The following is a 72,089-nucleotide window of genomic DNA, read 5'->3' as shown; positions in this document are numbered from 1 at the left end:
TATATTGTGTGTCATGTGAGTGCCCTGTGAAGTTGGAATGAACTTTTGAACCTGTTTTCTATTTGTCAGGACAATGAGACTTATTCTGTAACCTATGACGTCATATCTTGTATATAAACCTGTGTTTATGATCAAATGGCAGCGTGCTCCGAGAATAAACACTATTATCTAATTTTAATAAGACTGTATCCTGTCTATTTTATGTTAATAAGTATCTTACAAATCCTTATAAATAGACAGATTGAATTTAATTAATGAGTACATTAGAGGAATTATTTAATTGCACTAACAATTGGTCCTTCGAGTGGATTTCCAAACTTTGCCTCTGTCATCCGAATATATTAGCCGAAAACCGTGCACGGGCGGGTCAAGACCCGTTATTTAAAGTCCTGGCCTCTGAATTCAGGTTAAAAAACAGGCTGGTATATATATATCTGAGGTCGACAGAGACGGTGACGGAATCAAACCGGCATTGTTTTTCCCAGTCTGCAAGAGGAAGGTAAATAGTCTTTATTCTCGAATGTGGGGGGTATGATGTAAGTTATCTTTGAATTGAAGTTCTAAACGTGTTTAGAATATATCAATAATAGTGGCTTCGCTATTCCAAACATATTGTGGGTTACTTGTATGACCAAAATACAAGATGGGTGTTAGGTCCGAAAAGACCTATGGTAGGTGCATTACCGGAAAAAAAATATTGGCCTTAAATGATCCGGGCCTTGCAAGCCGTTGAGGATTATTTAAGGAGGATATAGTAAGTGCTGTTAGATAGGACGGTCGTTTTGTACAAATAGGACAGCCATTAATTCAAAAGACAAACCTAAATAAAGTTTTAACTTAAATAGTCTATCTGTCTGTGGGAAGTAGCCTGACTATGAAAAATAGCGGATAGATATATTAAAACAGGTGAGGATAAATTAGGCTTAGTGAGAAGGCAGGGTAATCCTAGGCGAACGGAATAACTGATCCTATTCAATACTGAAAGTGATAATATCCAAAAGGGTGGGAGGGAAACTTAATATAGCGAAGTGAGATTGGATAAATACAACCAGAATTTGACCAGGGAAGTGTGTCCCCTGGCTAATAACTGATAGTTTAAAGTGAGATCTAATGTCTGATCGATAACAACGCTATAGATAAAGTTTCCAGGGAAGAGAATCATATAAATTCATACACATAGATTATAACTAGGTAACGGTAAAACGCACATAACATAGAAATATATTCACCTAGATTGTGAGAGCGGTAGGAAGTGGTAACACACACATAGAGAAATAAATAAATAAATAGAAAGACATAGATAGGTGATAAATACCATAACTACTAGTAACGGCAAGGATTTATCAAACATGGGTAGAAAATCCTCCAAGGAGGTCCCGGTATTAACGGGAGACCAGCGTTTTATGGAACTAAAAGATAAGAGGAATTTAGAATTCTGTCCAAAATGGAGTAAGTATTATGGATTTGATGGTAGGCTGAATGTTGAAAAACTAGAATTGCTTATCAAACAGATACATAAGGAGTGTGGTGAGGATGAGAAGAAGCAGAATAAACAGGGGTTATACACAGCTAGAGTCTGGCTTTCGGAAGCTAGGAAAAGAGTAGAGGGTGGTAACAGAAAGAAATCTAAAGAGAGCCAAGATACGCTGCACTCCGCTCCCACGGATGAAAAAGTTGGCCGAATGGGCGGGGTGGGAGTCAAATACTATGTCATTCTCTAGTAGACCAGATATACAGAGGTAATACTGTTGATGATAGTAGTGGTGAGAATACGGCTGCAGGAGATAACGGTACAACCACCACCCAAAATTGTGGAGTCTGCTGAAGCCGAAGGAGGAACAGTCGGTGTAGAGAAAGAAAATAAGTCGAGAAAAGTGGGAAATGTGAGTCAAAAGAAAAAGAGAAAATGTTTTAATTGCAATAATTTAGGGCATATCGCCTGGGAGTGTAATATTCCCTGCACACATTGTGACAAGTTAGGACATAAACATCAAGATTTGAATTTAATTAAGAGGGAGGTCAGGCGCGGCTATCGGGAGAAAAAGAGTTGCGTTCTTGATGGCGGTGCTGGAAGAAATATGTTACATGAGTAAACATAATCTACATTTATTAAAAGGCACGAGATCTGTTTCCTAGTCTATAAATGTTGATTTTATTGTTTGACTGCTAATCTATTCATTTGGCATGGGGAAAATATAGCCGGAATAAGGCTTGTAGCTTTTAAATTAGGGCTATTTTTGTAGTCTCTGTGTTGTCACCAAGAATACAGATAAATCTAAAGTGGGTTTAAATACGGATAATGTTTTGTTATTTATATGGCTTTGGTGGATCAGTGTTAGAATTCTCGCCTGGAACGCGAGAGTCTCGGGCTCGGTTCCCGGGAAATGCTTTGACTAGAATCAGAGTTTTTGATTGTAATTAAACTAATTATATGGGTTGCCTAGAAAGTTATAGTTGTTAGTGTTTGTATAAACTGAACGTTTTAATAGATTGTATAGGTTAAATTAAATAGACTAATTCGTTCCACTTAAAATAATAACGAAGCGAATGTTGATGCATGATGATGTCTGTTCACTAAATTATTTGCTGGAATAATGTATTGAGAATTGAGTCGTATTTAAATTACTGTATCAATGGAGAAGACAGTTGCCCAAATTAAAGAAATTCTAAAACCATAACGGAGAGATAATGGCGATAGAAAGTGATTACCGAAATGTTTTTCATTCTTATAGATTGACTGACATATGTTATAATTTTGGCACTGCGTGTGTTATTTTTAAAGAAATAGGATACATTTCATAAGTGTGAAGAGCAAAGAGAAGAGGAAGTTATAAAGTTTGGTTTTTAAGCTTACGATAGGGGTAAGGAAAAAAGTTGAAATGAGAGGGGTTATATATATATTTTTGCCCATTGGGAAAAAGGAATAGAATATGTAAAGTTGACAGTGATTTAGGTGTGAGTAAGGAAGAGAGTTAGTTGCTGTGTTGGCTACTAATTTTCAGAGTAAGTTGTTAGAGGTTCGTTATGGAATAACGTAAAACTGCATCATTACGTTTGATAAACAATAACGTTTTTTAAATTGGTTTGACCGTTGTTCAGGTACACTCTTTTCTGTACTTCTGGCAGTACAATTTTGATTGAGAGATGTTGTAAGTTCTGATTCAACAGATGTGATAAATTAGGTTTGGTTTATCGAACCCATACTACTGTTGCTGCAGACAGCCAACAATTATTTACAATTCATTGAAAGTGAGAGGGGTTATATATATTTTTGCCCATTGGGAAAAAGGAATAGAATATGTAAAGTTGACAGTGATTTAGGTGTGAGTAAGGAAGAGAGTTAGTTGCTGTGTTGGCTACTAATTTTCAGAGTAAGTTGTTAGAGGTTCGTTATGGAATAACGTAAAACTGCATCATTACGTTTGATAAACAATAACGTTTTTAAAATTGGTTTGACCGTTGTTCAGGTACACTCTTTTCTGTACTTCTGGCAGTACAATTTTGATTGAGAGATGTTGTAAGTTCTGATTCAACAGATGTGATAAATTAGGTTTGGTTTATCGAACCCATACTACTGTTGCTGCAGACAGCCAACAATTATTTACAATTCATTGAAAGTCTTTGCGGCTTGGGTCTGGGTTGAGCGCCTGTTGATGACATCACTCACAAGGCACTTTTGTCGCTACGGCAATGATGTTGTGACTGGGGTGTGGCAGAGAAAAGTGTTTGTGTCATTTAGAAGGAAAATGCGTCCATTATTGTTTTGAGTCACTTTTCAGAAGTTGATAGGCATTTCCAAATACATTTTTAAAAGAAGCTGTAAGTCGTCAGGGTAGTCAGGAAAGATGCTAAAAACTAGCAACAGATTCGCTAGGTGGGCATCATTGATTTATGGTGTTTATTGGACTATATTTGGCTGTGAGAAAGGGAGATCTGAATGTCTGAATCGTAAAACATAGTGATAATGGATTCTGAGGGTTATTGATTATAAACATTGTATTCTGGTGTGTTTAAGTAGGATTCCTTCTTCCGGGACGGATGGAAGTTATCTAAAATATTGTAATGACCTGACTAGATCATAAAAGAACGACTGTCCAGACAGAGGATTGAGTTTACGAATGGACGGTTTATTAAACCAACTTTACACAGGCTACTGTTTGGCCGTAGCCCACGCCAAATAAATGAAAGATAACCCACAAGCCAATCGTGACCTTCTCTTGTGAAGCCCAGACGTAAGAGAGAGAACAAAGGCGAAACCTGGTCTTAACTTCCAATGCTCCATCCCCCTGCCCAACCCCCCTCCACGCCACTCCGCCAACCGCCAGGATGCCCGGCATCAGAACATTCCAGGCATTCCCGTGATTGGCAGATAGCAGGTTGATTGACATGTCGGACCCCGCGAACACTGGGTACTGGTCAGTACAACACAACCACCTACTAGCCTAACACATAACACACAGCTGTCTGTGCGGGTCGCTACACAGCCCCCCCACCACAAAGTCCCTCGTCCCCGAGGGAACAAACAAAGTCTCTGAAGCGACCCGGAGGTCTCCTTTGCCTGCGTGGCCGTGATGGTCGCAGAGTGACCCTCTGGGAACCAGGGGATGAAGGCAGGGATATGGGGGAAAAGGAAGCGGGAACGGGTAATACAGTCCGTGGCTCTGGGGAACCACGCGGTGACACAGGGGGGGAGACAGGGGGAGTGGGCTGTCTGGAGCCTTGTCTGCGGCACCTGGGGGTGGGTGCCTGGAGAATGGCATTGCCAGAGAGGGGAATTGTGGGGGTTCCTGGGGTTTGGGGAGAAGAGGCCCCTCTGTATGGGGCTAACCTGTCCTGGTGCAGTGCCACCTTTCTCCCCCTGGGAGGAAGCTGCACCCGGTAAACAACCTCCCCTACCCTCTCCAGGACACTGCAGGGTCCCACCCAGTGACTGTCCAACTTGGGGCATCTGCCTTTTTTCCTTAGCGGGCTGTAGACCCAGACCAGCTCCCCAGCCACAAAGTGCCTTCCCCGGGTGTGCACGTCATAGTTCCTCTTCTGCCTCACACCTGCATTCACCAGCTGCTCTCTGGCGAAGGTGTGGGCTGTCTCCAGGCGGTCCTGGAGTCTCCGGGCATACTCCGGCCCCGGGGGAACATGAGGGCTATCCAGGGGCCGACCAAACGCCATCTCCGCAGGGGTGCGGATCTCTCTCCCCAGCATGAGGAGGGCAGGCGTGCAGGAGGTGGAGTCTTGGACAGCGGAGCGGCATGCCATGAGGACCATAGGCAGGTGCTTGTCCCAGTCACGCTGGTGTTTAGAAGAGACGATGGCCAGCTGCTGTCCAAGCGTTTTGTTGAAGCGCTCCACAAGGCCATCACTTTGAGGATGGAGAGGAGTAGTGCGGGTCTTGTGCATACCCAGCCTCTCACACATGGTGGCGAACACACGGGACTCAAAGTTTCTGCCCTGGTCACTGTGGATGGACTCTGCAGCTCCAAACCTGCTGAACATCCCCGCTGTCAGGGCGTCGACGATGGTCTCTGCCTCCTGGTCAGGCAGAGCATAGGCCTTGGGCCATTTTGTGAAATAGTCCATGGCCGTGAGCACCCAGCGGTTTCCACTGTCTGTGGTGGGGAACGGCCCAACTACATCCACTCCCACCCTCTCCATGGGAGCCCCCACTGGGAACTGTTGGAGCTGAGCATGAGAGCGGCCTGGGGGGCCCTTTCTCGCTGTGCAGTTGTCACAGCGGCGACAAAAGTCCTCCACATCCCACTTCTGACACCAATGTAATGACCTGACTAGATCATAAAAGAACGACTGTCCAGACAGAGGATTGAGTTTACGAATGGACGGTTTATTAAACCAACTTTACACAGGCTACTGTTTGGCCGTAGCCCACGCCAAATAAATGAAAGATAACGCACAAGCCAATCGTGACCTTCTCTTGTGAAGCCCAGACGTAAGAGAGAGAACAAAGGCGAAACCTGGTCTTAACTTCCAATGCTCCATCCCCCTGCCCAACCCCCCTCCATGCCACTCCGCCAACCGCCAGGATGCCCGGCATCAGAACATTCCAGGCATTCCCGTGATTGGCAGATAGCAGGTTGATTGACATGTCGGACCCCGCGAACACTGGGTACTGGTCAGTACAACACAACCACCTACTAGCCTAACACATAACACACAGCTGTCTGTGCGGGTCGCTACAATATGTAAATTGAAGGAGCCATGGGAAAATACGTTTACATATTTATTCAATACCTGGGATTAAATTACTGATTTCTTACACTGAGAAATGTACGACATTTGCGACAGAGGAAAAAAGTAATACGGTTAGATAATAAATATCAGGTTAATTGCATCTAAGGCTAGCATGTTCACTTAAGTACGCATATACATTGACGTTGTTTAAAACTTATGATTAATGATTTGAGGTAAAGAGGAATTATCATTAGGTTTGGTTAATAGTTCACTTTTGAGTTTCTGAATCGATGTAGCACAGTGAATGCTAGTTAGGCGTTTTGTGTTTTTCCTGGGAGAGTGGGAGTTTTATTGTCTCCTTGGATGTTTCCTGGGACTATTATCTTGAGATTGAGGAGTGAGATTGAGGCCAGTGAGATTGAGCCAGGTAACAAAGGGGGGGATGGGTAAATTGTGGTCTAGGATAGGATGTGGCCTATTGGATGATAAACTAATAAAATAAACTAATAAAATAAAAAAATCTAGCTAAACAAGCAGATATAGAAAGAAGTATTGTTGATTACATGAAAAGGTTGTTTGTTTAACCAAACCTGTATGTCCCAAGATTTTATGCACTACAGGTGAATTACAGGTGAAGTCACGCAATCCAGTCCCTGAGGCCTGTTGGGGTACCATACCAAGGACTCCTGGTAACAGCTAGCTGAAAGAGCTACCCGGATTCATATCACACTGCGGGAGGGTAAGACACACATTGACACTGTCGAACAAGCACAGTGTCCGAGAGGAGAACTGGAATTAACAGAATTCCGGGGGCCATCTCTCGGATGAAGATTTCCTTTTCCCCGTCATTCCATTCCTGTGTTTGTTCATAGAAGTGAAAGTGTGTCTGGCTTCTTGCTGATGATGTTTTCTCTGGGAGAGGGTGGGGCTTTATAGGTGGGCGGTCCATCCTGAGCTGTCTGGTTGTGGGAGCCATATTCCTGATACACCATGAACCCCAAGAAGGCCAGAGGGTAATATTGACACATAGTTAGACAATGAGGATTTTGGATTAACCAAGCATAAGAGATCACTTGACCTGGATAAACAGGAAGTGAGAGTGGGATTGGGAAGGAAGTCTCAGTGGAGTTCTATGTAGACCAAATGGGGCCTCTGACTCCTTGGCAGTTTAGGACTAAGAGCAGCCATTGTGGAAGACATCTATGAAAGTCCCTGTGTAGTTCATGGAAACAGGTTATAGCTCACATCATGAGGGCTACATAAATCTACATACCCAGTATGGAAGATGAAGAGTAGTGAAAGTAAGGGTTTCAGTTGACAACCTAGTGCCATTCCGAGTACGAGAAGTTAGAGCAGATGATAGTCAGCCAGAATACAAGCAGAGCCCCTGACAAAGCAGAAACTGACCGTAGAGTTGTCCAGAGCCAAGGGCCGATGTGGATGGTTCAGATGAAAGATTTTAAGGAAGTGATTGAGGTGGAAACTGTTATGGGATTCTAACCTATGGTTAGGCATGCCTCAGCAAAACCTCAGTTCATAACCATTTCCTTTCCATTTGATGGAATTGCTACACCCATGGAATGGCCTGTATGATAAAGCGGTTCAAGAGGGCAGGAAGCTGAACTATGACAGTTGCATTGATTTGTGATATGTGTCCCCAGGTGCCGATTACATCCAGATTTTCTCTTTCACAGTGACAGGATTTTATGGATCGCTACGTAACACACGGATGGGAAGTCAGTACATGCAATAGGACTGAGAATGTTACAACCGAGAAGACAATGAGGGATCTGACTGGCAGATGAAAAGGTTTAGAGTTTGGAGGTATGAAGCTGTGACCTAACCTGCCTACCAATTGGAACGGTAGTTGTGCACTAGTGCAGTTAGGCATGCTCTTTACCCTTACTCAGATCCAATTCAAAGCGAGGAATTAGATCATAGCAGGATTAGAGTCAAGTATTTTCTAGTGATCCACTCTCAATAAGAATGTGGACTAGATCAATTATACCAGAGATGTAATGAATGGCTTGGCAGAATAGAATAGAATCGTGTTAGATATGTTATTGGCAGAAAAGGGTGGGGTTTGTGTGTTATTCGGGTCGATGTGCTGTACGTTTATCCCAAATAACACAGCTCCGGATGGATCAGTGACCAAGGCCTTGGCAGGTTTAACCACCCTAGCTCACGAGTTGGCAGTGACCTCAGGGGTGGATACTTCTCTGACTAATTGGTTTGACAGTATGTTTGGGAAATGGAAAAATGTCATGATTACTGTGTTATGGGCTACCTTCACCTGTGTGACTGTGTTAGTTTTGTGCGGATGTGGTTTGATTCCGTGTATGAAAGTTCTCATTTCCAGGATTCTGGAGAAATCGATGACACAACAGATGATGAAGTACGGATCAATTCTAAGCTCTGACCAGTGGAAGGATGAATGTATGGGGCCGGATCTAGTGGAGAACGATTCCGGATCTTTTAATTATGCGGAACCGAGATTGGATGAAACTGTATTTGACGTTTAGAGAATTTAGACGGTTACATGTTTCAATGTATAGACTGTTTCTTTAATGAAGATTGTAACGAAAATCCCAATAGAAGTGTTATCATTCTGATGTAGGTTAGAACAGTCATTGATGTTGATGGAGTGTAAATACATATATTGGTTTGGTTTTATTCTTGTATAACATTTATGTTTCTATATGATATTTGATATGTAGCTATGAATTGTTTTGTTATTTAGGGTGGATTGTTAGGAATTTTGTTAATAGTTAAAACAAATTCTAGCTTTAGATAAAACTATAACTAATTGAACTCTGCATGCCTGGTGAAAAGAGATTTGTGTTGTGGGTCATAAAATAAGCAGAAAGGGTCGTTAAACTATGGTTGAACTGACCCAACTTAGCCCTGAGGTGTTTAGATAAGGCTGTGGGTAACTTTTTAGGTCTTCCATTATCTTGAGTTGTCTGCTAAAGTGGTAATAAATTATAGTGAGCCTTCAGGATAAATTATTATATTGTGTGTCATGTGAGTGCCCTGTGAAGTTGGAATGAACTTTTGAACCTGTTTTCTATTTGTCAGGACAATGAGACTTATTCTGTAACCTATGACGTCATATCTTGTATATAAACCTGTGTTTATGATCAAATGGCAGCGTGCTCCGAGAATAAACACTATTATCTAATTTTAATAAGACTGTATCCTGTCTATTTTATGTTAATAAGTATCTTACAAATTCTTATAAATAGACAGATTGAATTTAATTAATGAGTACATTAGAGGAATTATTTAATTCCACTAACAAAAGCCCATCAAATTGTCAGAGACTCCAGTCACCCAAGTTATAGTTTAACACTTTTTTGGTTACTACATGATTCCATATGTGCTATTTCATAGTTTTGATGTCCTCACCAATATTCTACAATGTAGAAAATAGCAACAATAAAGAAAAACCCTTGAATGAGTAGGTGTCCAAACACTTGACTGGTACTGTATATTATTTAGTATATGTAAAGACAAGATTAAATTATTAAAATTCTGATGGGTGACAATATTAGCCTTTCACTTGTGAATTATATATTATCACTTGTGAATAATGCCCAGCGTAAGGTAAGAAACAACGCCATTTTTTCCAACTTTTTCTAATAATAGTTGCACACCTCATGTAGCCTAGCCCATAGGCCTATATGTTTTGATAATGTTTGTATCACAACTAAAGTGGTCAAATAACTTAAAATTAAGCACATTAATCCACTTTAAAAAGGGGTGTAAAGCCTTACTTGCATACATAAGCAGTGCATGAGTTTCAAGTATGGGAAAGATAATTTTCACCATAAAAATGCACCTTTACAATAAAAGCATTACATGCATAATCGCATTTGCGGTCACTTTTGATAATGGTGTTGTCCCGCCAATGGAACATACACGCTTATAGCCTCATTTTTTCAAATCATCATTGGAGTCGCATCATGCAGCCTCACAATGTATTACAAATCTAAACATACAGCCCAACGTTTGTAGAACTAAAGTTACATTACTAACTCGAAATTAAGCATATAAGAGTACCTATCTTTGTTAACCAATCACAGAATTGCTGCAGAAAAGCCTCAAAACGTTTGGAGAAAATATATTTTCTATTTTATTCAGCTTTGTTCATTTGTATTCTTCATTCAATAAAACAATTCCACAGACTGAGCAAATCTTATCTGCTAAATTAACAAGTGTAGCCTACAGCCATATGGCATAGCCAGATCAGGACCTAACACATGCTATTCTGTTTTTCTGAAATAGACTGCATTTTCTTCATATCATGTTTATTTAGACCGGTCTATAATAAATAATGGATTTATTGTGAAGGTGTAGGCTATTTTACATGGATTTATTAGACTTTTTAAAATGTAGATGTTCCAAAAGCTGTGTGGAAGCCAGGAGATGCTAAATGTGTTTGTTAATTAACGGTCAATTACCATGAGACCAGCATTTATTTGCTTGACAGGTACCGCTGATTACTTTTTCTGACCGCCACAGCCCTACTAAACCCACTGTAAATGTTATCCACAAAACATGAAGTGTCCATTCTAATTATACAAATACTGTATCATATTCATGCCCCTTGACTTATTCCACATTTTGTTGTGTTACAGCCTGAATTCAAAATGTATTTACACTACTCACAATACCCCATAATTATAAGGACACAGGGCAAGACCCAGATGCAGACACCGGAGGCAGATGGTTCGAGTCTCTGATATTTGTTATAATCCAAGGGGCAGGCGAGAGAATGGTCGTGGACAGGCAAAAGATCATAAATACATTTAAACTCAGTTTTTCACAATTCCTGACATTTAATGAGTAAAAATTCCCTGTCTTAGGTCCATTAGGATCACCACTTTATTTTAAGAATGTGAAATGTCTGAATAATAGAGAGAATTATTTATTTCAGCTTTTATTTCTTTCATCACATTCCCAGTGGGTCAGAAGTTTACATACACTCAATTAGTATTTTGTACCATTGCCTTTAAATTGTTTAACTTGGGTCAAACGTTTCAGGTAGCCTTCCACAAGCTTCCCACAATAAGTTGGGTGAATTATGGCCCATTCCTCCTGACAGAGCTGGTGTAACTGAGTCAGGTTTGTAGGCCTCCTTGCTCACACACGCTTTTTCAGATCTGCTCACACATTTTCTATAGGCTTGAGGTCAGGGTTTTGTGATAGCCACTCCAATGCCTTGACTTTGTTGTCCTTAAGCCATTTTGCCACGAATTTGGAAGCATGCTTGGGGTCATTGTCATTTGGAAGACCCATTTGCGACCAAGCTTTAACTTCCTGACTGATGTCTTGAGATGTTGCTTCAATATATCCACCTAATTTTACTTCCTCGTGATGATTTTGTGAAGTGCACAAAAATGTGCTCCTGTCCTCCTGCAGCAAAGCACCCCCACAACATGATGCTGCCACCCATATGCTTCACGGTTGGGATTGTAACGGCAGCCTTCCCTCTCTTCACTAGAAGAGGGGGTGTAACAGGGATCAGACCAACACGCAGCGTAGCCATTGCTCAACATGTTTAATTAAACAAATAAAGTGAACACTTACAAATACAAAATAACAACATGTGGTAAACCGATACAGCCCTATCTGGTGCAGAGAAAACACAGAAACAGGAAACAACCACCCACAAAATCCCAACACAAAACAAGCCACCTATATATGATTCTCAATCAGGGACAACGATTGACAGCTGCCTCTGATTGAGAACCATATTAGGCCGAACACAGAAACAGACAAACTAGACACACAACATAGAATGCCCTCCCAGCTCACGTCCTGACCAACACTAAAACAAGCAAAACACATAAGCACTATGGTCAGGACGTGACAGGGATGGTGTTCTTCGGCTTGCAAGCCTCCCCCTTTTTCCTCCAAACATAACGATGGTCATTATGGCCAAACAGTTCTGTTTTTGTTTCATCAGACCAGAGGACATTTCTCCAAAAAGTACGATCTTTGTCACCATGTGCAGTTGCAAACCGTAGTCTGGCTTTTTTTAATGGAGGTTTTGGAGCAGTGGCTTCTTCCTTGCTGAGCGGCGGTTCAGGTTATGTCGATATAGGACTCATTTACTGTGGATATCGATACTTTTGTACCTGTTTCCTCCAGCATCTTCACAAGGTCCTTCGCTGTTGTTCTGGGATTGATTTGCACTTTTCGCACCAAAATACGTTCATCTCTAGGAGACAGAACGCGTCTCCTTCCTTAGAGGTATGACGTCTGCGTGGTCGAATGGTATTTATACTTGCGTACTATTGTTTGTACAGATGAACGTGGTACCTTCAGGCGTTTGGAAATTGCTCCCAAGGATGAACCAGACTTGTGGAGGTCTACAATTTATTTTCTGAGGTCTTGGCTGATTTCTTTGATTTTCCCATGATGTCAAGCAAAGAGGCACTGAGTTTGTAGATACATCCACAGTTACACCTCCAATTGACTCGAATTATGTCAATTAGCATATCAGAAGCTTCTAAAGCCATGACATCATTTTCTGGAATTTTCCAAGCTGTTTAAAGGCACAGTCAATTTAGTGTATATAAACTTCTGACCCACTGGAATTGTGATACAGTGAATTATAAGTGAAATAATCTGTCTGTAAACAATTGTTAGATAAATTACTTGTGTCATGCACAAAGCAGATGTCCTAACCGACTTGCCAAAACTATAGTTTGTAAACAAGAAATTTGTGGAGTGGTTGAAAAACGAGTTTTAATGACTCCAACCTAAGTGTATGTAAACTTCCGACTTCAACTGTATCTGGAAAAGGGTATAAAACAATTTTTAGAGTGTTGAAAGTTTCCAAGAGCACAGTGGTCGCCATCATTGGGAAATGGAAAAAAATATCAGGGAGATGACCAAGAACCCAATGAACACTCTGGCAAAACTACAGAGTTCCTTAGCTGAGATGGGAGAACCTGCCAGAAGGACAACTGTCTCTACAGCACTTCACCAATCTGGGCTTTATGGGAGAGTGGCCAGACAGAAGCCACTCCTGAGAAAAAGGCACATGACAGTACACCTGGAGTTTGCAAAAAGCCATGTGAAAGACAGATCATAAGGCAAAAGATTCTGTGATCTGATGAGACAAAAATGTATACTCTTTGGCCTGAATGCAAGCGCTATGTCTGGAGAAAACCAAGCACAGCTCATCTTAGACTGGGGTGAAGATTTACGTTCCAACAGAACAATGATCCCAAGCATACAGCCAAAGCAATGCTGGAATGGCTTCAGAACAAGAATGTGAAAGTCCTTTAGTGGCCCAGCCAAAGCCCAGGCTTGTATCCAATTGAAAGTCTGTGGAAAGACTTGAAGATTGCTGTTCACCTCCGCTCCCCAGCTAAATTAACAGAGCATGAGAAAATCTGCAGGGAAGAATGGGAGAAAATACCTAAATCCAGATGTTCAAAGCTGACGACTCATACCCAAGATGGCCCAAAGCTGTAATGTGTATTTCATTTTTAATAGATTTGCTAAAATGTCTACAAACATGTTTTCACTTTGTCATTATGGGGTATTGTGTGTAAACAGGTGAGAAAAAACTATATTTAATCAATGTTAAATTCAGGCTGTAACATAAAGCCTGGACTTATGTGGAATAAGTCCAGCGGTATGAATACCTTTTGAAGGCACTGTATGCAAGCTAACAACCAGTATGCAAGCTAACAACTGACCCTTGCAAAAGTATTCACCCCCCTTGGCATTTTTCCTATTCTGTTGCATTACAACCTGTAATTTAAATTGACATTTATTTGGATTACATGTAATGGACATACACAAAATAGTACAAATTGGTGAAGTGAAATGAAAAGAATTACTTGTTTCAAAATATTCTTAAAAATCAAAAACGGAAAAGTGGTGCGTGCACGTGTATTCACCCCCTTTGCTATGAATCCCCTAAATAAGATCTGGTGCAACCAATTACCTTCAGAAGTCACATAGTTATTTAAATAAAGTCCACCTGTGTGCAATCTAAGTGTCACATGATCTCAGTATATATAAACCTATTCTGAAAGGCCCCAGAGTCTGCAACACCACTAAGCAAGGGTCAACATCAAGCAAGTGGCACCACGAAGACCAAGGAGCTCTCCAAACAGGTCAGGGACAAAGTTGTGGAGAAGTAAAGATCAGGGGTGGGTTATAAAAAAACATTATCATAAACTTTGAACATCCCACGGAGCACCATTAAATCCATTATTAAAAAATGGAAAGAATATGGCACCACATCAAACCTGCTAAGAGAGGGCCGCACACCAAAATTCACAGACCAGGCAAGGAGGGCATTAATCAGAGAGGCAACAAAGAGACCAAAGATAACCTTGAAGGAGCTGCAAAACTACACAGCAGAAATTGGAGTATATGTCCATAGGACCACTAAGCTGTACTCCACAGAGCTCGGCTTTACGGGAGCGGTCAGAAAAAAAGACGATACTTAAAGAAAAAAGTCAAAGCCCACACCTCAATCCAATTGAGAATCTGTGGTATGACTTAAAGATTGCTGTACACCAGCGGAACCCATCCAACTTCAAGGAGCAGAAACAGTTTTTCCTTGAAGAATGGGCAAAAATCCCAGTGGCTAGATGTGCCAAGCTTATAGAGACATACCCCAAGTGACTTGCAGCTGTAATTGCTGCAAGAGGTGGCTCTATGAAGTATTAGCTTTGGGGGGTGCATAGTTATACACGCTCAAGTTTTCTGTTTTTTTGTCTTATTTCTTGTTTGTTAATTAAACAAAAAATATTTTGCATCTTCAAAGTGGTAGGCATGTTGTGTAAATCAAATGATACAACCCCCCCAAAATCTATTTAAATTCCAACAAAATAGAAAAAATCTGAAGGGGGGTGAATACTTTCGCAAGCCACTGTAGATAACAAGCTAGTTTACTAGCTAACAACACTATGTAGCTAACTAGCTAGCTCACATGACTAGCCAAGTTAGCTGCATTGTTCATTGCATGGACAGGCAGTGGTCTTGGGGGCTTATCGAAGCCTGGGAGACAGTGCTGACTGTTCGGCATTGTTCAGGGCTTAAATGCCCAGCATTTCGATCAAAGCAGTCACAGGACTCCTTGATGATGTGATCGTGCAATCGAACAAATTAATGGATTATGCTTGGAACTTTTTCATCTCGTATCTCGACAAAACAACTTTTATGTAGTGCTCATGAAATAAATAAGTCATGATCTCGACATAACGTGGGATGTTTTTTTAATTGTTCAACTCTTTACCCACGGGACTCCAGATATATTAGCAACATGTAGCTTCATCTATCCACATTAAGAGTTCCGGTTTTCGGATTTGGCCTTCAAAATAAAAGTCCGCAGTAAAACGCTATGTGTATGATGCAAAATCAATCTTTTTTGCAGCTTTGCATAGTACATAATGTTAAAATTGTTACAAAATGATAACTACATTGGGGGAAAATCTAAACTAAAAAGAGTTTTTACTTTATAGAAGAAAAATATAAATTGCAGCTCATTGAGAAATGGTTGGAGCTTAAGTAAATTAACGTAAGGAACATAATAGTCTACTGGTTAAAAAAAGCTTCAATAAAATAATAAATCATTATTATATAAATCTTGTTAATTTACTGGTGCTATTGTTCAAGGATGCAATTTTGAAATGTAGTGTTTAAAACCTCTTGACGCTAGGGGTCAGATTATTTATTTATTTATTTTTTAAATAACATTCCCAAGGTAAACGGACTATTTCTCAGGTCCAGATCGTAGAATATGCATATAATTTACAGATTAGGATAGAAAACACTCCAAAGTTTCCAAAACTGTCAAAATATTGTCTGTGAGTATAACAAAACTGATTCTGCAGGCGAAAACCTGAGGAAATCTAACCCGGAAGTGATTTATTTATTTATTTATTTTTTATCTGTGTTTCCTTGCCCGTCTTTCTTCCATTTAAAGGGGTATCAACCAGACTCCTTTTCCAATGGCTTCCTCAGGCTGTGACCAGGCTTTAGACATAGTTTCAGGCTTTTATTTTGAAAAAATAGCGAGATTTTTCAAAAGTAGTCAGGTGTCCTTTGATTAGTTCCTGCGTGCAAGAGGGGTAGCTCTCCATTTTCTTTCTCTCTTTTATTGAATAGGTTACGGTCCGGTTGAAATATTATTGATTATGTTTGTTATAAACAACCTGAGGATTGATTATAAAAAACATTTGACATGTTTCTACGAACATTAAGGATACTTTTTGGAATTTTCGTCGAACGGAACGAGGCTTTGGTTTTCTGAACATAACGCGCAACCCAAATGGCGTTTTTTTTTGTTATAAAAGTAATATTTATCGAATAAAAATAATATTTATTGTGTAACTGGGAGTCTCGTGAGTGCAAACATCCAAAGATTATCAAAGGTAAGCGATTAATTTTATTGCTTTTCTGACTTTCGTGACCATGCTAATTTGGGGCTAGCTGTTCTAGCATTGATTGATACACTCTCAAAAGCTTGGATTGCTTTCGCTGCAAAGCATATTTTCAAAATCTGACACGATAGGTGGATTAACAACAAGCTAAGCTGTGTTTCGGTATATTTCACTTGTGATTGCATGATTATAAATATTTTTAGTAATATTTTGCGCCCTGCAATTCAGAGGTTGTTTAGGAAAATGATCCCGCTAAAGGGATCCGTAGCGCAGAGGAGTTAAGCAAAGTCTTACTGTATTTTTGTTGTATTGCACAAACAAATTGCACTATACAGGGAAAAACTATTGATGGTGTGTTCATAAAACCATGGTCCAGTCTACTCACTAGAGTCCCTAGAATACAAAAGGTGAGTGAACAAAAATATAGGTAAAGGGAAGTGTTGTTGGACTTTTACTGTGGTCAAACAGCTTGAAATGGGATGCCTGGACACTATACGGTACAAATATTACACTGTACAGGGAAAACTATTGATTGTGTGTCCATGAAACCAGGGTCCAGTCTACTCACTAGAGTCCTAAGAATACAAAACAGATGAGTTTGAACAAAAAGCATAGCAAGTGTTGCTGGACTTTTACTGTGGTCAAACAGCTTAATGTGGGGTGCCTGGACATTATACAGTACAAATGCATCAATGTGCAGGGAAAATAATCGATTGTGTGTCCATAACATCAGGGTCCAGACTACCATATTTGGTTAGTAGAGACCCTACTGAGTATTTTCCACCCCAGTTTGAGACGGGTTGTAAAGTGTATTCTCCACAGTCCAATATGTATTCCAAATACAGTGAATTGCATTGGTGGCTATAGAGGGGGAGGAGTAAAAATCCAGCAACACTTCATATGACCTAGCTTTTTGTTCAAACTCATCTATTTTGTATTCTAGGGACTATAGTGAGTATCCTGTAGAGTGCAATATTTGTATGTGCTGTATACAGAAATGTTATTCTTTATTTGACCTTAGAAAACAATTTAAAATCCACATTTAATGCAGATGTCACATAAATATAAACAAATATAAATCATTGTTAATGTTTAGAAAATGTACTTTCATATCATGAATAAATACAGGTTATTGACACTTTTCCACTATTACGTGGGGTGCTTTTATATTGAACATGTCAGAAATTCCAACAGCCTGGTATGATTAACTGTTGCTGATGAGACACTGGTTCTGCATCCTACTGGATGAGAGCCTGGAAAGTCAGGAATGTGGTGGCATTTCTTAAATTGTTCAAAAATGTGATATGTGAGCCTTTGTGGGATATCATTTTACTCGAGTGATTGGCTTGGACGAGTGTTTTTCCTAAAGAGGTATTTTTTTAAATATTACTAATAGTTGTAACAATCGCTGTTTGTATTGCACCTTTCATATATTGCTTACAGCACTTCTGAAATATGAATATTAAAAAGGTGCAATACGCAGAAATCACTCCGTCATTTCCTGGTTGCAAAAATTTGAATATTTCGACTAATTTCAGATTGTGACATAACAAGCAATGCATAGTGGAGAGAATTATTGTACCATCTAAACCGATGTGAAATATATTTTCAATAACCAAAAATATTATATTTTCAGCTGGTTGACGCTGGTGTATAAAACCGAAAGTAAAAGACGTAAAAACTTAAGGACAGGAAGCATAGAAATGGCGGACATAGAACAGATCTACAACTTCTTAGACTTGCTTTCAATGAGAATGTCAAATCTATAACTTTGGTTTCTATGTGAATTTGGTTGTGTCGCCCAAAAAGTTACATATTGCTGCTTTAATGGAGGCACACATAAAAAACAAGACCAGTCATCAACTGTAAATGACAAATAGCCTAAAGACAAGTGTTCAGTCAAAATGTTAAAAAGTTGAATTATTCCTGACTAATTGTGTCCATGGTATACTCTGTGACAATACAATCTCCAGCATTTAAGCAACCTGAATGGTTTCTCTCTCTATGAATAATAAGGTTGTGCTTCACAGCAAACCTCTTCCCAGACTGTATTCAGATGAAGGGTCTTTCTCCTGTATGAACACTCTTGTGTCTGATGAGATTACTTGCATCCGCAAACTGCTTTCCACACAATGGGCAAACAAATGGTTTCTCTCCCGTGTGGACGTTCTGATGTTTCTTCAGATAAACAGCTTGGCCGAACCTCTTCCCACACTGAGAGCAGCTGAAGGGTTTTTCTCCTGTGTGAACCCGCTGGTGAGACTGAAGATACTTTGGACAAGTGAAGCTTTTTCTGCAGAAGCCACAAACAAACCGTTTTTCTCGCTTGCCAACCCCGTGTTGCATTTTATGTCCTGCCATGTAGCGTTGAACTATGCCCACCTTGGGCCTTGCTGTGTTCCCTCTAATATTTACTTGACTGTTAGAGAAACACCTCCCAGCAAGATTTCCAAAGTTTTCAGTAGTCTCATAAGAGATGCTGTTTTGTGGATGCAAATTATTACTGCTATCATTATCATTACTGCTAGATTTATATTTTTCTTCATAGGGTTCAGAATCAAGCATTGCAGACACTGGTTTCACATTGTGAGATTCAACAGCGAACAAATTGCTTTCCTCAGCTACGGAAGTCTGTTGTTGCTTTGTGTGAGCTTTGACATGAGTAGGGCTAATTTCCTCAGAGTAAGAGCAAGCTGGATCCTCAGAATCTGTTTCAGTGCTGCTTTGTGTCCACAAGCCTGAGTATGCCTGCTTCCGTACGCGGTGTGCAACGTTCGTATGCTGAAACTTCTGGATCGTGCGCTCCCTCTCTTGGTCTGCGTTGATGTGCGGATCATAGTCCTCAAAGAGACTGTCGGTCTGAGTGTGTCCAATCACACCCCTTTTGTCTTCATCAGCACCTGATTCAACACTGCCTATAGAGAGGAAATAATTGATGAAATGTACAAAATTGTGGATAATTGCCTTTCCTTGACTTTTGGAGAAATAATTCTAAGATGGAGTGGTATTTTTTAGTATAGATAAATCATCCATTCCATATGACTGGCATTTTACATTTTATTATAGGCCCGCATTGCACTTACTCTCCCTGAGCCGACAAAGTGAAAAATCTGTCGATCTGCCCTTGAGCAAGGCACTTAATCCTAATTGCTCCACGGTCGACGTTGAATGGCAGACCATGGCCTTGACCCTACTCGCCGAGGGTGTCTCAGGGAGAGTGGGATATGCAAAAAAACACATTTTCAATTCACACATGCGTAGTAATACACACTTGTGCATGTGTGAAATAGGACAAATATAAGCACCCACCTTTTATCCTTGAGTCATTCTGTAGGCTTATGGTGTCCTCCTGTCTTTCCTCTTTGAATTGGATGCACTCAGGCTTACTCATCTCCTTCACCATATACTGTAAGGGAACCAGATTCATCCTTTCTTAAAAGCTTTCAATAATATGACGTCTCATAGATAATTATGTTAGTACAGTCTGTATTGTTATAGAGGACGGCCTGTGGGATACCTGACGAGACTACGTCGGCGAGTGGATGAACCGCCTCTACCCTCCGTTCTATTGTCGAACGTTCAAGCACTGGAGAATAAACTGGACGAGCTCAGTTTGAGACTATCTTATCAATGTGATCTGAAGAACTGTAATATTCTATGTTTCTCCGAGTCATGGCTGACCAAGGACAAAATATATACAGTGCATTCAGAAAATATTCAGACCCCTTGACTTTTTCCACATTGTTACATTATAGCCTTATTCTAAAACGGATTAAATTGCTTATTTCCCCCCATCAATCTACACACAATACCCCATAATGACAAAGCAAAAATTGTTTAGACATTTTTGCAAATGTAATAAAAGTAAACAACTGAAATATCACATTTACATAAGTATTCAGACCCTTTACTCAGTACTTTGTTGAAGGACCTTTGGCAGTGATTACAGCCTCGAGTCGTCTTTGGTGTGACGCCACAAGCTTGGCACACCTGTATTTGGGGAGTTTCTCCCAATCTAATCTGCAGATCCTCTCAAGCTCTGTCAGGTTGGATGGGGAGAGTCACTGCACAGCTATTTTTAGGTCTCTCCAGAGATGTTCGATCGAGTTCAAGTCCGGGCTCTGGCTGGGCCACTCAAGGACATTCAGACTTGTCCTGAAGTCACTGCTGCATTGTATTGGCTTTGTGCTTAGAGTCATTGTCCTGTTGGAAGGTGAACCTTCACCCCAGTCTGCTGTCCTGAACTCCCTGGCACAGGTTTTCATCAAGGATCGCTCTGTACTTTGCTCCATTCATCTTTCCCTTGATCCTGACTAGTCTCCTAGTCCCTGCCGCTGAAAAACATCCCCACCGCATAATGCTGCCCCCACCATGATTCACCATAGGGATGGTGCCAGGTTTCCTCCAGACGTGACTCTTGGCATTCAGGCCAAAGAGTTCAATCTTGGTTTCATCAGACCAGAGAATCCTGTTTCTCATGGTCTTAGAGTCCTCCAGGTGCCTTTTGGCAAACTCCAAGCGTGCTGTCATGTGCCTTTTACTGAGGAGTGGTTCCGCCTGGCCATTCTACTATAAAGGCCTGGTTGGTGGAGTGCTGCAGAAACGGTTGTACTTCTGGAAGGTTCTCCCATCTCCACAGAGGAATAGTGGACTGTGGAACTCTGTCAGAGTGACTATCAGGTTCTTGGTCACCTCCCTGACCAAGGCCCTTCTCCGCCGATTGCTCAGTTTGAACGGTCGGCCAGCTCTAGGAAGAGTCTTGGTGCTTCCAAACTTTGTTCATTTAAGAATGATGGAGGCCACTGTGTTCTTGGGGACCTTCGATGCTTCAGACATTTTTTGGCACCCTTCCACAAATCTGTGCCTCGACAGAATCCTGTCTCGGAGCTCTACGGACAATTCCTTCGACCCTCATGGCTTGGTTTATGCTCCGACATGCACTGTCAACTGTGGGACCTTATATAGACAGGTGTGTACCTTTCCAAATAATGTCCAATCAATTGAATTTACCACAGGTGGACTCCAATCAAGACATCTCAAGGATGATCAATGGAAACAGGATGCACCTGAGCTCAATTTCGAGTCTGACAGCAAAGGGTCTTGGTATTTTTATTTTATTAGGATCCCCATTAGCTGTTGCAAAAGCAGCAGCTACTCTTCCTGGAGTCCACACAAAACACAACATAATACATCAAATTAATAGACAAGAACTACATCAATTAAAAAATGTATTAAAAAGGCATGCCTACATATCAATACATACACACAAACTATCTAGGTTAAATATGGGAGAGACTCTGAATACTTATGTAAATAAGATAGTTATGTTTCTTATTTTTAATAAATTAGCAAAAATGTCTAACCTGTTTTTGCTTTGTCATTATGGGGTATTGTGTGTAGGTTGAGGGGAAAAATATTTAATCCATTTTAGAATAAGGCTGTAACGTACTGCATTTGAACTAGGGTGAAACCGTAGTAAACATTTCCCAGGTAAGAGATATTATACATTTTGACACATTATTAGTCATCTACCTTCATAACAGCACAAGACTGTTTTACAGAATCTTCATCTTCTTTGCTTGAATGCTCCCCATCCCTGCAAAAGTTGTTCAACTCTTTGCCCACAGGACTTCCATTATTTCAGCTACATGTAGCTGCATCTATCCACTGGCGGCAATGGCGGTGGTGGAGTGAAAGCCAGCAACAATCTGTACGACAAAGTCCCCCTCCAAAACTGATTATGTTTGGTTAGTAGAGACCCTACTGAGTATTTTCTACCCCAGTTTATCTGAGACAGGCAGTAAAATTATTCTCTACAGTAAAATATGTATTTTATATATATATATATATATATATATAGTACAACCCTTATTTTACCAGGTAAGTTGACTGAGAACACATTCTTATTTAAAGCAACGACCTGGGAAATAGTTACACGGGAGAGGAGGTGAAGGTGGAAAGTAGAAAAGAATGCCTCCTACTGGCCCTCCAACACCACCTCCAGCAGCAGCTGGTCACATCCAGGGACCAACCCTGCTTAGCTTCTGTGGCAAGCCAGCAGTTGGAAGCAGGGTGGTATGCTGCTGGCTGGCCATATACAGTGTGTTGCATTGTGGGCTATGGAAGGGGCAGAGTAAAAAGCCAGCAACACTTCCTATGACCTAGCTTTTTGTTCAAATTCATCTGTTTTGTATACTAGGGACTATAGTTTTATGGACATACAATCAATATTTTTTCCTGTACAGTGCAATATTTGTATGTGCTGTATATAGAAATGTGTTATTCTTTATTTGACCCTGGAACATGTTTTAAAAGCCCAACTTTAATGCAAATTTCACTTAAATATGAGTCATTAATGTTTAGACCATTTTCACATATCATGAATAAATACAGGTTATTGACACTTCTACTATTACGTGGGAGACTTTTGAAGATTTCAGAAATTACATGATCCGGAAGTGCTTCTTTATTTAGGGTTGCTGATGAGAAGCTGGTTCTGCATCCTACTGGATGAGAGTCAAGAAAGTCAGGAATGTGGCCTTTTTCTTAAAATTGTTTATTTCACAAAAACATCAATTTTCAGGGGCAATTCTGAAAAAAATCATATGTGCAACAGAATACTTATCACAAAAATGTCATAAATGAGTGATTGGCTTGGAGGAGTGTTTTTCCTAAAGAGAGGTAGGATTTTTTACATTAATAGTTGTAACTGTTTGTACGGCACCTTTCATATATTGCTTGCAGTACTTGAAATATTAATATTAATGGACGCACACAAATTATTTGTTGATTCCATTGTTTTTGTTTCGTTATAAGACTACTCCTAAACTGTAAATGACAAATAGCCTACAGACAAATATGTTCAGTCAAAAAGTTAAAAAGTAGAATTATTCATGATCGTGTTCCTGGTATACTCAGTGACAATACATCTCCAGCACTTGAGCAACCAGAATGGTTTCTCTATAGGTGAAGTGTAAGGTTGTGTTTCGCAGTAAGCTCCTCACCCAGACTATGCAGATGGAGGGTCTTTCTCCTGTGTGAACAGTTGTGTCTGATGAGACACCTTGAGTCCGCAAACCAATTTTCACACAGTGGGCTGAGGATGAGTGATAAACAACTTCAATGATATAAGTTACAAAAACACTCATTCAAAAGTGTATGGAATACTTTTTGGATGATCATCTCCTTCAGTCGAGCCCCCAATTATTTTTTTTTGTTCAAGCTGGGCTGGAGCACGTTTGGGTATGCTTTCACTCACTGAAAAGTGGTTGGTAAAATACTTTCTTCTCCATCGTGGACACTGATGTGTCTCTTGAGGTGATTGGCCGATATGAAAGTCTTTCCACACTGTGGGCATCTGAACTGCTTGCATCCTGTGTGTACGCTCAGGTGGACTTTGAGGTGCCCCGACTGGGCGAAGCGCTTGCCGCAGTGGCTGCAGCCGTAGCGTCTCTCCCCTGTGTGAACGCTCTGGTGTCGCTTGAGGTTGCTGGAGTCGGAGAAGCGCTTCCCGCACTGCATGCAGCTGAACGGCTTCTCCCCGGTGTGAACCCTAAGGTGTGTCTTGAGGTTCTTCAGACAAGCCAAAGTCTTACCACAGAAACTACAAATGAACCGGTTACCTGCTGTGCCGTCTTGGTTGTAATTCACAGCGTCGTTATTATGACTGTCATGGGAGACCCAACCATCCGTCATTACCAAGGCATTGGATCCAGTCTCCATGCCTTTTCGCACAGTCATGTGAGGCTCATCTGAGGGCAACGGCACCCTCTGTCTATTATCTCTGTAAGCTACAGGTTGTTTGTGCTCAGTTATGGAGTGACTCACCTTGTTCATCGAAAAGGGAAAACTATTCTCTGAATCAGAATTAAGAGGTACAACATCCACATGAGAGTAAGAGCACTCGGGAAGATCAGCCCCAGGACCCTGGGTGCTAAGTGTCCCAAGTTGTCTGGGGGGCTCAAACATCATACAATCAAAGCCTGCATGGTCAAGTATTCCATCACCATCTTCCAATGCTGGGGTTTGAGATCTTTTGTTCACACTCAGGTTTTCATTGTTGTCGGTTTCGCCACTCACCCATTTACAAGAGCTGGCATTCTCCTGTTTGCTGATTGGTTGAGTAGCCTCTGTGACGATGTTGGAATGCCTTTCTCCTCCATCAATACTATGATTTAAAGCTCCTACAAAATCAACAACAGTATGTGAATCACTATGAACTGGATGCTCATGAAGGTTATCAACTATCACAAATCAGTCAAAGGATGAGCCATTTATAGTCTATATGAAAGCCAAAACTATTGGCATGAAATCGGTTGTACTTATAATTAAATCAATTTATGAATTGTATGCAGTCTAACATTATTGCAATCATTTTACATGACAGTATTAATTTATTGTGTTTTTCCCCCCGATATAACATTTAGATGTATTCATATTTATGGGAAAAGGATAAATGGTACAGCCCAGAACCTAAGTGGAGTGAGATGTGTGTAATACAAAAAAAAAATCCCCCAAAAGGCACAATGAAAACACTTGATTAAGCCCGTTTCCCATTTAATTACCGGTACTCAATTTCTCTTGTTGGTCATGATTGTCCCAGGCTTCTTCCCGCCTCTCCTCTTTGATGGTAAGTGATTTGGGCTTTACCTCATCCAACGCAGCAGGCTGTTGGACACAAGGTTGGGTAAAATCAATTGGGATGCAAGATATAATTAAGCAATAAGGCCAGAGGAGGTGTGGTATATGACCAATATACCACGGCTAAGTGCTGTTCTTACACACAACTCAACGTGGAGTGCCTGGACACAACCCTTAGCCGTGGTATATTAGCCCTATATCACAAACCCCCGAGGTGCCTTATTTCTATTATGAACTGGTTACCAACGTAAAACAAAAATAAATGTTTTGTCATACCCTTGGTATATAGTCTGATATACCATGGCTGTCAGCCAATCAGCATTCAGGGCTGGAACCACACAGTTTATAACTGGGAATAATCTACTAACTGTGAGAAAATGTACTCTGAACACGTCACAGTCACAAAGACAGCTGAAAAAATATGTAGCACAAGAACACTAACAGAACAGTAAACAGATAAAACAGGATCGCTTGATTGCAAAAATACCACAAGCATGGGTAGGCTATATGTCATATTTACATTCAGACCTAGGTTGTGTTGATAACCACTGAAATATTAGGCTGCCCTTTCTGAAACAAGTGTGGACAAATGCTTACCTTTCTCTGTGTGGTAGTCTGTCCAGTGTCACCTGGGGACTTTCCGTCCCTAAACAGGCTGGTGACCAACTGGGAATCAACTGCTCTCTGACATTGTACCTCACCTAAAATGAGCAGACAAGGGACATTGTTTACATACACACACAACACACTTTATCAATGGTGTCTTGATAAGTTAATTTCTAAATTGATGTAACCAATAAATGTAGCTACTATATGTTCTATAGTGCTCGCCAGCTTGTAGTCCTAAAAAAACAGAAATTAGTCACCACTTGTTCTTCAGCCATTCCCATTGGGGAATGGGATAAAGTAAAGGTCTGAGGTTAACACAGGCTTAGGAGATCGTATATGTTTTGTTCTATGGGATAATAGACAGTTAACATGAACTTTAGGAATTGTGAAGCCTTTATGTGTTGGTTTTGATTACAAAAGTGACGTTAGCTGATGAAGATTCTCAGAACAAAACGTATCAGATCTCCTAATTGCAACAAAATAAATCAAATTAGTTTCCCCATAGGATTTGGCCAATGAGCAGGGTCTTGCAAAATTGGGCTACTTTGAAAACGATGTTGTGGGTGAAAAAGGTTTTTGGGCTACTTCTAAATTGCATTTCTCTTTAATTATTATATATTTTTTCTTTCACTGTTACATGCTGCTGCTAACAATCAGGCAGGCTGTTGTTGAGTGCGTGAGTAATTGAGTGGTGGGCCGGAGTTGAGAGAGCGCTGCAGCAGGTAGTCATGACAAGTGATGTGAGAAACTAACTAATTAACTAGCTAGCTACTTCTCCCTCATAATTCTTATTTGCCTCGCTTATTGTATCCTGACCGCCTCTAGACCTACCAATCATTACTAGAGCCAACACAGGAAAGGTGAGAAACAATCATCCAACAGTTTCAGAGAGAGGTTCGAACGATGTACTTTCTCTCTGGGTATGTAGCCAGGGCTCGAAATTGAGGTTGTCCCGTCGACGATAAAAAAAATATGTAGTTCTGAGACGATAGATCCAAAACGCATACAACTACTGTACAATTTTAAAAGCAATGCGGCAAATGCGCAACAAATCAGAAGGTTTAGCTTAAAATGTTGATAAACTATTATTTTGTTCACATTATAAGCACAGAAATGCACACACAGAAGTAGCCTAGGCTACGCGTGAATGTTCCAAAATGCAATTAGCAGGAAAACACAGTTCTACAAAAATAAAGATATAAAAATAAATGCACTGCACATGTGAGCAGGTTTGATGAGACAAAGATGAAAATATCAGTTAGAAATGTATAAAGAGGGGAAATCTAAAGATGCAACAACTAGCTTGGGTTACTAATATGACTAGGATTTTGTCTTTGCCTTCTGGAAAATAGAGAAAGTTGATTTGAAAACCAATAGAACATAGAAATGCTGGTTTCTATGGCATAAGGACGTTTTTATAAACAATTCCCTCAACATTTCTATGATCTGATTTTGGCTATAGGGTACTTTGAAACAAGCTTAGATATGCCTAAAAAAGGACAACTTTCAGGTTTTAAACAATTACCTTTATGGTTAAATATTTTCAAAATGCTGACTGCCTCCATTCAGATTAAGGTGTGTGACGTGTGCAGTGCGGAACAGGCACTGTCCTTCACTCCGCTCTTGTGACCATTTGATCTAAACTAACTGTGCCTCGAGAAAGCTATGTCAACAGAATCAAACCTTTAGACGTTAATGTGTTAATTACAATACTTGATAATTGTCAAACATGACTGGCGTTCAGCCTATATTTAAGTGTCATTAAAGTTTACCTACATTTTCTAGTGTCCCTCATGTCAGCGTAAGTGTGGACATGAGGCTGTAGGCAATATGCATATAACCTAGGTGACATTTTTACGAGGGCTAATAATGTATCTACATTTATGTAAAATAGATGGAAATACTATTCCAATGACCTTTTTAGATGCAATTTTTGTTATGTGCATTTCTGGCTCAGTTGACAGCCCCATTGGTCTATTTCGGGAGTAGTCTACTCTTATTAGCCTTTTAAAATCACTGTGAATGACATAGGTCCTAGAGTAGGCCCATGTTGGCATATCAATGTTTTTAAAAAAGAAAAAAATATTAGTATTTTATTATGGGACATTCATCTTCAGTTTGGGACAGTTTAAATTGCACTTCCGGATGATTCTGGGACAGTGATGAAAAAAGTTAGTAGAGTCTAGACGACTCAATTCCACAATTAACGATGGAGTTGAGCAGCAACTAGTGTGGGCGGACTGGAGCTCCAATGTCACATAAAATTAAGTTTTATGAAAAACGACTGATTTCAGCATCCAAAGAATAGCCCGCCCGCAATTAACGGAGCTCCAGTCCCCTCATACTAGTCGCCACTCAACTAATATAACGCATGCTCCACACTCTCAAGTTGAACTTGTTGACTGATGCCAAGGCGGAGGCTGCTAAGGATGCAGTTGCAGACCAGAAGACTGCAGCCAAGGAAGCACTGATCCACACCTGCCCTGTCTGTTGGGTGAGTAGTGTTTGTTGGTACTGTATGTGCTTTTAGGTTCCTCTCCATGTGTAGGCTATTGGACAGGACTGTGTGGCACAGTCTGTTATATGTGTAGTATTTTGTTGAATCATATTGCTTAGTTTATCATTTGTGTAAACTTTCAAGTCAATCGAAGCCACAGATTAACTTCCTCCATGTTGTACTTGACCTTTATAGATGCAGACCCGAAGACATTCAAGCAGAACTTTGAGAGCAAGCATTCCAAGTCTCCAATGGTCCCAGTACTGGTTGACGTGCAGGCCTAAGTGACCACACTCAAATGGACCTACAGCTGGGGTAAGATTCTTCCATTATTCACACACTAGACAGTGTGAACCACCATGTCAACAAAATTCTGTCCTCAATGCTTAAGTTGTATTGTGTATGGCTCTTTTTGTGGAAATGCTGTGATCAGTCAACGTCTTTAATGTGATTCACAGACACACAATGACCACGATTTGAAGGCTGCAATGGAGACGGAATGATGTCGAGGGACACGTGCTGAGACCCCGAGTATAACTGGACATGGGCCGGATATGTGACAACGACCTAAAAGGGGTGCAGAATCAAACCATTTTATATTTATTCCATGGCCAACAATCCCTCTAGCTACCCCTTATTCCACATGGCCTTTTATGCCCCATGGTCCCTCAACTTCAGACCTCTCCATCTTCTCTATAAACCCACCCTACATTCACCCATTTTCCCTACGCTGCTTCTTTCACTTGTTGTTCTCCTGATTTGATAACATCTAGACTCAGTAACACGTTTAAAAGTGTTGCTGTGTACTACTGTTTTTGCTATTTTTTTCCCCCACCTGTGTAATGCTGTCCTGCTGCTTATTCTGGGGTTTTGACAATGCAGTGTCAAATGTGCTGCTCACAATTGACAGCAGCAAAATGGACCTGTTAAATTGACAAGAAGGGTGTTGATATAGCTGCTTTTAGGCATGGCTATCTTGTTGAGTCTGTTAAGTGCGTTTCTCATTCTACTTGAGTTGACACAGTATTTTATATTTAACCTACGGTAGCCATTTTTTTTGTAACTCTATTTTTAACTCACCCACCATAAATCACAATATGCTGTTTTACATTGTGTTATTTGTGATGGTCTTAATTCCCAAAATGGACAAGCAGAAGAATCTGTGCACGCTCGGATAGTAATAATAGTTAATATGGTGCTCTTCAATGTCCCAGGTTTGTGGCATTGAATCTTTACTTCAAGTTAGATGTTTATATGTTATGTATGCATTGTTCACCATTTCAATTTCTTTAAAACAATGTAATTGTGTGAGTTCAGGTGTTTGAGTGACTAGGTGCATTCTTGTCAAATAAATATGCATATTCATTCATGATTATAGATACATTCTGCAATGAGTTAATCTTGCTTTGAATCTGCAACAGAACATGTCAACAAGTTAGTTTTGAATTGCTTTATGCAGCAATTCAATGGATCAAGGTTGCTAGTAGTTACTAGCCGACAGCAAATGTGTCAGTTAGAGAATGTGCCGGAGCGTGCAGAAATTTGTAGTCTTGCATGTCTACTTTGATGCTAATTAGCATTTTCGAATCTGAGAGTAAATAGGGCGGAACATATTTATAAAAGTCACCTTGTCCGAGAAATTTCGTTTTCAAAACGTCACGCCAGGGAAAGCCTACATGAAACAAACCTTGTTTGAAGTGGATCTGAAATCCCCTATGAGAATTAAGTGAAAAAACAAACTATTTCCGTGTTGACCACTAGATTGTATGGGTATTATGACGTGTCCACTGTGGGGCACTATTCCGATAGGGGAAATGATTGGGTTTTGGGATAAACGTTGAAAATAAGGTCTGAGTTTAACACAGGTTTAGGCGATATTATACGTGTTGGTCTATAAGAAAATATCAGTCCGTTAACATTACCTTTATGAATTATGAAGCCTTTGTGCTTTTTTATATTACATAAATGTTTTAAAAAGTGACTAACTGATGAAGATTATCTCATAGAACAAAACGTATAAAATGTACGCCTGTAGACATTTTCGGCGTTAACCCAAAAACGGTATTCATTTCCCATAGGCGGTTAGTGCCTACAAAAAGACGCCATTACTATTGCTCTCCATTGGAACGCTAATCTTACCGCTTGATGTCCTTTTCGATTCCATGCCAACGTGAGTTCGAAAGCGACTGTGCGCGAGGGTTGAGTTTCCCATTCCCGCTCTCATGGCACTCGCACGAGACACTTTCAGCTCCATCATCCGTAGTTTTCTCCTCAACGCTTCATTCTCCTTCTGTCCTTGAGATATCTCCAAATGCAGGACCGCATAGCCATTGTCAACAAGCTCGCAGATTTCAGCCACGGCCGCGTTAGCCAAAACCTCCATGATGGAAGCTAGCTGAGTGTGAAAGGCAACGGAATTTGCCATTATTGGATTGAAAATGCCCTCAGAATAAGTAATTGTTATTGGGTGAAGTGTAGAAGAAATAGGCTGTTGAAACGTATAGATGCCGACGACTCGAAGTCAAATGTAGTGCAGCAAGACTAAAATGTCAAAAAAGTCCCGGCAGTATTTCGTTATGATCTGGCCGTCACTAATACAGACGGGAAGCGATTCAGCGTCTCGTCCACTTTGAGCACAGATACAACAATTAGCCAGATATTTCACCGGAGATATAAATGTGAAGCATCCGGTTCGCGTGTCCACTCACTACCAGAAGAAGCCCAGTGTGAGATAATGGCGCGAGATGGATTTTGGCCAACGTTCTGCAACTTTTCTAATCGATTAAACATTTGATCACCATACAGTATTCAGTTTCTAAAACTAGAATTTGTAACAGAGTGCTGTGTGATTTGTATGCATGACCCTTTTGCGTTGTTTTTGTGTGCAAGAATTGAGATATTGCACACGCCACTTCAGAGTAGGCGTTCCCTAACGCAAATGTGCAAATAAATGCTAGAACGCGCCAATAGAATCTCACTAGCTCGTGCTTGGCTCTGCCCACCTCATTGCTTGCTCTTCTCACGATTTTTCATTTTTATCAATTGGAAACGACAGGCTCTGGTCTATCTTGACGGTTTCGTCAGCAACATTATACATGTAACGTTACTTCCGGAATTTAGGACATTTTCAAAATAAACGTCCACCACGTAATAGTATAAAATTATAATTAACCTGTATTTATTCATGAAATGAAAACGTGTCTATACATTAACAATGATACATATTTGTTCATTTTTAAGTGATATTTGCAACACATTTGGGTTAAAAATATTTTACCCAAATGCTGTTTATGAAATACATTGGTTTAAACTAAACTTTTCTGCTGAAGTAAATATGGGTTGGTATTACTCATTATGGTCTGTAAAATCTATATAGGATGTTCTTTCATAGGAGTTTAGGTTTATATGCCCAGCAACACTTTCTACTCCACCATCTCCATTGGTCCCAATGCAATACACTGGCGACTGATAAATTACATAGTGGCTTATAGAGGGAAAAAACGATTTTATGTGCAGAGTTAAAAGTGTTGTCGGGAGTACTTAGTGCAGTCAGTAGAAATCACCTTCAAACGACCCAGTGCTGTCCATGGTCCTGACGTCAACACATAAGCAAACTTTTTAGTCAAAACGAAGATCTTGTTTATTTACAATTCATTCGCAATAAATATCAAGCAGGCTATAGGTACACCATCACTAGTCACCAATTTTATAAAATGTGTCAGTTAAAACTAATGGTCAAACTACCTCTAGGATACATTCATTCATTACACTCCATTTCATAAAATGTGTCAGTTAAAAATGTATGGTCTGACACAGTCTATGATACATTCAGTCATTAGAATCACTCATTGAATAAATCCATTAAAGTAGTGATGGGCACCAGTATGGAAATACTATAACAATATCAGTTGAGATTCATGGTACATACATTGCAACTGAAGTTTTCTGTGAAGTCCAGACAACTGCTTGCAGATTGCCCATGGGGCAGATGTGTTCTGCTGGCATAAATCTACTTAACCAGTTTAAATACGATGGGAAGCCCATCTACAGTTGATGTCCCATCAGCAGAACATGAAGTATGCTAAGCAGCCCGTTTTTGTTATAGTGTTCTATTTTTTTGTTAAGCAGTCGGTGTCATGTATGCTTTTTTACAGTTAACAGGAAGAATAAACCAATATCACGATATGCCTTGCTCATATCGATATCAGGTATTGATATCATATCGAATTATCCATATTGGTGCCCACCACTACATTAAATAAAAAACATTTATATTGAAATATTATTTAATTATTAAGGATATAGCTTAATTTCATCAGTGTGCTGTATAATTCAAACTTAAAACCTTAACTTCCTTCAACTAAGTAATTTCCTCTCTGATAACTCATGTAACACATAGTCTCGCATGCCATTGTGAAAAAGTGTATCCACATTGCACTCTTATAAGACTGCTTTAGAGAACAAGCACACAAACACCACAACTGCTGTTTTTTTAAAAGGCAGAGGCTGCGGATCCGACTTTTCTGGACCCCGCTTCTCGGCGGTGCAAATAGGCCTACCCATGAGAACTTTTTAAAATACCTACCACTTCTTTCTGAAAGGACCCTCTCCCATTCGTCAGAAGCAGGTTCTTTACCCTCAAAAGTTTGTACATTTTGCATATTAAGTTGACAGTCTGAGGGTTTTCTCTGAGCAGTTGACATTCCCCATTTAAACTCTCAACAGGCAATAGGTTTTGTACCTGAGCCTTATTTACATTATCTCTTTGTAAAAAAATATTTTTTTACCTTTTTTTTTTTACCTACCGGCTGTTAATTGTGGCCTGTGAAATGTTGTTACACTCCTCTTCAGTGACTGTGTGAAGTTGGTGTATATTGGCGGGAACTGGAACACACTGTCCCGTATATCCAAAGCATCCCAAACATGCTTAAATGGGTGACATGTCTGGTGAGTATGTAGGCCATGGAAGAACTGGGACATTTTCAGCTTCCAGGAATGTGTACAGATCCTTGCGACATGAAGCTGTACATTTTCATGCTGAAACATGAGGTGATGACGGTGGATGAATGGCACAACAATGGGCCTCAGGATCTCGTCACGGTATCTCTGTAAATTCATATTGCCATCGATAACATGCAATTGTGTTCGTTGTCCGTTGTTTCTGCCTGCCCATACCATAACCCCACCGCCACCATGGGGCACTCTGTTCACAACATTGACATCAGCAAACCGCTCCCCCACACGATGCCATAAACAATGCCTGCCATCTGCCCGGTAAAGTTGAAATAGGGATTAATCCATGAAGAGCACACTTCTCCAGTGAGCCAGTGGCCATCGGAGGTGAACATTTGCCCACCGCAGTCGGTTACGATGCCAAACTGCAGACCGTGAGACTGTTTCTGACAGTTTGTGCAGAAAATATTCAGTTGTGCAAGCCCACAGTTTGATCAGCTGTTCGGGTGTCTGGTCTCAGACGATCCCACAGGTGAAGTAGCCTGGGCTAGCCTGATTATTCGTGGTCTGCGGTTGTAAGGCCGGTTGGATGTACTGCCAAATTCTCTAAAACGACATTGGAGGTGGCTTATGGTAGAGAAATAAACATTAAATTCTCTGTCAACAGTTCTGGTGGACATTCCTGCAGTCAGCATGCCAATTGCACGCTCCCTCAACTTGAGACATCTGTGGCGTAATTGTGGAAAAACTGCACATTTAAGAGTGGCCTTTTATTGTCCCCAGCACAAGGTAATGTGTAATGAGCATGCTGTTTAATCAGCTTCTTGATATGCCACACTTGTCAGATGGATGGATTATCTAGGCAAAGGTGAATGCTCACTAACAGGGAAGTAAACATATTTGTACACAAAATTAGAGAGAAATTTGTTTTTTGTGCACTTTACATGTTGCGTTTATATATTTGTTCAGTGTAGTATAACAGAGGTCAAATTAGATGCTTTTGTTGATGTTGAAAAGAGCCATCTGGCATTTCATGAAGGCTTGCACACAGTTTATTGTCTTTGACTGTGTTGCAATGTCATCCTCATCTCCTATCTCATTCCATACAGTGCATTCGGAAAGTAATCAGAGCCCTTGACTTATTTCACATCTTGTTACGTTACAACCTTATTCTAAAATGGATTAAATTTAAAAAATCCGCAATCTACAAACAATACCCCATAATGACAAAGAAAAAACGTTTTTTTTGTTGTTGAAATGTTAGCAAATGTGTAACAAATAAAAACATAAATACCTCTTTTACATAAGTATTCAGACCCTTTGCTATGAGACTCGAAGTTGAGCTCAGGTGCATCATGTTTCCATTGATCATCCTTGAGATGTTTTTACAACTTGATTGGAGTCTACCTGTGGTAAATTCAATTGATTGGACATGATTTGGAAAGACACACACCTGTCTATATAAGGTCGCACATTTGACAGTGCATGTCAGAGCAAAAACCAAGCCATGCTGTTTGAATGAATGCTTACGAGCCTGCTGCTGCCTACCACCGCTCAGTCAGACTGCTCTATCAAATCATAGACTTAATTATAACATAATAACACACAGAAATACGAGCCTTAGGTCATTAATATGGTCAAATCCGGAAACTATAATTTCGAAAATAAAACGTTTATTCTTTCAGTGAAATACGGAACCGTTCCGTATTTTATCTAACGGGTGGCATCCATAAGTCTAAATTTTCCTGTTACATTGCACAACCTTCAATGTTATGTCATAATTACGTAAAATTCTGGCAAATTAGTTCGCAACGAGCCAGGTGGCCCAAACTGTTGCATATACCCTGACTCTGCGTGCAATGAACCTAAGAGAAGTGACAGAATTTCCCTAGTTTAATATTGTCTGCTAACATGAATCATAAAACACGGGACGAGATGTTAAAACTGTCCATTGTGCCAATGGATGGTATGCACTCACATGAGATTTGCCATGAAGTTGACAGAGTCGCATGGGAGGTTTATTTCTTAGACTGGGTTAAGATGTCAATTTAGGGAAACACATCCTCAGTAGTGTGCCTTCGAATCAGTGGGTGTTTCGGCCTTTAATCACTAAACATCCTCATCAAAGGTGGCCAGCTAAAGGGTGATCAAGCCTTAGCTTGTGTCCCATGCCCAATTAAGATTTCCCACGGGACTATGCAAGGCAGGGGCGTCCTCTTCCCTGAGCCAGCCCTACAGCTGACCGCATACCTCAGATCTGAATTGGGTCTCAGGTGGGGGTGGGGGGTCATGAAGTTATAGCTCAGCAAGGGTCCTTCCGTTTGATCCAGATCCACTTTCTCACTGCTTGAGAAACTGCTCTGACGGTCTGCCGCAGAGCCTGTCCATGGATTCCAAGTTCTTTCAGCAACCTGATGGTGGAAGAAGCCACGAATCCTCTGCATCCCACTTCAACTGGCCGGACTTTTGCATTCTAGCCACGCTGAGTTGCGTCTGCTGCCAACTCTGTGTAACGCAGTTTCTCAGTTTGCGTCGTTTACAACCTGCTACACATGTAAGAAACAAGTTTTGGTTTATTTTATAACCATTATGAGTTTTGTAAATGTTTACATTGTCCTTTGTTTGCATTGCTCCAGATGAGGAATGAACGTGTGTCTGGTTTCTCTTTCCTGATAACCTCGAGCACCCACAGAAGTAGGCTCAGTCAGCTCAGTTTATTAGTATTTTTTTTAACATCCATGGTTAATGACAGGTCTGCAGTATTTGAAAAATATTTATGCTATATATAAGCTCTAAAAAGTCATCCACACAAAACAGTGAAGATGCATTGATAATAACCAATGATAGGTGGAGACATCAACCATTTATGACCATTCCAAAAAAACTGAAGAAGGTTGTCTCCCGCAATGCTTTGGTTCCGACTTTAAGTTGCAGTTGATGGGGGCAACTGCAGAAATTTCCAGTCGACTGCAATCGAAAAGGCATGACCTTTTGATCATGGTTGTTGTAAAGGTCATGCAGTAGATGTAATCGTAAAAATGTGTATACCCATAATGCAACACACTTCGAAAGGCGGTGACTAACCTTGGTCAACTTCTTGACAAAAGTGATCTGCTGGAACACGCACAATGTGTTTGTTGTATCTATCCATATTTGTGACGAACTTCTGATTGTTTTTACTGACTTTGAACGACTCGACAAACTACCTGACAGTTTTACACAAGAAAAATGACAGGACTGACATGAAAAACTGGAGTCCAATTACCCTTTTAAATTTTGACTGTAAACTTATTATTAAGGTTTTAACACTCAGAATGTCTTCTGTTTTAGGGGAGGTGATCCACCCGGACCAAACCTGTGCCATTCCCGGTAGGAAGATCACGGACAGCCTGATACTGATCAGAGATGCCATCTGTTATGCGAGAGACAGAAACATGCGGCTTGTAGTACTAAATTTAGATTTTGAAAAAGCTTTTTGATCGTGTCTCACACCAGTACCTCTTCAAGGTACTGCAAAAAATGGGGTTCCCTGAAAGGTTTCTAGCTTGGGTGGGATTGCTGTACCACTACCACATTACCAATAAAATCCTTGTAAATGGGCATTTGTCAAAAGCAGTGGGAGTACACTGCGGCGTCCATCAGGGGTGCCCGTTATCTCCTCTTCTGTTTGTGGCCTGCATCGAACCACTGGCACTGGTCTTGAGAAAGGACCAACAGATCAGTGGGATGGGTATCCCGGGGAGTGGGGGGATGACCGCCAAGTGCGTATTTTACATGGACGATGTCAACATTTCATGCACCAACCTTTTATCTGTCGACAGGACCCTGGACAAGACTGACTGGTACGGACGAGCCTCTGGGGCAAGACTGAACAAAGACAAGACAGAGGCCCAATTTTTCGGACCGTGGGCAGACCCAGACTTGACCAGACTACCACTGACAGTTAAAATGACTGACATAAGGGTATTGGGGGTAAAGTTTGACCGGGAGGGACGAGGAAACGACAACTGTAGTGGGATCCTGGGGACAGTAAGACAGAGACTGAGTTTTTGGGGACTTCGGCAGCTGACTTTTGAGGGCAGGGTTTTAATCATTAAAGCTGTGATTTTACCTGTGCTTTAATTAATCAGTTCTGTTTTTATCCCCCCACGAACAACTCTTTTAGCTCTGGAACGGATGGTCTTTCACTTCCTGTGGGGGAAGCAAGTGGGAGAGGCTGAAGAGGGAGGTGGTCAAGAGGCCCAGGTCCAAGGGGGGAAAGGCTTGCCTGACCTCTACTTGTTCCTGGGCAGCCACTACACAGCGTTACACCTCACTCTTGCCACCTCCCCGGTCAACAACAAGACCTAGGCCCTCGCACAGTTCTGGCTGGGATCTTACCTCAGGACCCTGAGGCGGATCCCAGTCGACCTGCGAGCCCCAGTCTCCTTACTGCTCCCCACACACTACGTCCAGCTCCAAAAGTTTTTAAGACATTTTAAACTGGAAAAAGAGGCAGTCACGGTTTTAACTAAACACCGCTCTCTTCTCTCTCTTGTGCAGGAGCGGGAACCAGTGTGTCCAGTGCACGGGCTTGCTACAGGCGAGCCCACAACGGTTTGGCGCAACGTGGCCTATCCTGCTCTGCTGAACCCGGCACCGGGACCTGTCCTGGATGGTCGCCCATGTGATCCTCCCGGTCAGGGCCGTTATGCACACCCGGGGCATGGCGAGGACACCCGCGTGCCCCCGACCAGGCAGCGGCCAAGATGAGTCTGTGAGGCACTTGCTCTGGGAGTGCAGAGCTGCTAGAGACCTATAGAAGGAAGCAGGCCCCCTGATCTCCCCGTGTCTGTGTAACGGATGTGAAATGGCTAGCTAGTTAGCGGGTGCTAGCCATTTCACATCCGTTACATCTGCCAGCAGGGGAGGACCTAATGCCCCAGCTTGTGCTGTATGGTGTGGGCCGAAGGCCTATTCCACCAAAGGCCTTCACTAAGCTCTGGCCCACCCTCACGTGTCTGAAGGATGCACTGTGGTCCTCCCGCAACCTGCTGGTAGCGAAACGAGTAGAGACCACCCTCCCTGGCAGTGGCCATGGTAGCCACGGAAGCACTGGGGTGGTACAGAAGAAAGGGGGCCTCGACTCCAGGCGAAGGGTCCCCCACAACACCCAAGGTCCCGGGCGGCCACGGCCTGACAGCGCTGCGGCGCCTAGGGCGATGCACCTAGGGGAGGGATCTCCTCTGGGCCCCGAAGGACAGGACGGTAAATGATCCGGAAGAGCAGGAGGAGGCGAGTTTGATAAGGACCCACCCCGTTCCTGTACAAAGGACGAAGACAGCTTTTTGAACAAAGTTACTTTGTAACATGTTTTCATGTCTTAAAAATGTTTTACCTTTGTTAAATAATTTGCACACATTTTAAATGGTCTTTTCATATTGGATGATTTACAAGAAAAATTACTTTTATTCATGGTTGTTTCTATTTGTTTTTAACAACATGTACTTTTTAACAAATTTAAATGTAATATTCAAATGCAGTTTTTTATGACGTTTTTATGTGTATAAAATGATGTACAAAAATATGAGCTGTTTTTAAAGGAAATGCAACAATAAAACTTTTCCAAAATAAAATAAAAAATCTATCCATATTTATATATTTTTTAATTAGACAACATAAAATCACACCAAATCATGTTTATTTTTTAATTGTACCTCATGAGACCCTCTGGCCTGTGCTCATACATAAGTTTGATGTTTCAAGTTTAAATAAAAAGCCTTGAATGAGCGTGATTGAAACGTCTTTCTAATAATCATGCTTAAAGTAGCTTATTTGCATATTTATTGTTTGTAATGTGACCCCACTGCCTCTGTTAGGCTTATTACAAGGATGTATACAGTGCCTTCGGGAAGTATTCACACCTGTATTTGAGGAGTTAATCCCATTATTCTCTGCAGATTCTTTCAAGCTCTGTCAGGTTGGATGGGGAGCGTTGCTGCACAGCTATTTTTAGGTCTCTCCAGAGATGTTCAATCGGGTTCAAATCCGGGCTCTGGCTGGGCCACTCAAGGACATTCAGAGGCTTGTACCGAAGCCAGTCCTGCATTGTCTTGGCTGTGTGCTTAGTGTCGTTGTCCTGTTAGAAGGTGAACCTTCACCCCAGTCTGAGGTCCTGAGCACTCAGGAGCAGGTTTTCATCAAGGATGTCTCTGTACTTTGCTCCTTTCATCTTTGCCTCAATCCTGACTAGTCTCCTAGTCTCTGCCGCTGAAAAACATCCCCACAGCATGATGTTGCCACCATCATGCTTCACCGTAGGGATGGTGCCAGGTTTCCTCCAGACGTGGCGCCTGGCATTCAGGCCCAAGAGTCCAATCTTGGTTTCATCAGACCAGAGAATCTTGTTTCTCATGGTCTGAGAGGCTTTAGGTGCCTTTTGGCAAACTCCAAACAGGCTGTCATGTGCCTTTTACTGAGGAGTGGCTTCTGCCAGACAGAGCCGCTGCCAGACAGAAACCACTAATCAGTAAAAGGTATATGACAGCCCACTACCATAAAGGCCTGAATGGTGGAATGCTGCAGAGATGGTTGTCCTTCTGGAAGGTTCTCCCATCTCCACAGAGGAACTCTAGAGCTCTGTCAGAGTGACCATCTGGTCTTGGTCACCTCCCTGACCAAGGCCATTCTCTCCCCCGATTGCTCAGTTTGGCCAGGCGGCCAGCTCTAGGAAGAGTCTTGGTGGTTCCAAACTTCTTCCATTTAAGAATGATGGAGGCCACTGTGTTCTTGGGACCTTCAATGCTGCAGACATTTTTTGGTACCCTTCCCCAGATATGTGCCTCGACACAATCCTGTCTCGGAGCTCTACGGACAATTCCTTTGACCTCATGGCTTGGTTTTGCTCTGACATGCACTGTCAACTGTGAGACCTTATATAGACAGGTGTGTGCCTTTTTAAATCATGTCCAATCAATTGAATTTACCACAGGTAGACTCCAATCAAGTTGTAGAAACATCTCAAGGATGATCAATGGAAACAGGATGCACCTGCGCTCAATTTTGAGTCTCATAGCAAACAGTTTGAATACTTATGTAAATAAGGTATTTCTGTTTTGGAATTTTAATACATTTGCAAGCACTTCTAAAAATCTGTTTTCACTTTGTCATTATGGGGTATTGTGTGTAGATTCCTGAGGGAAAAAAATGTTTCATCCATTTTAGAATAAGGCTGTAACGTAAAAAAATGTGTAAAAAGGGAAGGGGTCTGAATACTTTCTGAAGTCACTGTAAATTGGCTGGAATAGACTCAATAAAATAATCTGCAATGGTTTCCCTAAAAATAAACGAACACACCGCGCAGCTCCTGACTCTGTGCTGGCTCTTGCTTAGTGGTTACGCTGATGAACTACATCAATTCGATTTTACCTCAATGGGAACGACACAGAAAAGAAGAGCATCAAGACGAAGCAGCTGCTTTATAAGTGGGATGCACTGTTGAGCGCTACATCCCGAGGGGTTTGTGCTGATTGTACGGTTAAATGGCTTCCCTTGAGAAGGCATGAACAAGATGTTTGTCAGGAGAAGTGCAGTATTATCATAAGGAGACGTATACTTGGAATACGGAGGAAGAATGGAGGGAAAAAGAGAGGCAGAGGAGGTCTAAGAGAGAGAAGGAGCAAGAGGGTGAGCTTGAGTTGGTTAAAAATTGCAGAAAAAAGGGAGATGGTTTGTTAAAGAAGAATGGTAGAAAGTGTGAGCAGAGCGAGCTGAAGACAGGAGGAGAAATGGAAGTGAATGAGGGTGAATTATCTGAGGTGCTAGATGTGGTGAAGTTCTCTTAGTCCGAAGCTTACACCAAGGGTCAGGGTAAAGATGAGTCTGTGACAGTAGGAGTGAATTTTTTGGAAAAAGAGGAGCCTTGCCTTTAGGCTGATCAATTTATGGTTTTGGGTGGGTGAAAACGGAGTTGGGTGCTGTGGAATTGGTGAGGATAAACAGAAGCGGTCTTGTGATAATTGTTTGTGTTACTGCTGGTCAGATGGAGAAGGTGCTCCTCATTAAGCGAATGGGTGCAAGAAACATGAATTGTTTTGTTCTCAAGAAAAGGGCACCAATGAAAGGAGTGATAACAGGGTATCAGTAAATATAGAAGTTAACCAACTTAAGGGAAAGATTCCGGGTGTTTGTGATGCTCGTCCTTTGGTGTGACGCAGACAGGGTGGCGTGAGTGGTGAAACAGAAGAGTCCTTGTCTGTTCTTTTGACTTTTGATGTTGATTCTTTGCCACACAAAGTAATAATAGGACATATACAGTTGAAGTCAGAAGTTTACATACACCTTAGCTAGTTATGGTCACCACTTTATTTTAAGAATGTGAAATGTCAGAATAATAGTAGCGAGAATGATTTATTTCAGCTTTTATTTCTTTCATCAGATTTCCAGTGGTTCAGAAGTTTACATACTCAATTAGTATTTGGTAGCATTGCCTTTAAATTGTTTAACTTGGGTCAAATGTGTCAGGTAGCCTTCCACATGCATCCCACAATAAGTTGGGGGAATTTTGGCCCATTCCTTCTGACAGAGCTGGTGTAACGGAGTCAGGTTTGTAGGCCTCCTTGCTCGCTCATGCTTTTTCAGTTCTGCCCACAAATTCTCTATGGGATTGAGGTCAGGGTTTTGTGAATGCCACTCTAATACCTTGACTCGGTTGTCCTTAAGCCATTTTGCCACGACTTTGGAAGTATGCTTCGGGGTCATTGTCCATTTGGAAGACCCATTTGCGACCAAGCTTTAACTTCCTGACTGATGTCTTGAGATGTTGCTTCAATATATCCACATACTTTTCCTGTCTCATGATGCCATCTATTTTGTGAAGTGCACCAGTCCCTCCTGCAGCAAAGCAACCCCACAACATGATGCTGCCACCCCCGTGCTTCACGGTTGGGATGGTGTTCTTCGGCTTGCAAGCCTCCACCTTTTCCCTCCAAACATAACAATGGTCATTATGGCCAAACAATTCTATTTTTGTTTCATCAGACCAGACGACATTTCTTCAAAAAGTATGATCTTTGTCCCCATGTGCAGTTGCAAACTGTAGTCTGTTTTTTTTTATGGTGGTTTTGGAGCAGTGGCTTATTCCTTGCTGAGCGGCCGTTCAGGTTATGTTGATATAGGACTTGTTTTACTGTGGATATAGATACTTTTGTACCTGTTTACTCCAGCATCTTCACAAGGTCCTTTGCTGTTGTTCTGGGATTGGTTTGCAGTTTTCGCACCAAAGTACATTCATCTCTAGGAGACAGAACGTGTCTCTTTCCTGAGCGGTATGACAGCTGCATGGTCCCATGGTGTTTATACTTGAGTACTATTGTTTATACAGATGAACGTGGTACCTTCAGGCGTTTGGAAATTGCTCCCAAGGATGAACCAGACTTGTGGAGGTGTAACGGATGTGAAATGGCTAGCTAATTAGCGGTGGTGCGCGCTAATAGCCTTTCAATCGGTTACGTCACTTGCTCTGAGACCTTGAAGTAGTGGTTCCCCTTGCTCTGCAAGGGCCACGGCCCTTGTGGAGCGATGGGTGACGACGCTTCGTGGGTGACTGTTGTTGATGTGTGCAGAGGGTCCCTGCAAAGAGGCACTGAGTTTGAAGGTAGGCCTTGAAATACATCCACAGGTACACCTCCAATTGACTAAATTGATGTCAGTTAGCCTATCAGAAGCTTCTAAAGGCATGACATCATTTTCTGGAATTTTCCAAGCTGTTTAAAGACACAGTCAACTTAGTGTATGTAAACTTCTGACCCACTGGAATTGTGATACAGTGAATTACAAGTGAAATAATCTGTCTGTAAACAATTGTTGGAAAAATTACTTGTGTCATGCACAGAGTAGATGTCCTAACCGACTTTCCAAAACTATAGTTTGTTAACAAGAAATTTGTGGAGTCATTTTAATAACTCTACCTACATGTACATATTACCCCTGTAACCCCCTGTATATAGTCTCGCTATTGTTATTTTACTGCTGCTCTTTAATTATTTGTTACTTTTATTTCTTATTCTTATCCGTATTTTTTAAACAGCATTGTTGGTTAGGGGCTCGAAAGTAAGCATTTCACTGTTCTATTCGGCGCATGTGACTGATACAATTCGATTTGATTTGGCGGTAATGCAACATTTATTGGATGCCAACCGCCGTTTTAAACCTCATCGAAGAAGAAGGGAACTCATGTGTTACATCCTAATAGTCCCCCACAGTCTTGTTCGAGAACGCACGCACAGTGGCACACATCGGCAAAAGTAGTTGTTATTTTCGATCACCTTATTGCATTTCCAGGTGTCTGGTGTGACTGCAGTGGAGAGATATGCAAAAACAAATGTCTGGGAGGAATGGTAACATGTTTATAGTTACGATACTAGAGCTATATCGGACATACTTGCTAACGTTGGATATATATGTATGGCTAACTTCTTACTGTTTCGTACGGGAACTGGACTCGTTTCAGAACGTCTAAAATATGTTTTGCATGTCCGTTTTTTTGTTGTTATTGCAGACGTGCAACATTTCATGCCCTTTTATTCAATACAGTAAGCAGTTGAACAAATAAACTTCCTTGAAGTGTTGGCTTGCTAGCTAGCAAACATTCCTTTGCTACTTTGCACAGTCGTTTCACCGCATTTCTAGGCCCGTCCAGAAACAACCCTTACTACCTGTCCTCTTTATTGTAGATCCACGCTTTGATCAACTCCCTTAAGTTCATCAAAAGGAAGACTCAATTATTCTAATAAGGGAAAGACCTAGGGGTTGTTTCTGGATGAATGATGTTTCTCACAAAATTCTTGACAATGAATCACATAGAATTGGAAAAATAGTTACACAAGCTAGAGTGTTTTGTGAGGTGCAATAATAGGTGCGTATACATTGATTTGTGAAAAACTAAGTCAACTTCTCTTTTTCAGGTCTTCCTCTCCACTCTCTGCGCCTCATGGTCCCACCACTGCGGCTGGTCTCAGCTGCCATCTGGCAGACGGTCCAGCAGAGACACGTGATGGATTATGGGATGCTGGATGAGTTTGTTACCATGGTCACAGAGATGGTTCCAGAGCTTCTGAATCACAGCCAGAGGGCCCAACTTATTCTGGGTCTTCGAGCGCGGGTGAGAAGAAGAGACAGAACTAGTGTTAATCATTATGTGGGGAACGATAGCATATGATCATATTTAGTCATGTTTATTGTCCCAAATAAGTATCCTAACTGGTTTGCGCTGGTTTCAGCTGGTCCTAGAGTTGTGTCGCTCCAAGCCGATCACAGACCTCCAGACCATTCAGCCACACCTGGACAGGATACAGACCCTCACACCTCTCTGGGGGACACTGGTGAGCTCCTTAGGGCAGAGACTCAGCTAAAATCTAAATCAGTCAGTAATACACGATATGTACAAAAGTATGTGGACACCCCTTCAAATGAGTGGATTCGGCTATTTCAGCCACATCCGTTCCTGACAGGTGTATAAAATTGAGCACACAACCATGCAATCTCCATTGACAAACATTGGCAGTAGAATGGCCTTACTGAAGAGCTAAGTGACTTTCAAGGTGGCACCGTCATAGGATGCCACCTTTCCAACAAGTCAGTTTGTCAAATTTCTGCCCTGCTAGAGCTGCCCCGGTCCACTGTAAGTGCTGCTATTGTGAAGTGGAAACAGGAGCAAAACAGCTCAGCTGCGAAGTGGTAGGCCACACAAGCTCACAACGGCACCATCGAGTGCTCAAACTGCCTCTGGAAGCAACGTCAGCACAATAATTGTTAGTCGGGAGCTTCATGAAATAGGTTTCCATGGCCGAGCAGCCACACCCAAGCCTAAGATCACCATGCGCAATGCCAAGTGTCGGCTGGAGTAGTGTAAAGCTCGCTGCCATTGGACTCTGGAGCAGTGGAAATGCATTCTTTGGAGTGATGAATCACACTTCACCATCTGGCAGTCTGACAGACTAATCTGGGTTTGGCGGATACCAGAAGAAAGCTACCTGCTGAATGCGTAGTGCCAACTGTAAAGTTTGGTGGAGGAGGAATAATGGCCTGGGGCTGTTTTTCATGGTTCGGACTTGGCCCCTTAGTTTAAGTTTAAATTAAATTTAAACGCTACAGCAAACAATGACATTCTAGACAATTCTGCGCTTCCAACTTTGTGGCAACAGTTTTGGGAAGGCCCTTTCCTGTTAAAGCATGATAATGCCCCTGTGCACAAAGCAAGGTCCACACAGAAATGGTTTGTTGATTGGTGTGAAAGAACTTAACTGGCCTGCACAGAGCCCTGACCTCAACTCCATTGAACACCTTTGGGATGAAATGAAATGCTGACTGTTAGCCAGGCCTAATAGCCCGACATCACTAATGCTCTTGTGGCTGAATGGAAGCAAGTCCCTGCAGCAATGTTCCAACCTCTAGTGGAAAGCCTTCCCAGAAGAGTGGAGGCTGTTATAGCAGCTAAGGGGGGGGGCCAACTCCATATTAATGCCCATGATTTTGGAATGAGATGTTCGACAAGCAGGTGTCCACATACCTTTGGTCATGTAGTGTATATCTGATAAGACAATGATACATTATGGAAAAAATATATGCAGCCTAAATGACAAGCTATCATCTAGATGTCCTGATGAAGGCAACATGTTTATATTCTGTGTTTCAGGCGACTGATGCAGAGGTTGGATTATCTGAATCCAACTTTCTGGGGCTGGTTCAAACCCTTCTGAAAGACCCTGATGAGAGGAATCATTTCTTCCAGGTCAGTCAGTATGAGGGTATGGAATAGCCATGGATCGTTTCCATATCACTGCTGTGTATTTCAACAATTTAAATAATAATCTCTTCTGAGAGGTTTTCATAGATCATATTTCTTTACTCTGTTTTAGGATGTTTTTCCTGTAGAATTTGGTCCCAGTTATGACGCAGCCATACAGAATCTCATGTGGCAATTTCTTTCGAGACTTGAGAAGCTACTTCCTGTATCAAACTTCCAACAGGTACTAGTAGAAATAAACTAAACCCGTATAGAGGGGTCTTCAACAGGTCGATCGCAGCCCATCTATGAGTAGCTTGCCTAACAATTCTGAAAGTACATGAAATGAGCAGCAGCAGTACAGAACCTTCGCACATTCCTCACTTACCAGATGCGCAATTAAAGGGGAATTACACTTGAAGAACCAAATTTGTTAGTTTTCTTCCAGACCTAAAAATAAATGGTCTTCTGATGTGATTGAGCCATTGATATGGACTCAGAACATCACATTTCATTGTTTTTCTATGAACAATTGTAATTTTGAGAGTGAAAACTAGAATCTAAAACCAGGTTTTTTATTTTAACTGAAAACATAATTTGGGGATAAAAATTGCAGGTGGAAGTTGTTTATTAACCATTATTTTACCAGGTATATTGACAGAAAACATAGTGTACTACTTTCTCTTGTACACTAAGGACCTGGTGAAGAGTTGCGCGGGAGAAGAGAACAATGTTTCTATTCGAAAGCTAGAAGAAAACAAGTAACTTTTGACATGTTTCATTTTTTAAAGGTAGCTCTCGTGCTAGAAAAGGTTAGACCACTGATATAGAGGAACCATGGACTTGACACTTAGGCATTGTGTGAATTCTACCTATGTTCCTTCTAACTCTGTATTCCTCGTTGTGTCAGGCTGCCTTGTTGCTCAGCGATGTTGCCTCTGTTCTGGAGGAATGTGTTGAGTCTGTGTCTCACCCTCAGCAGATGAATATCCTGCTTCAGTACCACAGAGACCTTGGCCCGCTGGACAACCATGGTAGGCATCTCACAGTACCCATTTTCATGCTTTATATGATGGATTTGTTTTGTCACACCCAATGGCAAATAACGTCTATTGATTATTACTGGGTTGTTTTGGTTCCCTTTTTCCTTCTTTCACAGACCCTCCATCTTCCACCGATGGGGACTGCATTCTCTCAGCTCTCTGTCTTCCTCCTGTGGAACGGGTGGTGATTGCAACGGAGGTGGAGAAAGAAGGAACAAGTATGGATGTAAAAGGAAGAGAGGGGGTGGATAGCAGGTCAGGGGAATGTGAGAAAAACAAAACATCCTCTGTTAGTGATGAGGATGATGCAGAGTTTGTGGACCCCGAGACAGGCAAGGTGGAACCAAAGTACGAAACGGTGATGGTTATCGGGGAAGACGGGATGGTGCAACCTTTTGAAGATTTAAGTGTCGGGAAAAAGAGATCTTTCAAAAAGCCTAAAATAAAGACACACAAAGCCAGGGGAAGTCATGGAGAACAAATGCTTAGCATAATCAACAGCAAGTCTAATGTGATCATATCCTCTGTGCTTTACCAGCCCTCAGTGGATCTACAAAGGGTTGACACTACCAACCTGATATTATTGCCTTTTATACCAGTAAGAAGAAACAGAGGGCTGAAGATGAAGACTAATCTGACACAAGAACAGAAACAAACCGACACAGAATTTTCTGAAAAATATACATTCAAGCAGTGCCAGATTTGTGAGAAGACTTTCAGTCGAAGTGCAGACATGAAGCGGCACCAGAAAATCCACACAGGGGAGCCTATCCAGAACCCAAAACAGAAAGAGTCAAAAGTGTGCTGCATTTGCGGAAGGATGTTTGCAGACATAGAAAAGCTAGACAGGCATAAGCTGGTGCACAACCCCTTGAAATGCACCATGTGTGAAAACAGCTTCAATGGTGTCAAGCCCATCAAGAAACACTATCTGGATGTCCATAAATTCAGCGGGCCATTCCTCTGCACCTACTGTGAGAAAAGCTACACTGAGTTATCAGATCTTATCAGACACGAGAGGACTCACACTCTCCCTTACCAGTGTTCGCACTGTCCAAAGAAATGTAAATCATCAACGACTCTTGCCGAACATGAAAGGATACATACAGGTGAGAAATGCCTTTGCTGGGAGTGTGGAAAAGCCTTTATCAACATAACAACGCTGAGAAACCACATGCTAAATGTTCACAGCAAACCTGAAGATAAACACTCCTGCTCCCAGTGTGACAAATCTTACGGGGAGAAGAGGGCATTGGTAAGTCATGTGAAAATCTGTCATGCTGGGGTGCGTTATCCATGCACATACTGCGGTAAGCTGTTTCTTAGCATGTCCTCATTGACAAGGCATGACCTGATTCACACGCAGGAGAGGCCTTTTAAATGCACAGAGTCTGAGTGCGGGAAGGGTTTCAGATCTCCAAAGGAACTGAGGGTACACATGAGATATCATACTGGCGAGCGGCCATATAAGTGTAAAATCTGTGGGAAGGGTTTTACGCAAAATTGTTATATCACTCGACACATGCGAACTCATACGGGGGAGAAGCCGTATCCGTGTTCTGTCTGTGGGAGAAACTTTTCTGACTTAAGGGTACGGAAAAGACACATGATGACTCACACCGGAGAGAAGCCCTACAAATGTTTAAAATGTGAGAAAGCTTTCAGTCGGACAGAACTTTTGAAAGCACATGACAAGAAAGAACACTGAGCAAATTCAAATCAAGGGATTATTTTTTTTTGTGTATAGATGTTCTAGTCTCTGAAGACAGATGGGTTGCCTCCCACAATGTTCCATTGTCATGTGCTCCCAAGGTCTCGGATTTTCGAGACTATATAGATGTTAGTAATGAAAAATGTTGTCCCTGTGTTCTGAACTTATAACATAGTGGGGAACACTTATCCCTGCAATGCTTTTAGGGGCGAGAGTTGGAAATAATGCAAGCTATAAACACTGATGTAACACATCGAATGGGAGTTTAGTCATTGTGTTTGTTGAATGAATATATATATATATATATATAACTTTTAAAATCACACCCAATAATGTTTATTTTTAAGTTGGTCCATACGAGACCCCTGGGCCATGTTCTCATGCATGAGTTTGATGGTTCAAATGTAAATAAAAAGCCTTGAATTAGTGTGATTTAAATATTTTTTAATAATCATGCTTATAGTAGCTAGCTCATTTGTATTGTATGTATAATGTGACTAGTGTCTCTGATAGATTTATTCAGACGATTTAGACGTTGGCTGGAATAGACTCGATAAAATAATTGTGTGCTCTGGTTTCCCTACAATAAAGTAACACAATGCGCAGCTCCTGACCAAACTTCTCTGTACTGGCTCTTGCTTAGTGGCTATGCTGAGGAACTGGCTACATATGTTATTTTATAGCGCAATGGGATCTACACTCTTACAGGGCACAGAGGACAGGTGCCTTTCGTCACAGACAGAACAATGAGACATATTTCACCGGATTTATAAATGAGAAGAATCCGGTTGGCTTGTCCACTCACTACCAAATATGAGACACATATTTCCCTCAGATTACACAGAACCACAGAAAACAAATCCAGTTTTGATATACTCCCATATCTATTGGGTGAAAAACTACAGTGTGCAATCACAGCAGCATGATTTGTGACCTGTTGACAACAAGAAAAGGGCAACCAGGGAGGAACAAACACCATTGTAAATACAATCCATATTTATGTTTATTTATTGTCCCTTTTTTAACTTGAACTATCATCACAATACTGCACATCTTTACGATACTGTACAGTGGCAAGAAAAAGTATGTGAACCGTTTGGAATTACCTGGATTTCTGCATAAATTGGCCATAAAATTTGATCTGATCTTCATCTAAGTCACAACAATAGACAAACACAGTGTGCTTAAACTAATAACACACAAATTATTGTATTTTCTTGTCTATGTTGAATACATAATTTAAACATTCACAGTGTAGGTTGGAAAACGTATGTGAACTCATAGGCTAATGACTTATTCAAAAGCTAATTGGAGTCCAATCAATGAGACCAGATTGAATATGTTGGTTAGAGCTGCCCTGTCCCATAAAAACACTCACAAAATTTGAGTTTGCTATTCAAATGCCTCAAACAAAAGATCTCAGAAGACCTAAGATTGAGAACTGTTGACTTGCATAAAGCTGGAAAGGGTTACAAAAGTATCTCTAAAAGCCTTGATGTTCATCAGTCCACGGTAATGTAACGGATGTGAAATGGCTAGCTAGTTAGCGGGTACGCACTAGTAGCATTTCAATCAGTTACGTCACTTGCTCTGAGACTTTAAGTAGGGTTGCCCCTTGCTCTGCAAGGGCCGCGGCTTTTGTGGAGCGATGGGTAACGACGCTTCGTGGGTGTCAGTTGCTGATGTGTGCAGAAGGTCCCTGGTTCGCGCCCGGGGCGAGGGGACGACGTAAAGTTTTTACTGTTACATTGGTGCCGTGACCCGGATCACTGGTTGCTGTGGAAAAGGAGGAGGTTGAAAGGGGGGTGAGTGTAACGGATGTGAAATGGATAGCTAGTTAGCGGGTACGTGCTAGTAGCATTTCAATCAGTTACGTCACTTGCTCTGAGACTTTAAGTAGGGTTGCCCCTTGCTCTGCAAGGGCTGCAGCTTTTGTGGAGCGATGGGTAACGACGCTTCGTGGGTGTCAGTTGCTGATGTGTGCAGAAGGTCCCTGGTTCGCGCCCGGGTCAGGGCGAGGGGACGACGTAAAGTTTATACTGTTACAGTAAGACAAATTGTCTATACATTTTTTTTTTCACCTTTATTTAACCAGGTAGGCTAGTTGAGAACAAGTTCAACTAAATGGGGAAAGTTCAACACTGTTGCTACTCCCTAGGAGTGGCCGTCCTGCAAAGATGACTGTAAGAGCACAATGCAGAATACTCAATGAGGTTAAGAATCCTAGAGTGTCAGCTAAAGACTTACAGAAATCTCTGGAACATGCTAACATCTCTATTGACGCGTGTATGTAACAGTATAACTTTACGTCGTCTCCTAACGCGTACCCGCTAACTAGCTAGCCATTTCACATCCGTTACATGTATACGATACGTAAAGACTAAACAAGAATGGTGTTTATGGGAGGACACCACGGAAGAAGCCACTGTTGTCCAAAAAAAACATTGCTGCACATCTGACATTCGCAAAAGAGTACCTGGATGTTCCACAACGCTACTGGCAAAATATTCTGTGGACAGATGAAACTACAGTTGAGTTGGTTGGAAGGAACACACAACACTGTGTGGAGAAAAAATGGCCCAGCACACCAACATCAACCTCATCCCAACTGTAAAGTATGGTGAAGGGAACATCATGGTTGGAGCTGCTCTGCTGCCTCAGGGCCTGGACAGCTTGCTATCATTGACGGACGTCTGATCCGCAACTACAGAAAACGTTTGGTTGAGGTTATTGCTGCCTAAGGAGGGTCAACCATTTATTAAATCCAAGGGTTCGCATACTTGTTCCCACCCTGCACTGTGAATGTTTACACGTTGTGTTCAATAAAGACATGAAAACGCATTGTTTGTGCGTTATTAGTTTAAACAGACTGTTTGTCAATTGTTGTGACTTCGGTGAAGATCAGATCAAATTGTATGACAAACTTATGCAGAAATCCAGGTAATTACAAAAGCTTCACATACTTTTTCTTGCCACATATTATAGACATAATATGACTTTTGGAACTTTTGTGAGTAATGTTTACTATTCATTTTTTGTTTGTCTATTTAACTTGCTTTGGCAATGTAAACAAATTGAATTGAAGCCCAGCGGCCAGCAGTGATAAATGGATTTTGGCCGAGATTCTGCTAATTTACTAATCGATGAAATATTTGACCTCCATACAGTTTTCTGTTCCCAAAACTATACGTCACGAACAGAGTGGACTATGTTTTGTGGACTTTAAACTTTGTTTAGAAGGAGTGCAAAGGCGAATTGAGTTATTGTACACGCGCTTTTCACAGTACAGGCGTTCCCCTACGGAAATATGCAAATATATGCTATAAAGCGCCAATCGGATCTCGCTAGTTCGTGCTTGGCTCTGCCCACCTTCTTACTTGTTCTGCCCACTATGGCAATTGTGTTCCCATTTGGAACGACAGGCAATGTGTTGAGGGGGGAGGGGGGGGGGGGGTATTTGTGTTATAGTAGTGTAACGACCCTGGGTTTATAAGCGCGGAAATCGACTCTGCGGCTTGAGCATGCTTTTGCGGCATAGTCGATAGCGCGCCGGACCTCGGGCTAGAAGGTCGAGGGTTCGAGACCTGCTCCCTGCCTGTTTCATTACACTGGTGTCGGAAGTAAAAACGTTGATACAAATTAGCCAGCTAGCTAGCTGACTTCTGTGGCTAGCTACCGTAGGTGAGAACGGGGGCTGAAAATTTTTCGAGGGAATACGAAAGTGGAGGTAGGGGACGATTATGGCCAAGGAGGTGCGTGTGCATGGACGTCGGGGGTTCTGGCTGAGGAGATCGCCAGGGCGTCGGAGCCCAGAGGCCGCTTGAGGGAGGACGTTAGAGTGATGGCGGCTGAAGCGGGCATGAGTGCTTCGTCGACTGTGTTTCGCGCGGATTCTGGTGGGCGGACCGAAGGGGTGACGTCGACGCGGCGGGACGAGGAATCTGGGGCTCAGGATGTAAACAAACATGGCGGCGCCCAGTTCCCGGCTGCGTCCGTATCTGTTAAGACCCCCGAAGTATTCCGGTAAGGCGGATTGGGAAGCTTTTCATGCTCAGTTTGAACTGTTAGCTCATTTTAGGGGGTGGTCGGATGAAGAAAGGGCACTGTAGTTGGCTTTATGCCTCACGGATGAAGCTCTGGCCTGTTTGATATTGATTAGCCCCGAGGACAGACATGATTATGGTGCTTTAGTGGGAGCACTGAGGAGGCGCTATGGACAGTGTGTACAGCCCGGGCTACTGCGTTCCGAACTGAGTAATAGACGCAGGCAGCCTGGAGAGCCTCTACGGGTGCTAGCTAATGACATTGAGAGCCTCTCTAGGCGGGCATATGCTCACATGCCCCCCTCCGTGCAGAGCGAGCTAGCACGGGACCAGTTCATACAGGCGCTCTCTCCTACGGAGCTGCGCATACAGACCCAGCTGGCTCATCCTGAGTCATTGCAGATAGCCTTGGAGATGGCTTTGGAGAGGGAGCTGGTGTGGGCTGGGGCTTTGGTGGGGGTGCAGGGAGACAGACCCTCTGTGCGAGCTGGGGGGCAGAGCAGGCCGGAGCCGGAAAAGCCTGCATGGGTGGCTGAAATGACAGAACTCATTCGTGCTGTGTCGCTACAGGCGGCACGAAACACACGCCCTGGTCCCAGGGTCTGCTGGGGTTGTGGCCAGCCAGGCCATCTGCGCCGAGATTGCCCCATGTCCCCCAGAGCTCAGGGAAACGGCTCGGGGTCCGCATAGACCGGGTAGTGTGGACCCCTGGCTTTCTATCCCAATCTTCTTCAGGAGGAGCCCACCGGCACAGACGGGGAAGCAAGGCTCCACTTCCCCCAGAAGCAGACGAGAGCAAGCGGATGGAGCCTGTTGTTGTGGTGGGCCGGACCTGTGTTGGGGACTTTTGTCATGTCCCTGTCACTGTGGAGGGGGTTCCCTGCTCCGCTCTGGTGGACACTGGGTCCACAGTAACCCTGGTGAGGCCAGATATTGTGCCAGGTTGGACTCAGTGTGAACCCACAACTGTGCAGCTCCGCACAGTCACAGGTGAGCTGGCACCCATGAAAGGGAAGGGAATAATGACTCTGACAGTAGGGGGCAGGACTGTGCGTCATCCTGTGTGGGTGGCGGCTGTGCAGGACCCTTGTATACTGGGGTTGGACTTTCTTAGGAGCACAGGCTGCCAGTTAGACCTAAATAGGGGCACACTGAGCTTCCAGGGAGGGCCGGAAGTCACTATGGCCCCCCTAATGTCACATTCACTCAACCCAACAAACCCTTTACTCCAACAGTTAAAGCAGCAGAGACTCATGGCTGCCCCCCCTCCCCCACAGCTGTGTGTGACTTTTCCCCAGCCCCCCTGTCACCTACGGCGGTGTGTTACATTCCCCCAGCTACCTCCATGACACAGCCCTCTGTGAGCCCGGGCCGTGCCCCCCCAGACCAGCTACCCCAGATGGGAGAGGAGAGGACACTGTCTGCAGTGAGGGAGATATGGGGTAGGAACTGTGTTGGTCTTGACCCCGAGCAGCAGGAACGGTTGTGGCAGTTGCTGTTTGAATTCAGAGACAGCTTTGCGCTGAGTGAGGAAGAGATGGGTCAGACTCATCTGGTGCAGCATGAGATCGACACAGGTGATGCTCGACCCATCAAGATGCGTCCCCGCCGTATCCCGCTGGCACGCCAGGAGGCGGCAGACAAGGCTGTGTTGGAGATGCAGCGGGCAGACTTCATTGAGCCCTCAGACAGTCCCTGGGCAGCGCCAGTCGTCATGGTTCCGAAGAAGGGGGGCAAGCTAAGGTTCTGTGCGGACTACAGGCGGCTGAATGAGGTAACCAGGAAGGACTCATACCCCATACCACGTATCGATGAGTTGCTGTACCTGGTTAGGGGGTCCTCCTGGTTCTCCTCACTAGACCTCCGCAGTGGCTACTGGCAGGTGCCCCTCTCCCCAGAGGCCAGAGCCAAAACTGCGTTCTCCACTAACCGAGTACACTGGCAGTTCAAGGTCCTGTGCTTTGGCCTGTGCAACGCTCCAGCTACTTTTGAGCGTTTGATGGACAGGGTGCTGGATGGCATCCCCCGACAGCAGTGTCTGGTATACCTCGATGCTATCCTGGCCCATGGCAGCTCCTTCCAGTCAGCCCTGGGGGCGCTACGGCGTGTGCTGGAGAGGGTTGCTGCCGCAGGTCTGAAGCTCCACCCCGAGAAGTGCCACTTCATGAGGAGAGAGGTGTCCTTCTTGGGCCACCGAGTGGGGAAGGAGGGGATCAGCACCATGGAGGACAAGGTAGGGGCTGTCAGAGACTGGCCCACCCCCACCGACCAGCGTCAGCTGAAGAGCTTCCTGGGCCTGGCCTCGTACTACAGGAGGTTTGTACGGGGCTTCTCAAGCGTTGCTGCTCCACTGAACCGCCTGCTGCCGAAGGACAAGGCTTTCACTTGGACAGTGGAGTGCGAGGAGGCGTTCAACACCCTCAAACGTGCACTGATCGAGGCCCCCGTGCTCGCCCGCCCTGACCTCACCTTGCCCTTTATCCTGGACACAGACGCGAGCAATGTGGGCATGGGTGGGGTGCTGGCCCAGGTGGGGCCAGAGGGGGAGAGAGTGGTGGCGTACTTCAGCAAAACATTTGACAAACATGAGCGCCGCTACTGTGTCACCCGGCGGGAGCTCTTGGCTGTTGTGGCTTCCGTCAAACACTTCAAGTACTACCTGGGTGGTCTGCCCTTTACTGTAAGGACTGACCACTCTGCTCTCCAGTGGCTCATGTCTTTCAGAGAGCCAGAGGGGCAGGTGGCACGATGGTTGGAGGAGCTTCAGCCATATGACTTTACAGTGGTGCACAGGGCAGGGGCACGCCACTCCAACGCCGACGCCATGTCCCGTCGGCCCTGTACTGCAGACGGCTGCCGCCACTGTGAACGGAGAGAGGGACGGGAGAGAGAACTGTGTGCAGAGGAGGGGGTCTGTGCCACAGTGTGTTGGGCGAGCGGGCCTGTCTGCTGTGAGCTGCAGACTGTCGACGTGGCTGAATGGGGGCAGCAGCAGGGACGGGACACAGACCTACAGCCAGTGCTACAGTGGGTAGAGGCTCAGGTGAGGCCACCATGGGAAGAGGTGACAGCGCTCTCACTCGCGACCAAAGGGTTGTGGTCAAAGTTTGAGCGACTGCGGCTGGCTGATGGCGTGCTACAACGGGCATGGAAAGAGTCAGCTACGGGAGAGGAGAGGTGGCAGGTGGTGGTCCCAAAAGCATTGCGGGAGACTGTGCTCCAGAGTACTCATGGGGGGGTGGGGACTGGACACTTTGGGGTCACAAAAACACTGCGCCGCCTCCGTCAGGGCTTCTACTGGGGGCAGCACAAGAGGAATGTGGAGGACTTTTGTCGCCGCTGTGACAACTGCACATCGAGAAAGGGGCCCCCAGGGCGCTCTCATGCTCAGCTCCAACAGTTCCCAGTGGGGGCTCCCATGGAGAGGGTGGGAGTGGATGTAGTTGGGCCGTTCCCCACCACAGACAGTGGAAACCGCTGGGTGCTCACGGCCATGGACTATTTCACAAAATGGCCCGAGGCCTATGCTCTGCCTGACCAGGAGGCAGAGACCATCGTCGACGCCCTGACAGCGGGGATGTTCAGCAGGTTTGGAGCTGCAGAGTCCATCCACAGCGACCAGGGCAGAAACTTTGAGTCCCGTGTGTTCGCCACCATGTGTGAGAGGCTGGGAATGCACAAGACCCGCACTACTCCTCTCCATCCTCAAAGTGATGGCCTTGTGGAGCGCTTCAACAAAACGCTTGGACAGCAGCTGGCCATCGTCTCTTCCAAACACCAGCGTGACTGGGACAAGCACCTGCCTATGGTCCTCATGGCATGCCGCTCCGCTGTCCAAGACTCCACCTCCTGCACGCCTGCCCTCCCCATGCTGGGGAGAGAGATCCGCACCCCTGCGGAGATGGCGTTTGGTCGGCCCCTGGATAGCCCTCATGTTCCCCCAGGGCCGGAGTATGCCCGGAGACTCCAGGACCGCCTGGAGACAGCCCACACCTTCGCCAGAGAGCAGCTGGTGAATGCAGGTGTTAGGCAGAAGAGGAACTATGACGTGCACACCCGGGGAAGGCACTTTGTGGCTGGGGAGTTGGTCTGGGTCTACAGCCCCCTAAGGAAAAAAGGCAGATGCCCCAAGTTGGACAGTCACTGGGTGGGACCCTGCAGAGTCCTGGAGAGGGTAGGGGAGGTTGTGTACCGGGTGCAGCTTCCTCCCAGGGGGAGAAAGGTGGCACTGCACCGAGACAGGTTAGCCCCATACAGAGGGGCCTCTTCTCCCCAAACCCCAGGAACCCCCACAATTCCCCTCTCTGGCAATGACATTCTCCAGGCACCCACCCCCAGGTGCCGCAGACAAGACTCTAGACAGCCCACTCACCCTGTCTCCCTCCCTGTGTCACCACGTGGTTCCCAAGAGCCACGGACTGTAATACCCGTTCCCGCTTCCTTGTCCCCCATATCCCTGCATTCATCCCCTGGTTCCCAGAGGGGCACTCTGCAACTATCACGGCCACGCAGGCAAAGGAGACCTCCGGGTCGCTTCAGAGACTGTGTTTGTTCCCTCGGGGTCGAGGGACTTTGTGGTGGGGGGGCTGTGTAGCGACCCGCACAGACAGCTGTGTGTTTGTTATGTGTTAGGCTAGTAGGTGGTTGTGTTGTACTGACCAGTACCCAGTGTTCGTGGGGTCCGACATGTCAATCAACCTGCTATCTGCCAATCACGGGAATGCCTGGAATGTTCTGATGCCGGGCATCCTGGCGGTTGGCGGAGTGGCGTGGAGGGGGGTTGGGCAGGGGGATGGAGCATTGGAAGTTAAGACCAGGTTCAGCCTTTGTTCTCTCTTTTTACGTCTGGGCTTCACAAGAGAAGGTCACGATTGGCTTGTGGGTTATCTTTCATTTATTTGGCGTGGGCTACGGCCAAACAGTAGCCTGTGTAAAGTTGGTTTAATAAACCGTCCATTCGTAAACTCAACCCTCTGTCTGGACAGTTGTTCTTTTATGATCTAGTCAGGTCATTACATTGGTGTCAGAAGTGGTCCCTGCCTGTTTCATTACAGTATTGTATACTTACTGCACTGCTGGAGCTAGAAATAAGCATTTCACTCCACCTGCTTTAACATCTGCTCATATGTGTACGCGACAAACTTTGATTTGTGGTTTAACTTCAAAATGGGTCCCCCACAGTCTTGTTCGACAACGTACACACACAGTGGCACACATCGGCAGAAATAGTTGCCATTTTCGATCCCCCTATCAAAGTTCCTGGTGAATGCAGTGGAGAGACATGCAAAAACACATGTCTGGGGGGAAAGGTAACATATTTATAGCTATGCATACGATACTAGAGCTAGATAGCCATACCTAGCTATGTCCTAACGTATTGTTTTGTGCGGTAACAGAACTCGTTCCAGAACGTCTAACATATATGTTTTGCGGGTCTGTTTTTGTTAGTTATTACAGATATGCAGCAGCATTTCTGTTCCCTTCTGATTTCATTCCCGCTATTCTATTGAATATGGCAGTTGAAACACTTCCTAGAAGTGTTCGGTTGCTATCTAACAAGTGAATTGCATTGCCTTTGCAGTCGTTTCACTGCTTCTCTAAACCGTCCAGAAACAACTCTTCAAATCAAATTATATTGGTCATTCACGTGATTAGCAGATGTTATTGCGGGTGTAGCGAAATGCTTGTGCTTCTAGCTCCGATAGTGCAGTAATATCTAACAAATTACACAACATATACACACAAATCTAAGTAGGAATGAATTAAGACGATATACATATGAACGAGCGATGTCAGAGCGGAACAGACTAAGATACAGTAGAATACAGTATATACATGCACTACCAGTCAAACGTTTTAGAACGCATACTCATTCAAGGGTTTTTCTTTATTTTTTACTATTTTCTACATTGTAGAATAATAGTGAAGACAAACTATAAAATAACACATATGGAATCAGTGTAACCAATAATTTTTTTCAACATATCAAAATATATATTTTATTTTAGATTATTCAAATAGCCACCCTTTGCCTTGATGACAGCTTTGCACACTCTTGGCATTCTCTCAACCAGCTTCATGAGGTAGTCACCTGGAATGCATTTAAATTAACAGGTGTGCCTTAAGTAAATTTGTGGAATTTCTTTCCTTAATGCGTTTGAGCCAATCAGTTGTGCTGTGACAAGGTAGGGGTGGTATACAGAAGATATCCCTATTTGGTAAAAGACCAAGTCCATGTTATGCAAAGAACAGCTCAAATAAGCAAAGAGAAACAACAGTCCATCATTACTTTAAGACATGAATGTCAGTCAATGTGGGAAAATTTCAAGTACTTTGAAAGCTTCTTGAAGTGCAGTCGCAAAAACCATCAAGGGCTATAATGAAACTGGCTCTCATGAGGACCGCCACAGGAATGGAAGACCCAGAGTTACCTCTGCTGCAGAGGATAAGTTCATTAAGAGTTACCAGCCTCAGAAATTGCAGCCCAAATAAATGCTTCACAGAGTTCAAGTAACAGACACATCTAAATATCACCTGTTCAGAGACAGTGGGAATCAGGCCTTCATGGTTGAATTGTTGCAAAGAAACCACTACTAAAGGATACCAATAAGAAGAAGATACTTGCTTGGTCCAAGAAACACGAGCAATTGACATTAGACCGGTGGAAATTTGTCCTTTGGTTTGGAGTCCAAATTGGAGATTTTTTTGTACCAACCGCCTTGTCTTTGTGAGACGCGGTGTTGGTGAACGGATGTCCACATGTATTTCCCACCATAAAGCATGGAGGTGTTATGGTGTGTGGGTGCTTTGCTGGTGACACTAATTTATTTAGAATTCAAGGCACACTTAACCAGCATGGCTACCACAGAATTCTGCAGCGATATGCCATCCCATCTGGTTTGGGCTTAGTCCCACTATAATTTGTTTTTCAACAGGACAATGACCCAACACACCTCCAGGCTTTGTGTGGGCTATTTAACCAAGGAGAGTGAGGGAGTGCTGCATCAGATGACCTGGCCTCCACCATCCCCCGACCTCAACCAAATTGAGATGGTTTGGGATGTGTCAGACTGCAGAGTGAAGGAAAAGCAGCCAACAAGTGCTCAGCATATGTTGGAACTCCTTCAAGACTGTTGGAATAGTATTCCAGGTGAAGCTGATTGAGAGAATTCCAAGAGTGTGCAAAGCTGTCATCAAGGCAAAGGGTGACTTTTTGAAGAATCTCAAATACAAAATGTATTTAGATTTGTTAAACACTTTTTTTGGTTGCTACATGATTCCACATGTGTTATTTCATCATTTTGATGTATTCACTATTATTCTACAATGTAGAAAATAGTAAAAATAAAGGGAAAACCCTTGACTGAGTAAGTGTTCTAAAACTTTTGATCGGTAGTGTATGAGATGAGTAATGCTAGATATGTAAACATTATTAAGTGAATGAGATACTGTAGCATAGTATAGAAAACAGTATATACATATGAGATGAGTAATGCCAGATATGTAAACATTAAGTGACTAAGATACCATAGTATAGAATACAGTTGAAGTCGGAAGTTTACATACACTTAGGTTGGAGTCATTAACTTGTTTTTCAACCATTCCACAAATTTATTTAACAAACTAGTCTTGGGAAGTTGTGCATTAAACAAGTAATTCTTCCAACAATTGTTACAGACAGATTATTTCACTTATAATTCACAGTATGTACATGGGCCAGAAGTTTACATACACTAAGTTGACTGTGCCTTTAAACAGCTTGGAAAATTCCAGAAAATGATGCATGGCTTTAGAAGCTTCTGTTAGGCTAATTGACATCATTTGAGTCATTTGGAGGTGTACCTGTGGATGTATTTCAAGGCCTACCTTCAAACTCAGTGCCTCTTTGCTTGCCATCATGGGAAAATCTAAAGAAATCAGCCAAGACCTCAGAAATAAATTGTAGACCTCCACAAGTCTTGTACATCCTTGGGAGCAATTTCCAAACGCCTGAAGGTACCATGTTCATCCGTATAAACAATAGTACACAAGTATAAACACCATGGGACCACGCAGCTGTCATACTGCTCAGGAAGGAGACGTGTTCTGTCTCCTAGAGATGAACGTACTTTGGTGCGAAAAGTGCAAATCAATCCCAGAACAACAGCAAAGGACCTTGTGAAGATGCTGGAGGAAACAGATACAAACGTATCTATATCCACAGTAAAACGAGTTCTATATCGACATAACCTGAAAGGCCGCTCAGCAAGGAAGAAGCCACTGCTCAAAAACCGCTATATAAAAAGCCAGACTATGGTTTACAACTGCACATGGGGACAAAGATCATACCTTTTGGGGAAATGTCCTCTGGTCTGATGAAACAGAAGTAGAACTATTTTGCCATAATGACCATCATGTTTGGAGGTAAACGGGGGAGGCTTGCAAACTGAAGAACACCATCCCAACCGTGAAGCACGGGGGTGGCAGCATCATTTTGTGGGGGTGCTTTGCAGCAGGAGGGACTGGTGCACTTCACAAAATAGATGCCATCATGAGGGAGGAAAGTTATGTGGATATATTGAAGCAACATCTCAAGACATCAGTTAGGAAGTTAAAGCTTGGTCTCAAATGGGTTTTCCAAATGGACAATGACCCCAAGCATACTTCCAAAGTCGTGGCAAAAGGGATTAAGGACAACAAAGTCAAGGTATTGGAGTGGCCATCACAAAGCCATGACCTCAATCCCATAGAAAATTTGTTGGCAGAACTGAAAAAGCGGGAGCGAGCAAGGAGGCCTACAAACCTGACTCCGTTACTCCAGCTCTGTCAGAAGGAATGGGCCAAAATTCACCCAACTTATTGTGGGAAGCTTGTGGAAGGCTACCTGACACGTTTGACCCAAGTTAAACAATTTAAAGACAATGCTACCAAATACTAATTGAGTGTATGTAAACTTCTGACCCACTGGGAATGTGATGAAAGAAATTAAAGCTGAAAGAAATTATTATTTAAATAAATTATTATATACTATTATTCTGACATTTCACATTCTTAAAAAATTTGGTGATCCTAACTGACCTAAAGGGAATTTTTACTAGGATTAAATGTCAGGAATTGTGAAAAACTTCTGACTTCAACTGTACATATGAGATGAGTAATGCAAGATATGTAAACATTTTTAAAATGCCTAGTGTTCCATTCCTTAAAGTGGGCAGACTGCACCACCCTCTGTAGAGCTTTGCGGTTGTGGGCGGTGCAGTTGGCGTACCAGGCGGTGATACAGCCCGACAGGATGCTTTCAATTGTGCATCTGTAAAAGTTTTAGGTGACAAGCCAAAATTCTTTAGCCTCCTGGGGTTGAAGAAGCTCTGTTTGGCTTTCTTCACCACACTGTCTGTGTGGGTGGTCCATTTCAGTTTGTCAGTGACGTGTACGCCAAGGAACTACCTCTCCTCTTTATTGTAGATCCATGATTTGATCAACTCCTAAGTTAATATAAAGGAAGGCTCAATGATTCCAAGCAGGGAAAGGGCTAGGTGTTGTTTCTGGATGGATGAAGCGTTTCTCTCTCTCATTCACACCCCATTCTTGAAAATGAAACCCATAGTAACACAGTATTAATAGTAAACTAGTTAAAAAATTGTTCAACACGCTAGAGTGTGATATGCATTAAGAGGTGCTTATAAATAAGTCAATATCTCTGTTTCAGGTCCCTCTCTTCCTCTCCCCTCTCTGCGCCTCATGGTTCCACCACTGCGGCTGGTCTCAGCAGCCATTTGGCGAACGGTCCAGCAGAGACACGTGATGGATTATGGGATGCTGGAAGAGTTTGTTACCATGGTCACAGAGATGGTTCCAGAGCTTCTGAATCACAGTCAGAGGGCCCAACTTATTCTGGGTCTTCGAGCACGGGTGAGGGATGGAACTAGTGTCCATCATTATGTGGGGAACGATGGCATATGATCATATTTAGTCATGTTTATTGTGTCAAATAATGTCCCAAATAAGTATCCTAACTGGTTTGCGCTGGTTTCAGCTGGTCCTAGAGTTGTGTCACTCCAAGCCGATCACAGACCTCCAGACCATTCAGCCACACCTGGACAGGATACAGACCTTCACACCTCTCTGGGGGACACAGGTGAGGTTCAAAGGGCATATAGGCTCAGCTAACGTTTACGTCAGTCAGTCAGTCCTAGACATAACTCTTTTATGATAATGATCATCATAACAAAAGTGTTTTATTTTTTGCAGACTGATGATGGAGATTTATCAGACTCCAACTTTCTGGGTCTGATTCAAACCTTGCTAAAAGACCCAGATGAGATGGAACACTTCTTTCAGGTCAGTGTGGCTGTGCGTATACTAGTACAGAAGTGCAGTCTCACAGTCCAGCTTATTCAGTGGTCACTGTAGGAGAAAAATTAGACACATGGATAACTTATAAAGACATAAGACAGCTGAACAGTAAAATAACAGACCACATGAAGAGAAGAGACACATAGTCTGCTGATTCCATTAAGTGCATACTGACCAGACAGATAGGTGCCTAAAGAAATTGGACACTAGACACATAGTCTGCTGATTCTTTAAAGAGATACACCTGTCAGAGAAATATGTGTTTAGGGCACTTAGACCCACTAGACGTATAGTCTGACCATTCCATTACGTACATACATGTCAGACACCTAGGCGCCTGAAGCAATTGGATACACTGGGATAGAGGGTCCGGCAACCATTATAAACTAATTGAAAGCAGATGGTGGTGAATGACTTCATAGGAGGATGGGCATAAGACTATGTGGATATAAAATGTTGGAGCGGGGTTGGGAAGCGGGGTGTGTTCCGCGGACATTCCAGATGGCTATACAATTGTAATAAAAGCATGTTTTGATTTCACAAGTTCTGAAAAGCGTTATATTTGAACAGATTTTCCACGACATCACCAAATTTTTCTGCGTTAAGATCACTTTCTGAGTCAAAATGCAAGCCGAGATCTACTGCTCGGATTTTTATGTATTTTTAATGACTTTAAAAAAGTAAGCCTATGCAACAACCTCTTTGGGCTAGGGGGCAGTATTTTAACGTCTGGATGAAAAGTGTGCCCAAAGTAAACTGCCTGCTACACAGGCCCAGAAGCTGGGGTATGCATATTATTAGTAGATTTGGATAGAAAACACTCTGAAGTTTCTTAAACTGTTTGAATAATGTCTGTGAGTATAACAGAACTGATTTGGCAGGCGAAATCCCGAGCACAATCCATCCAGGGTAAAACATTTGAGGTCAATGTGTTTTCCATTAGGTTTCTATGGGAAACCCTTTTTAATAGGAATCGGGGTTGGAGTTCCTATGGCTTCCACTAGATGTCAACAGTCTTTAGAATTTGGTTGATGTTCTTCCTTTGAGAAATGAAGAAGTAGTCCTGTTCTTTCCATGTGTCACTCAGATGGACTCCAGTCTTTTGTTGCGCGTGACCTGGAACGAGCTTCATGTTGTTTTTATCCAGAATGATGTCTGTGAGTAAAACAGAACTCATATGGCAGGCAAAAACCTGAGAAAAAATCCAAACAGGAAGTGGGAAATCTGAGGTTTGTAGTTTTTCAACTCTTTGCCTATCCAAGATAGGAAGTGCAATCAGACCAAATTTACACTAAGGCTTCCACTAGATGTCAACAGTCTTTAGAACCTTGTTTGATGGTTCTACTGTGAAGGAGGGGGGAATGGGAGCTGAATGAGTCAGAGGTCTGCCAGAGTGGCATGAGCTGATCACGTGGGCTCACGTGAGAGTTAGCTGCATTCCATCGCATTTCTACAGACAAAGGAATTCTCTGGTTGAAACATTATTGAAAATTCATGTTAAAAACATACTAAAGATTGATTCTATACTTCGTTTGACATGTTTCTACGAACTGTAATATGACTTTTCGTCTAAACTTTCGCATGGACTTTCCGCGCCTCATGAGTTTGGATTGTGTACTAAACGCGCAAACAAAAAGGAGGTATTTGGACATAAATGATGGACTTTATCGAACAAATCAAACATTTATTGTGGAACTGGGATTCCTGGGAGTGCATTCTGATGAAGATCATCAAAGGTAAGTGAATATTTATCTATTTCTGACTTCTGTTGACACCACAAAATGGCGGATATCTGTATGGCTTGTTTTGTTCTCTGAGCGCTGTACTCAGATTTATTGGATGGTGTGCTTTTTCGGTAAAGCTTTTTTGAAATCTGACAGCGGTTGCATTAAGGAGAAGTGGATCTAAAATTCCATGCATAACACTTGTATCTTTTAGCAATGTTTATTATGAGTATTTCTGTAAATTGATGTGGCTCTCTGCAAAATCACTGGATGTTTTGGAACTACTGAACATAACGCGCTAATGTAAACAGAGATTTTTGGATATAAATATGAACTTTATCGAACAAAACATACATGTATTGTGTAACATGAAGTCCTATGAGTGTCATCGGATGAATATCATCAAAGGTTAGTGATTAATTTTATCTCTATTTCTGCTTTTTGTGACTCCTCTCTTTGGCTGGAAAAATGGATGTGTTTTTCTGTGACTAGGTACTGCCCTAACATAATCGTTTGGTGTGCTTTCGTCGTAAAGCCTTTTTGAAATCGGACACTGTGGCTGGATTTACAACAAGTTTATCTTTAAAATGATGTAAAATACTTGTATGTTTGAGGAATTTTAATTGTGGGATTTCTGTTTTGAATTTGGCGCCCTGCAATTTCACTGGCTGTTGTTGAGGTGGGACGCTAGCGTCCCGAATATCCCAGAGAGGTTAACTAACCTCCAGACGAGCTTCAATGCCATACAACACTCCTTCCGTGGCCTCCAACTGCTCTTAAATGCAAGTAAAACTAAATGCACACTCTACAACTGGTCGCTGCCCGCACCTGCCCGCCCGTCCAGCATCAGTACTCTGGACGGTTCTGACTTAGAATATGTGGACAACTACAAATACCTAGGTGTCTGGTTAGACTGTAAACTCAGACTCACATTAAGCATCTCCCATCCAAAATTAAATCTAGAATCGGCTTCCTATTTTGCAACAAAGCATCCTTCACTCATGCTGCCAAACATACCCCCGTAAAACTGACCACCCTACCGATCCTCGACTTCGGCGATGTCATTTAGAAAATAGCCTCCAACACTCTACTCAACCAATTGGATGCAGTCTATCACAGTGCCATCCGTTTTGTCACCAAAGCCCCATATACTACCCACCCCTTTGACCTGTACACTCTCGTTGGCTGGCCCTCGCTTCATACTCATCGCCAAACCCACTGGCTCCAGGTCATCTACAAGTCTCTGCTAGGTAAAGCCCTGCCTTATCTCAGCTCACTGGTCACCATAGCAGCACTCACCCATAGCACGCGCTCCAGATGATATATCTCACTAGTCACCCCCAAAGCCAATTTCTCCTTTGGCCGCCTTTCCTTCCAGTTCTCTGCTGCCAATGACTGGAACGAACTGCAAAAATCACTCAAGCTGGAGACTCATATCTCCCTCACTAGCTTTAAGCACCAGTTGTCAGAGCAGCTCACAGATCACTGCACCTGTACATAGCCCATCTGCAAATAGCCCATCTAACTACCTCATCCCCATACTGTATATATTTATTTCTTGCTCCTTTGCACCCCAGTATCTCTACTTGCACATTCATCTTCTGCACATTAATCACTCCAGTGTCTAATTGGTATATTGTAATTACTTCGCTACCATGGCCTATTTATTGCCTTACCTCCCTTATCTTACCTCATTTGCACACACTGTATATAGATTTTCTTCAACTGTATTATTGACTGTATGTTTTGTTTATTCCATGTGTAACTCTGTGTTGTTGTATGTGTCGAACTGCTTTGCTTTATTCTTGGCCAGGTCGCAGTTTAAATGAGAACTGGTTCTCAACTAGCCTACCTGGTTAAATAAAGGTGAAAAAAAGATATAATTAAAACTTTGCTGTGCTTTCGAGGATTTTTTTCAATGTATGGTGCGAGGAAACTGTGCAGACACGTTGATCTGAGCTTTCTGATTGGCCAGCGGTAGGCCTATAGGTGCACTTGATTTGCTGTCTGGGCCTGTCAGGTATGCAGAGTTCTACCTTCAGACACATGAAATGGTTCAAAAAGGGAACACTTTACCTTCCCGGGAGTAGGGCTGCTGAATCAAGTGCACCTGCCATCAACAACTCAAGGCTTTATCGTTGTTTTTGTTTTTTACAGAAATGTTTGGTGATCGACTAAGAATGCCAGTCGCTATCGACCGGTTGGTGAACATTGATCTTATTTATAAACAATGCTGACCAATGTTGACCTTTTTCCAAGGTCTGCTTTTATTCTGCTTCCAAGGTCTCCTTTTATTCTGTTTACGGCTGTATGCTTCCATGTGAGTTGCAGATTACACTTTTTCTTATACCAAATGTGTTTTCTTTTATACTAATTTCTTATTCTCTATTAGGATGTTTTTCCTGTGGAATTTGGTCCTAAGTATGATGCCGCAATAGAGAAACTCATGTGTCAGTTTCTTTCAAGACTTGAGAAGCTACTTCCAGTATCAAATTTTCAACAGGTACTAAAATTATAATAATACCTTAATCAATTCAGTGAAGGATCACTATTCACAAAGTTTCGTATAGTATCTTTTGGATCATCCCTAAATCCTATCTATTTTCCTTCTGTGTCAGGCTGCATTCCTGCTCAGTGATGTCCCCTCTGTTCTGGAGGAATGTGTTGAGTCCATGTCTCACCCTCAGCAGCTGAAAACCCTGCTTCAGTACCACAGAGATCTCGGCCAGCTGGACAACCATGGTATGCATCTCTCACAGAACCCATGTAGATGCTAGCTTTTCTTCAGTAGAGGACATTAAAATGTATTCTTTATTTAACCATTGTCTTTAATTTATCATCTTCCTTTTCTAGATACTCTGTCTTCCACCGACGGGGACTGCATTCTCTCTGCTCTCTGTCTCCCTCCTGTAGAAAGGGTGATTGCAACAGAACAGACAGAATCAGAAACACCAGTGTCATCCTTGAATGTCTTCATGGATACATTCAGCAAAGAGTTGGAGGTGGACTCTGCAACACTGACAGAGTACACAGAGATGGAACCGGGGACAAGTATGGATGTAGTAGAAAGAGAGGAGAGGGTGGAATGTGAGAGAAACAACAAACTATCTATAGAGTTTGCTGACCCTGTGGACCATGAGGACATGGAGGTTCATGCCGGTAATGAAGAAGAGAAGGTTGTGGGGATTGGACCAGTAAAAGATGAGACGGAAGATATTGTTGAAGAGGTGGACTCAAGGTACGAAACCGTGATGGTTATTGGGGCAGATGGGGTGGCGCAGACTTATGAAGATTTAAGTGTCAAAAGGAAGAGATCTTTCAGAAAGCCTAAAATAAAGACACAAAGCCAGTGGAAGTCATGGAGAACAAGTTACAAGCATAGACGTGTCTGATGCGATCATATCCTCCATGCTTCACAAGCCTTTAGTGAAGCTACAAAGGATTGACTCTACTAACCTGATGTTGCCCTGTAGACCAGTTAGACAAAACAGCTGAAAACATTGCTAGCACGAGAATGTAAACAAACCGAAACAGAATTGACTGAAGAAAAAACATTAGAGCGGTGCAGACATGAAGCGGCACCAGAAAATCCACACACGCCCATTTCAGTGTCTCCAGTGTAGGAAGCGCTTCCAGTGCCATTTTGATCTGACGAGACATCAGCAAAATATGTGTAAAGTAGTTGTGTCAAAACCTAAAGGTAAAACACCAAAGCAGCTCAAAGGAAATGACAAAAGACCTGAAATGTTGAATAAGTGTCATAAGAGTTACAAGGACCCGCAGAGCTTGGAGAAACCAAGACTAAAATGTGAAAAAAACTCTAAGAAAAGGCGTAGCAGATCTCCAGCTAGTAATGAGAAGGACTCTGAGATGTCCAGTGAAACAGTCCAGAACCCTGAGGGAGGGGACACAGAGCTGGCCAGTGGAACTCCTCTTGAGGCAACACCTGAGGACAGTGACTCGTCCTCTACCAGTACACCCATCTTACACCCATCTTACATCTTACACCCATCTTACACCCATCTTACACCTATCTTACACCCATCTTACACCCATCTTACGAACCTCTAGCCAGACTGAAAAACGCAACCAGTCAAAAGTGTGCTGCATTTGTAAAAAACTTTTGCCAAAATCTTACAACATGCAAGTTCACATGAGATCCCACTCAGATCTGCACCCTCACAAATGTCCTCATTGTGGGCAGATGTTCAAAAACATCAATGATATGAGAAAGCACAATGTAAAGATAGTGTGCAAGGTGCTGCGAGCTGAGTCTGAAGAGGCCCAAGTACATGCACTCACCCACAGCCCTCTCCACTGCACTGAGTGCAGTAGGATGTTTGCAGACCCAGAAAAGCTAGACAGGCATAAGCTGGTGCACAACCCCTTGAAATGCACCATGTGTGAAAACAGCTTCAATGGTGTCAAGCCCATCAAGAAACACTATCTGGATGTCCGTAAATTCAGCGGGCCATTCCTCACATCACTGAACCTGAAATGGTCCATCCACACAGACAGTGTTGGGAACAAGGCACAACAGCACCTCTTTAACCTCAGGAGGCTGAAAAAGTTTAGCCTGGCCCCGTAGACCCTCACAAACTTTCTACAGATGCACCATTGAGAGCATCTTGATTGGCTGTAGATTGGTTCTCCAGATTGTGGTTCAGTCAGCCCAACACATCACTGGGGGCACACTGCCTGCTCTCCAGGATATCTACAGCACCCGGTGTCAGAGGAAGATCATCAAGGACCTCAGCCACCCGAGCCACGGCCTGTTCACCCCCCTACCATCTACAACAGGATTTCCCAATCCTCGGGACCTCAAGGGTTGCACGTTTTGGTTTTTGCCCTAGCACTACACAGCTGATTTCAAATAATCAACAAATAATCAAGCTTTAATAATTTGAATCAGCTGTGTAGTGTTAAGGCAAAAACCAAAACGTGCACCCCTTGGGGTCCCGAGGACCGAGTATGGGAAATGCTGAGATAATACAGGTGCATCAAAGCTGGGACCGAGAGTCTGAAAAACAGCTTCTATATTCAGGCCATCAGACTGTTAAACAGTCACCATCAGCCCGCCGCCCAGTACCCTGCCCCAAATCTTAGTCACTGTTACTAGCCGGCTACCACCCGATACTCTACCCTGCACCTCAGAAACTGCTGCCCTATGTACAGTTCATAGTCATTGAACACTGGTCACTTTAATGTCTAAGTACTGTTGTACCCACTTCATATATACTGTAGTCTAGTCTTATTTTATTTAACCTTTCTTTAACTAGTCTAGGATCATCCTATATAGCTGTTGCTGTATACACATTTACTATTCATATACTGTCTATACACACCATCATATACATATACACTGAACTAAAGTAGAAACACAACATGTAAAGTGTTGGTCCCATGTTTCATGAGCTGAAATAAAAGATCCCAGAAAAAGTTCCATACACACACAAATCGTATTTCACTCAAATGTTGTGCACAAATTTGTTTACATCCCTGTTTGTGAGCATTTCTCCTTTACCAATATAATCCATCCACCTGACCGGTGTGGCATATCAAGAACATGATTAAACAGCATGATCATAACGCAGGTGCACCTTGTGCTGGGGACAGTAAAAGGCCACTCTAAAATGTGCAGTTTTGTCACAACACAATGCCACAGATGTCTCAAGTTTTGAGGGAGCGTGTAATTGACATGCTGATTGCAGGAATGTCCACCAGAGCTGTGTCCACCAAACCGTCATTTGAGAGAATTTGGCAGAACGTCCAATCGGCCTCACAACCACAGACCACATGTATAGCGTCATGTGGGCGAGCGGTTTGCTGATGTCACGTTTTGAACAGAGTGCCCCATGGTGGCGGTGGGGTTATGGTATGGGCAGGCATAAGCTACGGGCAATGAACACAATTGCATTTTATTGATAGAATCTCTGCGCATTCAAATTGCTGTGATGAGATCCTGAGGCCCATTGTCGTGCCATTTATCTGCCGCCGTGACCTCGTTTCAGCAAGATAATGCACGGCACAATGTCGCCAGAATTTGAACACAATTTCTGGAAGCTGAAAATGTCCCAGTTCTTCCACGGCTTGCATACTCACCAGACATGTCACCCATTGAGCATGTTTGGGATGCTCTGGATCGAAGGGTACGACAGCGTGTTCCAGTTCCCGCCAATGTCCAGCAACTTCACACAGTTATTGGAGAGGAGTGGGACATTTCACAGACCACAATCAACTTCCGGATCAACTCTATGAGAAGGAGATGTGTTGTGCTGCATAGGGGGGGTAGTCACACCAGATAGACTGGTTTTCTGATCCAGGCCCATACTTTTTTTAAGGTATCTGTGACCAACAGATGCATATCAGTATTCCCAGTCATGTGATATCCATAGATTAGGGCCCAATATATTCATTTCAATTGACTGATGTCCTTATATGAACTGTAACTCAGTAAAATCTTTGAAATTGTTGCATGCTACATTTGTATTTTTCTAGAGTGTATATTTATTTTCCGGGCTCTGACATTGCTCGTTCTAATGTTATTGAATTCCTTTCTTTGTATTGTTAGGTATTACTGCAGTGTTGGAACTAGAAACATAAGCATTTCGCTACACCTGCAATAACAAATAGAAAATGTGTATGCGACCAATTAAATGTTATTTGATTTAACTTTTGCTGGATCTTAACTGTTGACTGATTTTAAATATTGTTGTTCGCTGTCTAAAAGCGCCCACACTGCACCGAATGTGAATCTAGCGTTCGTCTGCCGATCGTTCAGCGCGCTGTGTATTTAGGGACCACCAGCTGTAGATGTCCCATTGCCAACATCGGTGCGCAAATTACGTTTAGAGGTGCTAAGTACTATCGGCCAGCAAACGCTGTTGGTTTGTTTGAGCCCTAACAATAAATGATCTAAGAAACAATATAACATTTCTGGGAATAGGTATCCCTGCGATGCGTTTAGGGACAAGAGTTGAAAATAATACAAACTATAAACACTCTGATGCAACGAAACGGATGGTGATTTAGTCAACGTATTTGTTTTTATCTATTCTCATTCAAAAAACAATGTGTATTTTGCTGCAGATCCCTATTCACCGCTGGAGGGAGTCGGTAATCTGTCTCATTCATCCATTCACCCACACTTCACTGAATGTAAGTGGA

At 42.8% G+C, this 72,089-nt stretch overlaps 2 protein-coding genes and 1 long non-coding RNA gene across 5 annotated transcripts; 2 read left to right on the top strand and 1 right to left on the bottom strand.

The window, feature by feature from the left end:
* Positions 1 to 23,144: 23,144 nt before the first annotated feature.
* On the bottom strand, positions 23,145 to 31,032 carry LOC129862564 (zinc finger and SCAN domain-containing protein 2-like). Its single transcript, XM_055934345.1, has 4 exons — positions 30,490 to 31,032; positions 25,842 to 25,945; positions 25,169 to 25,271; positions 23,145 to 24,787 (listed from the first exon to the last, which is right to left on the bottom strand). Exons 1-4 carry the CDS (start codon positions 30,773 to 30,775, stop codon positions 23,859 to 23,861), a joined length of 1,422 nt encoding a protein of 473 aa, XP_055790320.1. The 5' UTR covers positions 30,776 to 31,032; the 3' UTR covers positions 23,145 to 23,858.
* LOC129862583 (uncharacterized) lies at positions 26,188 to 29,701 on the top strand. The gene is made up of 4 exons (XR_008760795.1): positions 26,188 to 26,713; positions 28,243 to 28,347; positions 28,546 to 28,665; positions 28,809 to 29,701. It is a non-coding gene; the product is annotated as an uncharacterized LOC129862583 (long non-coding RNA).
* A 12,486-nt stretch (positions 31,033 to 43,518) lies between the features above and the next one.
* LOC129862548 (zinc finger protein 431-like) lies at positions 43,519 to 69,812 on the top strand. 3 transcript variants are annotated; one of them, XM_055934336.1, is made up of 12 exons: positions 43,519 to 43,679; positions 44,247 to 44,443; positions 44,562 to 44,663; positions 45,977 to 46,072; positions 46,200 to 46,310; positions 46,977 to 47,100; positions 47,226 to 47,327; positions 62,552 to 62,754; positions 62,879 to 62,980; positions 63,094 to 67,425; positions 67,541 to 67,664; positions 67,776 to 69,812. In XM_055934336.1, exons 1-10 carry the CDS (start codon positions 43,652 to 43,654, stop codon positions 63,253 to 63,255), a joined length of 1,227 nt encoding a protein of 408 aa, XP_055790311.1. In that variant the 5' UTR covers positions 43,519 to 43,651; the 3' UTR covers positions 63,256 to 67,425; positions 67,541 to 67,664; positions 67,776 to 69,812. The 3 variants fall into 3 exon arrangements, with proteins under 3 accessions (XP_055790311.1, XP_055790302.1, XP_055790295.1); XM_055934327.1 differs by lacking the exons at positions 62,552 to 62,754; positions 62,879 to 62,980; positions 63,094 to 67,425; positions 67,541 to 67,664; positions 67,776 to 69,812 and having other exon boundaries at positions 47,046 to 47,100; positions 47,226 to 49,425; XM_055934320.1 differs by lacking the exons at positions 62,552 to 62,754; positions 62,879 to 62,980; positions 63,094 to 67,425; positions 67,541 to 67,664; positions 67,776 to 69,812 and having other exon boundaries at positions 47,226 to 49,425.
* The last annotated feature ends 2,277 nt before the right edge of the window (positions 69,813 to 72,089 follow it).

This window comes from Salvelinus fontinalis, chromosome 1, assembly GCF_029448725.1.
Source record: "Salvelinus fontinalis isolate EN_2023a chromosome 1, ASM2944872v1, whole genome shotgun sequence".
NCBI classification, from domain to species: Eukaryota; Metazoa; Chordata; class Actinopteri; order Salmoniformes; family Salmonidae; genus Salvelinus; species Salvelinus fontinalis.
The sequence above is the reverse complement of the archived record's forward strand: the minus strand, read 5'-3'. Positions and strand labels throughout refer to the sequence as shown.

What these genes read in the sequence shown, in the direction of transcription:
- LOC129862564 (XM_055934345.1), bottom strand. Translation starts at nt 30,775, where the DNA reads ATGGCAAATTCCGTTGCCTTTCACACTCAGCTAGCTTCCATCATGGAG. An exon ending in ATCGAAAAGGACATCAAGCG is followed by an intron (nt 25,946 to 30,489) that starts GTAAGATTAGCG and finishes TGCTCATTTTAG; the next exon opens with GTGAGGTACAATGTCAGAGA. An exon ending in ACAAGAGAAATTGAGTACCG is followed by an intron (nt 24,788 to 25,168) that starts GTAATTAAATGG and finishes TTGATTTTGTAG; the next exon opens with GAGCTTTAAATCATAGTATT.
- LOC129862548 (XM_055934320.1), top strand. Translation starts at nt 43,652, where the DNA reads ATGCAAAAACAAATGTCTGGGAGGAATG. An exon ending in ACAAATGTCTGGGAGGAATG is followed by an intron (nt 43,680 to 44,246) that starts GTAACATGTTTA and finishes TCTCTTTTTCAG; the next exon opens with GTCTTCCTCTCCACTCTCTG. An exon ending in CACCTCTCTGGGGGACACTG is followed by an intron (nt 44,664 to 45,976) that starts GTGAGCTCCTTA and finishes TCTGTGTTTCAG; the next exon opens with GCGACTGATGCAGAGGTTGG.